The sequence below is a fragment of the Castanea sativa genome, chromosome 11, assembly GCF_040712315.1.
Source record: "Castanea sativa cultivar Marrone di Chiusa Pesio chromosome 11, ASM4071231v1".
Classification (NCBI taxonomy): domain Eukaryota; kingdom Viridiplantae; phylum Streptophyta; class Magnoliopsida; order Fagales; family Fagaceae; genus Castanea; species Castanea sativa.
This window is the reverse complement of record NC_134023.1, coordinates 53,092,198-53,153,145: the sequence shown is the minus strand read 5'-3', so window position 1 is coordinate 53,153,145 and position 60,948 is coordinate 53,092,198. Positions and strand designations below refer to the sequence as shown.

The 60,948-nt window shown below is 33.4% G+C and overlaps 4 protein-coding genes and 1 pseudogene across 6 annotated transcripts; 4 read left to right on the top strand and 1 right to left on the bottom strand.

The window, feature by feature from the left end:
- Nucleotides 1-271: 271 nt before the first annotated feature.
- LOC142615776 (putative casein kinase II subunit beta-4) lies at nt 272-7,829 on the bottom strand. 3 transcript variants are annotated; one of them, XM_075788606.1, is made up of 6 exons: nt 7,178-7,816; nt 4,328-4,546; nt 3,240-3,349; nt 2,996-3,161; nt 1,549-1,687; nt 272-743 (listed from the first exon to the last, which is right to left on the bottom strand). In XM_075788606.1, the coding sequence occupies exons 1-5, from the start codon at nt 7,467-7,469 to the stop codon at nt 1,557-1,559; spliced, it is 918 nt and encodes a 305-aa protein (XP_075644721.1). In that variant the 5' UTR covers nt 7,470-7,816; the 3' UTR covers nt 272-743; nt 1,549-1,556. The 3 variants fall into 3 exon arrangements, with proteins under 3 accessions (XP_075644721.1, XP_075644720.1, XP_075644719.1); XM_075788605.1 differs by lacking the exon at nt 272-743 and having other exon boundaries at nt 1,219-1,687; nt 7,178-7,829; XM_075788604.1 differs by lacking the exon at nt 272-743 and having other exon boundaries at nt 1,277-1,687; nt 2,999-3,161; nt 7,178-7,791.
- Nucleotides 7,830-16,064: 8,235 nt separating this feature from the next.
- LOC142615174 (cytochrome P450 714C2-like) lies at nt 16,065-20,729 on the top strand. Its single transcript, XM_075787874.1, has 5 exons — nt 16,065-17,233; nt 17,776-18,002; nt 18,570-18,811; nt 19,116-19,485; nt 20,096-20,729. Exons 1-5 carry the CDS (start codon nt 16,915-16,917, stop codon nt 20,519-20,521), a joined length of 1,584 nt encoding a protein of 527 aa, XP_075643989.1. The 5' UTR covers nt 16,065-16,914; the 3' UTR covers nt 20,522-20,729.
- A 6,080-nt stretch (nt 20,730-26,809) lies between these two features.
- On the top strand, nt 26,810-30,566 carry LOC142617883 (cytochrome P450 714C2-like). The gene is made up of 5 exons (XM_075790865.1): nt 26,810-27,153; nt 27,809-28,035; nt 28,389-28,630; nt 28,965-29,319; nt 29,917-30,566. Exons 1-5 carry the CDS (start codon nt 26,835-26,837, stop codon nt 30,340-30,342), a joined length of 1,569 nt encoding a protein of 522 aa, XP_075646980.1. The 5' UTR covers nt 26,810-26,834; the 3' UTR covers nt 30,343-30,566.
- Nucleotides 30,567-37,857: 7,291 nt separating this feature from the next.
- LOC142617678 (cytochrome P450 714C2-like) lies at nt 37,858-42,553 on the top strand. The gene is made up of 5 exons (XM_075790630.1): nt 37,858-38,253; nt 38,927-39,153; nt 40,453-40,694; nt 41,030-41,399; nt 41,982-42,553. Exons 1-5 carry the CDS (start codon nt 37,935-37,937, stop codon nt 42,405-42,407), a joined length of 1,584 nt encoding a protein of 527 aa, XP_075646745.1. The 5' UTR covers nt 37,858-37,934; the 3' UTR covers nt 42,408-42,553.
- Nucleotides 42,554-52,912: 10,359 nt separating this feature from the next.
- On the top strand, nt 52,913-60,282 carry LOC142616715 (disease resistance-like protein DSC1; annotated as a pseudogene).
- The last annotated feature ends 666 nt before the right edge of the window (nt 60,283-60,948 follow it).

Sequence of the window (60,948 nt, the reverse complement as noted above, 5' to 3'; positions counted from 1 at the left end):
AAATAGTCAGCAATTTGTCGAGTCTAAATCTTCTGTCCTACTTTTCCTGCTCTACTCTATACTCCACCAATAAAAACTTGCCACGTGTTCACCTAATTAATTAAATACTACCATTATTGACTCATTAATGCTACCGTTATTAATTAATAGTAGTATTTAATTAATTAGGTGAACACGTGGCAAGTTTTTATTGGTGGAGTATAGAGTGGAGCAGGAAAAGTGAGACAGAAAATTTGGACTCGCAATTTGTCAGCTCTAGGAACATTAAAACTTAAGAAAAGAGATTATGTAGCTAAGTTCATAGTTTATCACTTTTGCAAACAAGTTTAAAAATGTGATAGCTCTTGTTCCTGTGCGTGAAAGAAGACAATACATCATTGACAAATTGCAGGTGGGGAAATAGAAAGAGAAACTCAGCATGTTGGCACAATCTAGATAAAACTTCTCCAGCTAAGATGAATTAAAAAGGAAAGACATGGTTTCCTTGCCTAATACCATGTAGAGGAGTGAAGAAGTCTAATAGCCCACCATTTATGAGAATTGAGAAGAGGTGAAGATGCTGGACAACCAAATTGATCCAAAACTCTAAAAAGCCGTAGTATCGAAGGACATGAATGCTAAAAGGCCATTCCAGACTATCATAAGTCTTCTCCATCTTATGCTTTAAGCCCACTCAACAATTCATCATCCATAGTATACATTATTTCGTTGGGCAAGAATGATGTTATCTTGAATATTCCTACCTGAAATAAAAGCAACCTACCACTTAGAGATTAATTTGGGAAACAGAGGTTTCAGCCTATTAGGTAGGAGTTTAGAAATTGCTTTGTAGATCAGATTAAATAGGCTAAGGGGCCTAAACTAGTTAACATAAGAAGCAAGACAAGAGATTGTATACATTGACATTAGATTAGAGAAGTGATACATGTTTGAACATGATTAAAATCTTAATAAATTGTAAAGGGTGCAAAGGCAAGTACACAAATTCATTAAACAATATTTCCTCTCCCCCAATTTGAGGGAATAAAATAATGATTTGAGAAAGGTACTCTAAATACTCTGAAATCCTTTTTCCTCACTTAAAAATATATTCCCACATACCTGATTTTCACTGAAATCAATGGCATCGGACAGCATTACATGATTTACATCTACAGACACCGAAAGCACCAAAAAACAAAAGGAATTTAATTCCTTCCTAGAATCCTCGAGTGCTAGTTTTGATATTAATTAATGCATACTCAACCACGAAATAGTGATAGATAACTCAAGCAAAGGAAACTACAAAACACTTGACATATCCTCAAACCTAGAAAAAGAGAGAAGCTTACAATCGCTCTGTTAAATTCATGAATAAAATAAAAATATACGTTCTGCTATGCTAATAGGCAAATTTTCACTTTAAACATTTTCATTGTGAATCAATTGTTGTACTCTTGCATTTCATCTCGCTTGTTAGAGCCATTCATATAACAACATAGCATGAGATAATATGAGAACCATCACAAATGAACAGTGGGACAATTCAACACAAATAGTAACTTGCACCTCTGATGTCATGGCCTGTGCATCTTGAAGCCAAAAACTCTTGGAACATAGTTTTGAGACGCCTTTTGTGGCTTTAGGTGTCCATACGTCATTAAAAATAAGTGGGGAAACGTGGTTCCAAAATATGCTCCATCAATATCTTCATAAAGTCAAGGAAATTTTGTCAAAAAGATAACTTGCAAAAATTGGAACATCTCATACATTCAACCATAGTTACTCAATACACATCAACAGTCTTCAGCACAATGATAAAAACCAAGTACTTTTTAATGGAATCACAATCACCCATTATCAGTCAACAATTCATATGGAAGCTCCAAGTGCACTACACAAAATGTCCAATACTATATCTCTAACCACCAATCATATATAGCTTAAGATTATTGGCACAAAAACTTAATTAATTTCGATTTTAGTCAATGATTAGTTTTTGCAATTATACTGAGGTGATTCAGATTTCATGTATACAGATCTGGGCTTAGGGATCGCAAATGGTAAGCCTACTCTGAATCAACTTAAGCTAAAACATAAGTAGACTAAGAGCTTCTTCACTAGCCTAAAAAGACATATAGCTTAACTTGGAACTCCAGGTTTTAGGCTAATCAGCAAGGTAAGTAGCAAAGAATCAAATGTCAGTTAGAATGGCTTTAGCACCAGTAGAGCCAGCAGCAGTATGGCAACATCCAGAGCAGCAAATGAGCTGATATGATTGCCCTGTCAGGCTTGGCTTGTTTTGATGCCTGCCTAGGCTCACTCATTTGTTAACACAAGTAAAGCTCAAAGGAATTGTCCAAACTCATTTAATAAAAAAGCCAAGCCACAGATCCCCCAATTCCATCTTTTAAGCTAACAAGCCCCGATAAATTACATCAGAGCCCCTCCTTTCTATGCATGTTCTCCCTGTTGGTCAAGAATTCCAAGGTTGTCTCCTGGACCCCAGAAGATATATGCGCATCAAGTAAATTTAAACTAAAGATTCACTGGTGAATAATTATAAAATGTTACTAATGATCCTTAGGACATAAATATAAAATCTATTTTTAGGCACTAGATCAGCTTAACCACATGTTACATAGCAATAAAATGACAATGATGATAAGAACAAGAAATCACATGATATATGGCTTAATTTGTACTTCTATGTGTAACATACCAACCATTATATTTGAATTCAGGAGGTCACATGTCTAAACCATAAGAATTATTTATTATCTTGAAATATACAATTTCATCCAGATGGAAACACCATAGCTCACTTTGCAGGAAGGTCAAAGTAAAAATTCCTCTTTCACGCTTAAGTTATATAATAACAACATATTAATTGATTGGGATATACCACATTTAGAATAAGAAAAATCTATCAATGAGAATTCAATGTTCAGGCAGATGCAGGCAAAATGCAAACAAAGTTTCAAAACAAGTAAAAACTAGTGCAATAAAAGGATACTGCCTTGGTACTTAGATCGTGGGTAATAGATATCTTCGCATTTGGGGCAGTAGATTTTTACGGTGCTTGAGCGAGGAATGTCTGATTGGCCAACAGGGAGGCAGGGTTGTCCACAGCAGTAAACTCTGGGGCATCTTCCAAAATCATAGTTTTTGTACTTCTCTAACTGTAGGAGATTTAACTATGTTTTACTCAACCAGAAACATATGAAACAACTAAAGTATAAATTGGCTCAGAAATTTACCATTGCGGCCATTCCCTTGCTGGTGAGTATGTACCGAACATGTATCAGACCATACAGCATCTCTGCTGCTGATTCGACCAATTCATTCTGCTCTTCAGTAAATATGTCACCTGCTCAAAACCATACCCATACCATTAAATAAGGCTAAATGACAAGATCCTTCACAAAAACACACACACACACTTAGCAGCAGATATTAGGTCAGAATTTTACCACAACAATAAAAGATATTTTTAAAATTAGTCATAGGTGTCATTTGAATCTGTTGAAATGGATATTAGGTAATAAAATGTAGATGCAGAGGACAACTCATTGATATGCAAGTTTCACTCAGAACCACCCACATTAACGCTTGGATGTACTTTACTAAGTACTTTTTTAAATAAAGACATGGTTTGAGACGGAAGAGATTATGATCTCAGTTTCTTACATGCTGTAGGCAATAGATCTTACCAAATTCTGACTTCCAAAACTCTAAATGACAAAATAGTTGAGATTGATAACTCCTAATCACAATAAAACAAAAATAAAGTTTGTCGATATGCTAAAATCTTTTTATTCATTACATCTAGAATCAGACCAAAATATTATAGTAGTTTGCTAAACACCTTTTAAGCCTAGCAATCATAAATCAGAGAAATCCTTTTTGAATGACAAAACATGCAGAGTTAAAGTTAATCAGATTTGAGGAATTTTTTTTTCAAAACCATGAAACAATGCTTAGTATAATTAATGCAAATTCCAAAGAACACCATGACATATTAATAAAAACAAAAATTATATAAAATTTAGATCATTTACTTCATTCTTGTAGAGGTCACAAGAATAAGATGAATGATCAAGAGTACATATTTGAGATTCTCGTTTATAAGCACCAAGGACAAACCCTTGCTTCCTTACCACCCTCAAAGGGACGATGGGCAACTTATCTATGTTGACAAAAGCTACAAGTATGAGGAGATAAAAACTTATTTGCTTGAAAATGGTTAGGAATTCAAGAATGGAGAATTATCAAATTATTGTTGGCAAAAAGAGATAGTTTCAAAATGCATAAACCTAAATACGATTTAGAACAGGACAGTTCTTACCATGAGAGGAGTCAACATCCAAAATCAGATCAAGTGCATAATCATAATAAGGAACTTGACTGCTCAAGCCGCAAAGATTGAAATCATCTTGAATGTATTCATCATCAACTTCACAGAAAAATTCATTTCCTCGCAAATTGCAAAACCATGAAATCCACGATGTATCATCTCCATCAGAACCGCTAACATCTGATTCTTCACTGTCTGTTTCAGATTCCTCTGAAATTAATGCAAACAAGGTCATCATCAGCAAAAAAGGTGAAAATACCTATTAAAATTTTCAATCAGACAACTAAAATAGGTAAAATACTTTATGTTCCTCAACATGACATAATGTTTTTTTTACTCTCAAAATGCAATTAAAAAGAATCCAACTAACCACCCCACCCCCCCCCCCCCCAAAAAAGGGGGGGGGGGGGGGGAAGGGGGTATAATACATTTGTTAGCTACCAGGGAACATCTAATTATTTTCACTCTTATTACAGGTTAGATCTAAGCAGAAGTACATGGGAAAAAACCCTTAAAAATCCATACCCAAACATGAGAATCAAGGACACTTGAGCTTCATACTATATACTAAAACATCAGGATGATACTATATTACGTGAATTATGATCAAGCGACAATATAAAGCAATTCTATTTGTCAAACAAAGGCCAAAAGGTAGGATAAGGAACCTTTTTTAATTAGGAAGTTATACATGCAGCCAATGTGAATTGAACCCAAGACCTCACCCTCAACCTTGCACTTAGAAGGGGAGGAGGTAGGACGTGGAATATCATCCCACTTGTTTGACAAATAGGATGGAAGACCATCCTCCTTAGTACAAAATGTATCTACAAGGGGCAGTGCTAATGCTAGGTGACTCCCTTTACATTTAGTAGATTACTCATGCATTTGGTCACTGGTGAGTCTTGATTCCACGAACTAACTTTTCACCTTGCTTTTAAATGCCATATAACCCTTTGTTATGATAACTATTCTTAACAATGATACATCCATCTTCCGCTTGATCAGTCCAATCTGGTTCAACACTCCAGCAAGGTGTGGACACTGGCTCGACTTGCACCCCTCGTCGACGTCTACACCCATCTGGCCTCTATCTTCAATAATGGCAATTGAAAGGGAAAGAATTGAAAGATTAGGGCTGATGGGCTCACTGACGTCTACAACCACCTATCCTCTCTATTGTTTGTTTTTATTTTCATTTCAGTGTTTTGAAGACCGTTTTGCTTGCTTATTGAAACAATGAAGAGGAAGAAGAGAAAATGACTATCTGAGCCTTGTTGGAATCTTGCTGTGTTCTAGATTTTTTGAATCTTGATTTTGTTTGGTTGTTAAGAAAAATGTAGAAAGTGTGGGTGAGCAAATTTATGTTTGATCTAATGTCAGGTTATTGAGAAAATTTTAAATTAAGTACAGTTATTGTAAGAGAAAATTTTCTTGTACTTTTGTGTTGACCAGAAAATTTCCGAGAGTATTTATTTGGGGAAAATTGGAATTCAAACTAATGACCAGCCCAATGCCAACTGCCCACATGAAATTCAGGTCCGAACAGTTTTGTCCAACCATCAGATGGAAGCAGGTAAATGAGTTCTCCACCCAAAGGGATCAGGTCGAGTTGCATTTTGGCACCAAACCCAGATCAACCTATGTGCACCCCTCCATAAACAGTTATAATTGCATGAGACTCAATAGTTTCCTACTACACCTCATTACATGCTTTGTTAACAGCCTGAAACTTCCTTCACTTATAAGTTCTAATGTACTATTAGCATGCATCACAGAATCCATATCCAAATTACAACATATTGAAATTGTGATACATCACTAAAAAATATTCATACATAAACTCACAGATTATATATAGAGAGAGATATCATAATGGACTAATTCAATGCTGACACATTTCTTTTTGATAAATAATGTAAGAATATTATTAATAATAGAAAGATTGCCAAACCGAGTACATTGGGGATGTACTATGGGCGCACAATGCTGACACATTTCAAAAAAATAATCTCAAAAACTTAACATATTTACGGGAGCACCAAGAAAATAACAAAGCATGAATGAGAAAATTTACATTATACGGAAAAACAAATAAAATCCTCCACCCAATTCGAGCTCAAGCATGTCACATTATTCTATCACTAAAATTCCACTAGTTATAATCGGGGATAAAAACTGAAACTTTCCTAAATTAAGATCTTATTTACACTAAATTTGCTTCTGAACTAACCATTATTCACACTAACATAATCATAAACACTAAACTTTTTTAAACAAACACCTACTTCAAAGCACATTTTTTATTAACCCAAACCCAATAGAAAGTTTAAAAAGCATGAATGAGAAAGTTTACATTATATGGAAAAACAACTGTAATCCTCAACCCAATTCCTGCTCAGGCGCTTAAGACACATGCTATTACATGCCACCGTATTCTATCACTAAAATTCCACTAACGATAATCTGGGGATAAAAACTAAAACTTCCATAAATTAAGATCTCATTTACACTAAATTTGCTTCTAAACAAACCATAATTCACACTAACATAATCATAAACACTAAACTTTAAACAAATACCTACTTCAAAGTTCAAACCACTTTATAGTTTATTCAGCAAACTCAGATCCTACAATTCACAAATTTTCTTCATCAATCACCTTTAAGTCCTAAAACACAATACCCCACTAGCCCACTACAAGCAATTTACTTCAGAACTCAGACAACCCATAATTAGAAACAAAAACAACAAATTGAAACCACCAAAAACTCAATAAACCCAGATCAAAAAACACACACACACAGAGTTCAAAAATTTTATATAGATAAAAATACATACCATCGGAGCACTTGTTCTTCGAAAGCGAAGCGGAACGAGAATCGCGATGATCGAGCTGCTGATGCTGCTGAGATTTACCGGTGGAAGTGGAAGGCGCAGAGATTCTCTCCTTGTCCTTACTACTACTATTGATTCCGCCGCCGACTCTCGAAGTGGACGGCGACGATTTCTCGAGGTGCTTATCGAGCGCGTCGTTGATGATTCGCTTTCGATCCAACGGTCCTCCTCCTCCGCTCGCTACCATTTCCGATCTCGACGATCCTCCACCTCCACCTACTCGATCTCTGTACATAATTTACAATTTATACAACAACAACAACAACAAAAATTTCCCTCTCCCAAAAAAATCCAAGCTTTTTGAAAAATTGTTGAAGCAGAAGCAGAAACCCTAGATTTTCTTCTTCATGCTCCGAGTTTGTACATTTGGGGGTTGAAAATTGAACCCTCGAATTTGTGGTGGTAGGGTTTTTGGGATCGGACGGCGACGTTTTGGAGAGAGAGAGAGAGAGAGAGAGATAAAGGGTTGAAGAGTATGTACTTACAGATAAAGCTAGGGTTTGGAATTTGTGTGTGAGAGAGAGAGAGAGAGAATTGGGAGAGAGGGACACCGAGATGAGCTCCTTCTTTGTTTTCCCCTGTGACCTCTTTTGTCTCCCTTTGTTTTGTTGTCCTTTACCTTGTGCTGATTTTTTTTTTTCTTTCTTTCTTACAAGTTTTTACTTTTTAACCAACAAAAAAATCTTCATTTATTTAAAAAAATTTACAAAAAAAAAAAATCATTATTTTTTTATATAATAATTTGATAATTGAGGGGGTTGTAAAGTTTTTTATACGATATAAAAATTCTACTCTAAAGTCTAATTTAATCTAAAAGACTGTGAATATCTAATTTGAAATTTGAAAATACTTGAGAAATTAACCAATTGAATTACAATTAACTTAAAAATAATATATATATATATATATATATATATATTAGTTTATAAAGTGATTTTATTAAAAAGAGGGAAGTCAGACCTAAAAAGAACCGAAAATAACAATGGAAGAACTAATCTGTCATTATTTTTACAAAAGACTCACAGAAAAATGGAAGGGATGAAGGATGAGTTGTAATTCCCAAGTTAAAGAAAAAGAAACTCAAACAAGCCATACACAACAAGCAAGTATAATATAATAATGTCTACTTGGGTTGGACCACACAAAGAATACATCATTTATATTTTTGATCCTATGTGATGCAATTTTACTCCACAACATGCCCCACATGAATATAATTCTAGAAAGTCAAATGAATGGGTCTTGAGTTAAGTTCACTTAAAAGCCTAATATTTCCAATTTTTTATTAATTCACAAATATTAGTCTTTTTACCCAAACTTTTCATGCTTTTCGGATCACAATCCTTTTCACTTCATGAAATGGGCTCATGGCTTATATCTTTCTACATCACAAAATGGTTTCATGGCTCATCTTTTTACTTCATATAATGGGCTTATAGTGTGCTTTATTTTTTCATCATGAATTGAGCTCATGACTTCTATTATCTCTATATCATGAATTTGACTTATGGCCTACATTTCTTCACTTCTTGTAATAGACTTAAGATCTACATCTTGCAACTTCTCGAATTGGACTCATGGTGGTTCGCATTATTGCCACCATCAAGCAATAAGCACATGGTCCAAATCTTTCTTACTCATAGGTTGAGCCATTAAGGTACCAATTCTCACAACTCATATAAATTTTCTCACTTTTTAATAATGAGATTCTCTAACAAAATCACATATTTACACAAAATAGTGTGGGTTGAAAATTATCCAATTACGAGTCAATTAAGCTACTTGGGTTACCAAATTACAAAGACAGTCAAGATTCAAGACTACACTTATTTTCTTGAATTCCCAAACTTGTATGGGCACAACATCACATTTGGTCCCAAAAGACAAACCAACTCACTAAAAAAAAAATGCCGAGTGGACATTAGTAAGTCACTAGGGGCTCAAAGAAGAAGAGAAATCTAGCCCATTTCTCCTCTAAAAGACAGCAAAATTATTTGGTCAAGGACCACACAAAGAGAAGAAGATCAATTACACTTTCCACTTAAAAATCTCAGCTCATGGATACACATCCCTTTCGACTACCACACTATTAGTGTTATTATCACCTACTTTTGGAACCAGGAGGATTACAAGCTTCAGGTACTAAGCCAAATGTATTGAAGAAGTCATGGCTAAAACTCAAGAAACTTTTAATGAAGTTGCAATTTCTCAAATGCCTACAACTTTGTCAAGTCTTAAGGCCATGGTTCAAGCGCAGGGTTTTCACGGGAAAGCTTGGGAACCTATGATTTGGAAGGCCAAATTTTGTATTCAAACTACTCCAATAGTCCTCTAAATTTATATTGTAGATGGAGCTTGACATTGATTTGGGCTCTTGAAAAGAGGCCTAGACACCCAATCACTCATTTTGGTCTTTAGTAACAATGGGCCTTCCTCCTCTCCCTTGCAAAATTAGAAATTAATGCTTCATTCGAGACTAAAACACACAGGCCTACCAGTGTCCAAGCCTATTGCCTAAGTTGGAGAGAACCACTCGCACACTAGGTTTTTTTTTTTTGCGCTCAAACTTGGTCCATTGACCTATATAAATGTATCAAAAGGAACACAAGAACTATAAAATACCAAAATAATGCTTGTACATGTTTGAAGTGCTTTCCAGTGTAGTAAAAGCTTAGGTCAAAATATTAGCTTATTTTTCTGTTTATCCATTGTTTTTCAAATCTCTCTCTCTCTCTCTCTCTCTCTCTCTCTCTCTCTCTCTCTCTTTACAAGTTTTTTTTTTTTTCAAATCTCTCTCTCTTTACAAGTTTAATTTTAAATAAAATTAAACATAGATTTTTTTTCCTTAAAACTTTGCAAATTACTTATAACAATTGTGTTTGTGAGTTATTTCTTTACCTTTCGATTGTGGGTCATGAAAAAAGAAGAACAAGAGTAGTACAATTGATTATAAGAGTATTCACATCAGTACTTGTATAATAAAAAAAAAGTACCACATTTTAGCCAATTAAAATCAAAATTCACCCACATCAGTCTATGCAAAATGATGTAACAATACATGATTGTTACAATAACAATATAAATTTACATTGACATTATTAATTCTTTCTTTACATATAACAAGAATAAATAAAGAATGTTGATGATGGTTGTTGTGTGTGAAGAAATATATACAATTAAAAAAAAAAAAAAAAGATATGTGTATAAGCTGATGTAAATGCTCCAAGGATGAGATCATTAGTATGAACTCCCTCCTCATTTACTATCTTTCTTCTCAACAAAAAAAAAAAAAATCCCTTCTCCTTTATCTAATGAGAAATTGGATTGGCTATCACTTTCAACTCCATCATAATTACCATATTTATTATTTACTAATCATAACATACTTGTGAAAATAGTTGTGCCCCTAAAATTTATTGTTATCCAAAACTCACTTAGAAAAAACATTAAAGGTTCATTTGGTTAGATGGGTGGAAAAGTAGAATGATAGAAAATTGGGGTAGGATGGAAAAGTGAGAGGATAGAGAAGATTTTAATTTCTCTCATTTTTGTTTGATTGGGAGTGGAAAAGTGGGAGGATGGAAAAAGTGATTTGTATAAATTTATTCATATACTTGTTAAAAAATGATGGTCAATTAAAACAAAAAAGTGACAAAAAAAATCACCCGATTTATTAAAAAATAAAAATCATATCCCAAAAAAAAATCATGTCCAGTTAAAAAAAGAAAAAAGAAGGCAACGTGCCCAAGAAAACACAAAAAAAAAATAAATAATAAAGAAAGGAACTGGACTAATTTTTCGTCCAATAAGCAGCCTCATTTTCTCCCTTCAGTTTTCTCTCCATTTTAAGGATAAAACTTTTTTTTTTTTTTTGTTGAGAAATAAGGAGAAAACTTTTTAGTTGGCCCGGGAATAAAACATCTAGGCCCCACCATTTTTTTTTTCTCCTCACCCAACCAAACACATTCCAAAAAAAAATTTCTTTCCATTATTTCTCCAAAATTTTCTATTCACCTTATTTCACCTTCAAACAAACACATCCTTAGGTCAAACTTGCTCAAAGCTGATGAAAATCATCGAGTAGCTCAGGTTTGATGTAGAAGTATGGAAAATGTTGTTTTGGGATGATTTTGACCAACTTTGACTGTTGGACAATCTAGGTTGACTAGGGACATTTTGGTCAATTTGACTTAAAATGGTACTTTGATTGCTCCGATACCCGAATGGATTGTGCCACGTCAACCTAGATGTTTCTGCGGCCCCATGGAAGAAAGTTAATATTTTTGAAATTTTCAAGATCCGGCTCGCAAATCGAGAGCGGACAAAATACGGTATCTACAATCATGATAATCAAAACGTATAATATAGGGGAAATTGTACTTTACCCACCTGTGGTTTAGCTTGTTTTAACAATGCCCACCCGTGGTTTAAAAGTTATCACTTAACCCACCTGAAGTGGCTCCGTTAGACCCCCGTTACCCACCTCTACCATTTCCGTTAAAAAAACCCATTTACTATATAAGTCAAAATTATAACCTAAATAAAACCCTAAAAGGAAGAACGAGCTCTCTCCCTCTCTCTACCTTAGAATCCTAAAAATCCCCAAACCCATAATACCTTTCTCTCTTCACTTAGATTGCCAAAGTGAAATATGAACACTTGCAAGCAAGGAGGTGTATTGAAGTTTGGGTTTTCCTCTCCTATAAATTTTCTCACCAACCAAACAAGAGTAAATTCCTAATTTTATCAACCTGTGTTCACCACGCCAAAAAAAAAAAAAAAAGATTGTAGGCAGAGAGAGAATTGCAAGTAAGCAAGTCTCAGGTCTTGGTGTCAAAGCACGCAAATATCAGGGCCATGAAGCAAAGGTGCTTTATACTCGACCAAAAGATCACGTCTCAGAATTTCATGATATCGGCCCTCAAGTCCCAAATTGAATGCCTCGATGCGAAATACTGTTCAAAATCGCAAGATTTGAGGTGAGTCAATTTAATTTTAGCCCAGTCTCCTTCACACTCTCCATCAAAGTCGCCAACACAAGCACCTGCTCCTAAAGCTTCAACGCCGTCGCCTATAGTTAGAAAGACTCCAGTGCCTGCTCCATCTCCGGCAGTGGTGAACTCTCCACCATCTCCTCCTCCAGCTTCTTCTAAGGCTCCAGTGAGTCCTCCATCTTCGATTAGTACTCCACTTGCTAAAGCTCTTGGACCGGCTCAGAGTGCCGCCATTTTGAACAGAGTTGGGTTCACTGCTGGATTTGTGGCTGTAGTAGTATTCGCTGCCGTTTTGGTGTTTCAGAAATTACAAGTGTTCGTTCAATGTTTTTTTGGGTTTAGGTGTTTTATCATGGTATTGACTATACCCATTAATATAATTCATCAAAAAAAAAAACTATTAATATAATTTCTTCTTTATTCTTTTAATTCCGCAATTGGTGTTAAATATTGTGAAATTTTTATTTTTGAAAGTCTAAGGAAACCAACTTTATGGGTTTGAATTGCGATTACAAAAAAATCAATTGGTGCTTGAGTTCAATAAAATATAACACACAAAAGGATCATGTTGCTTTATATATGAGGTTGCTTGCAAGTGTTTAGATGTTACTTTGGCAATCTAAGTGAAGAGAGAAAGGGATTATGAGTTTGGAGATTTTTAGGGATTCTAAGGCAGAGAGAGGGAGAGAGCTCGTTCTTCTTGTTAGGGTTTTATTTGGGTTCTAATTTTGGCTTATATAGTAAAGGGGATTTTCTAACGAAAAGGGTAAATGTGGGTAACGGAGGTCTAACAGAGGCCACCTCAGGTGGGTTAAGTGATAACTTTTAAACCACGGGTGGGTACTGTTAAAACGGGTCAAATCACAGGTAGGTAAAGTGTAATTTCCCCTATAATATAATTACAACTGATATTACTCAAATAGTTGATAGTAATCTCTACCTAAACTTGTATTTTCTTATTCTTAAGTAAATATATCAAAATGGACCAAAAGGACTAAAGTGAACCGAAATGGACTAGAAGGACTGAAGAGGCAAAATTGAACCGATAGACCGAAGTGGACTAAAGTAGATTTGTTTTTTTTACAAAATGGACTAAAGTGGACTAAATGGACCAAAGTTGGTTTTCCCCTTTCTTTTCCTTTTTTGTTTTTGGCTTAAACTTGGTCCTTTAACCTATGTAAGGGTATCAAACTCAAAAGGAACACAAGAAGTCAAGGACTATAAAATACCAAAATCATGCTTATAAATGTTTGAAGTGCTTTCCATGATTGTAAAAATAGTTTTGGCTCAAAATATAAGCTTATTTTCATTGGTTGTATATCAATTATTTTTTAAATCTTTTTTTTTCCCATTCTATACAAGTTTATTTTTAAATAAAATTGTTGGGGATAATATTCTTACCCCTTAAGTGAACTGTCTACTACTGTACAATAGACTTATTTGACATGTCCACCAAGTCAGCCTTCTATTGACATTCACAAAAGCTAGTCGTCCACCTCCATGGAAAACTAGGCAATGCCAAAGCAGCCACTCCAATTCGATAACTTCACCTTATTAGAGTCGTCTAATCCCATAAATGGCCAAGTGCCACATACTGAAGTCCAAGTCACCAGCACCACCTAGAGTAAGTTGTCCAACTCCATGGATGACCAAGGTGCATTACATTTGAAAAAAAAAGGAAACTCTCTCAAACCACCTTGTCCAACAAATGTAAGCTATTCTAGAGAAGTCTCTTCCAAAGGAGACCTATAGGGATGACCCTTTTACTATATGACTAAGAATCTTCTAGTGAGTAGCCTCCTCGTCTAACATTGATAAAAGTGTCCAATAGGTGTCTTAAGCCACTTGACACATATCACTTGTCTGACCCTCCAGACAATAACAACTCCGATGAGAGCATACTCATATGAACCCATTTGACATACACTAGCAATGCTAGTCATCAAACGTAAGATCCTACTCGTCTAACCTCGAGAACAAACACCCTTGGGCATCACACCCAAGGTCTTCCTACCAATCCTCAATCTCCAATTATGGGCATTGATAGGAAATGATTCTACATCAAGGCTAGAAGAGATCGACTTGAACCCCTTGTTTGACGTAACATCACTCATTTAGGGAGACCGTTCATCTATCTAGGAGGACGACTCGTCAAGGGATGTCTCGGTCATCCAAAAGTTTGGAACAACTTTACATCTACGCAAACCAAACCACACATGCACTTTAATATGGAATAAAATGACAAGCCCATCTAGAGGGTTTTCCATCTCATGTTGCTTATTTCCACTATAAGATCGTAATTAACCATCTATATGGCATTATGGTCGTCCACATAGAGGACTCGTCCACATAAATGGTCATTCTACACTTAGACAAATTTAATCATACTTAGATGTCACAAATATAATTTACTCCACAAATCCACTATCTCAGAACCTGGGAGTAACCTCCATATAATTCGCTCCCACTAACTCTACTAAGCAAATACACCTCCCATGAAGATAGTGGCACAAATAAGGAGGCCCACTATATGAAGGCCAAATTGCATTCAATTAAATACATGAGAAAAAAAACCCCCAAAACTACTACCATTTGAGTTTTATTGGATTCATATGAGTCTCTAACTTAAGCATCAGAGAAACTTAGGCCAGTACCCCACTGATGCACTTCGATAGCTTTTTTTCCTTCTTGTAGGTCTTCTAGCATTTCTGGATGGAAAAGTAGCTTACTGATTTTTCATGCATCATAAAAAATAAAAAAAATAAACAATAAAAATAAGTTCATATGATCATTCATACTCTTAACACTTAGATTAATTTTTTGAATTCCTTTGTATCTTCACAAATTAATAACTTTTTTTACCTTTCAATTGCGGGTAATGGAAAAAGAAGAAGAGTAATATAATATGTTTTAAGGATGAGATTACTATTTACTAGTATGAACTCCCTTCTTTTTTATTATCTTCTCTCAAAAAAAAAAAAAAACTCTCTCCTTTATTTAATGAGAAATTGCATTGGCTATCTCTCTTAATTCTATCATAATTACCAATTTTATTATATACTAATTACAACATATAATACTTGTGAAAATAGTTGCGTCGCTAAAACAGTAAAACTTATTGTTTGTTTTTTGTTTTAGCTAAACAGTAAAACTTATTGTTATTCAAAACTCACTTGAAAAAGATAATAAGGGCATCTCCAGCAGTTTCTCCAAATTTTTGTACTGTTTAGAGAATGAACAGTTACTTTTACATTTTAATTACCCACTTTTTCAAATACACTTTCCAATAGATTCTCTATCACATTCTCTATCTCATTTAAATACTATTTCTTCATTCATTCTTTATTCTTTTTTATAATAATTTATTCTTCTTATATTCATTCCCAACAATTATATTTTTCAATAAATAGTGTTATATTCATAACATTTTTCGCAATACTTTCACAACAAAATTTATGTGAAAAGTTGTTACTAGTTCCAATTTGAACTCACCGTTGAAATTATTTTTTTACTTGCCAATATTAACTAATAACAATCTGCTACTTAAAATTTATTATGAAAATATTGTGATAGTATTTTTCAATTAAGATTTTTATTTTTATTTTTTATATTATTTTTCTTTCTTCCCTTTCGTCCTCATCCATGCGCTTCTTCTTTCTTTCTTTTTTTTTTCTTTTTTTTTTCTCTTGGTTTTTTCTCCACCATACACGTATCCCACACCTTTCCTCTATCTACCTTCTTTTTCTTTTTCTAGTTCATTTCGGATCATTTCTTCAGTTCTCTGTCTCTCTTTTTCTCTAGCTATCTCTTTTTTTTTTTTTTTTTTTAATTTCTACTTGATTCTAGAACTCTCTCCCTCTATCTCACACAAACAAATTCTCTCTCATACACGCATAGATCACCGGCAGAGAGTGGAGATCGGCGTTCTACAAGCTTGTTTGTTTGTTTGTTTTTTTTTTTTTTGGTTTGATTAGTTTTATTTTATTGTTTAGATTTCATTAGGCTTATGAGAAAGATTGTTTTTGTTTTTCAAATCTTTTGATTGGGTTTTGTGATTTTGTTTTGATTGTGGTATATTACCGTTGAGATAGAGAGTGAAGAACGAAAGAGAAAAGAAACAAGGGAGAAAGAATATTTTTTTATTCAGCTAGGTATTTTTTTAAGATAAAATAATAGTTTGGAGTTGCTACGGTGCTTCTCTGTATCTAGAGAAGCACTGTAGCAACTTCAAAAAAAATTTGAAAAAGTTTTGTGTTTAGAGAAGCTGTTGGAAGGTGAACAGTAATATTTTTTGGACTAAAAATAAAGATAGAGCATCTGTTGAAGATGCTCTAAGGGACAAAGTACAGACAAAATAGTTGGTGCACTTATCAATCAATCACCATTATCATAACAAAAAACGGGACCATATAGCCTGCAATATCATTATATCAAGGTATAATTTATAGTTTTATACTAATATATTATATGTCTTAATTAGCCCAATTCGGCTGGCCAAATGACTCAAATCAATTAAAAATCCAACGCAATATAAAATTACTACTCTCTCTCTTGGAAGATGCTAAAGGTCAGAAGAAAAATATAAAATGTGGCAGGCTAATATACATCACTTGAATGAAAACAGTACACAGAGAATCTTAAGGGTCCTAGTTTTGATCGAAGTCTAGTGAGAAAAGAAGCAGAAACATGGAAGCAAACCCAGTTCTAATGGCGAAGATCACTGTATCAGTTGTTATAGGAGGGTTTATAGTGTTGTTAATGCGACTCTATAACCTTTTGGTTTTGAAACCAAAACTTCTCAGAGCCAACCTTCAAAGGCAAGGTATAAGGGGACCTTCTCCTTCTTTCTTCTTCGGGAACATCCCTGAAATGAAGAGAATTCAACTCCAAGTTCATGCAACACCAAAAACTACTGCTAGAAAGGAGTATGATCACCCTGATGCTATTGCTCATGACTGGCCTTCCACTCTCTTCCCACATTTGGAGCAGTGGAGAAATGAATATGGTACTTCACTTGCCATTTGCTCTATCTCTCTCTCTCTCTCTCTCTCTCTCTCTAACATTTAGGGTGTTGAAAATGAAAATAAGTAGAAAATAGCAGTAGGCATAAAGGGTATAGCTCAGAAATTAGAAAACTTTTGTTGTCAGAATATTTCAATTGTAATTAGAGTATTAAACGGTTCTTTTTTTTTGTTGCTTTATTATCTTTCTCTAGTGAAAGCATTATTCAGAAAAAAAATTAGTACTTTTCCATTAGGTGAACTTGGACACGGATCGGGAATGGGAATTATAGCAGATTTCATTTGAATGATGAATGCACATTTTTACTTACTTGAAACAAGTTGAAAGAAACAATGGCATGTTTTGTCTTAGCAAATACTTAATTTCCTCTGTTTTGTAATCTTTAGCAATTAGTCCAAGACATGCCTAGAATGTAAACAAAAGGACCTCTTAAAGATCATATGATCAAATATGCATATCAACACTAAATCAGAATCTTAAAATTTTATTTTTCAACCTTGCTCACCTAATCTATATTGGTGGCAGGACCAATATTCTTATATTCATCTGGAAACATACAGCTATTATGCATAACAGATCCAGAGATGGTGAAGGAAATCAGCCTTTGCACTTCTTTGAGCCTTGGAAAACCTTCTTACCTATCCAAAGATCGTGGGCCACTTCTGGGCCAAGGCATTCTGTCGTCAAATGGCGCAATTTGGGCCCATCAAAGGAAGATTATTGCTCCTGAATTGTACATTGATAAGGTTAAGGTAAATCTCAAAGGTTTACATAAATTTCAAAAAGAGTACTTGGACAATAGATCTTAATATTATGCATAAGACTTAATTGGCGAAAATGTTCAACATGACAATTGAAGAAAGACTTTAACAAGGGCATATAATAATGATCTCTATTAGTTACCAAAATTTCCTAAATTTCCTATGAAGACTAGAATAATGCCTAAACAAATTAAAACCCTCACTTATTATATGCAATGTAATCCTTTACAAAGACATAATCTGAAACCATTCTTTTATTACTTTTTCTTTTGTTTTTAACTAACCTGAAACCATTTTTGTCATTTTTTTTGGGATAGTCCAGTTTTGACAATATTGATATGTCATTTTACATGAACAAAACTCAGCAACAATCCCAAAGCACAATATGTCCCGATTGTTTGAGTGAAGATTGCATTATACTGTTGTTACTTCAATGCCTCATCATATTAAGCTTTAGATTAATTAGTCACTATTATACCATTATCTAATAAATCTCTATAGACTAAGGCTTGGTTTTTGTTGTTGTAAACCTTTATACTGATGTGCTTCTTTCTGAAGGGCATGGTAAACCTAATGGTGGACTCAACAACCTCAATGCTAAGAAGTTGGGAGAGTAGAATTGAAAATGAGGGAGGGATTGCAGACATTAAAATCAATGAGGATTTGAGAAGCCTATCGGCGGATATAATATCAAGAGCCTGTTTTGGAAGCAACTATTCCCAAGGGGAAGAAATATTCTTAAAACTCAATACTCTTCAAGGAATCATGTCCAAGGGAAATGTTGGAGTTCCTGGTTATAGGTATGGTAACATTTTGAATCCATTGATCTTAATAACAAAGACTAGAAGACTATAACATTGACAAATTTTGGTTTGTTGTTTGTGAACATCTTTAATTGACTAGTGTTCTTATAGCCTAATGATAATTGTCTTTCTTATAAAAGAGTAGGATTTAGATTCAACACTGGCCTTCTCTGGGTTGAGGATTTATGGGATAAGAGAACTAGGGGTATCTCTATTCTTTTATAAATGAGGGAAAAAAAGAACATTGCTAGGGATGATTATTCCTAAATATTTCAAAATTGATGATATGCATATTTTATAGATTCTTGCCGAGCAAAAACAATAGAGCTATGTGGAATCTTGAAGAAGAGATCAACTCAATGATATTAAAGGTGGTAAAGCAGCGCACTGAAGCATCATATGAGAAGGATCTTTTACAAATGGTTCTTGAGGGTGCCAAAAGTTATAATGACTATTATGGCCCATCAACAGATAGTTCTCGCGACAAGTTCATTGTGGATAATTGCAAAAATATATACTTTGCTGGCCATGAGACCACTGCCATCACAGCCACATGGAGCTTGATGTTACTGGCTGCACATCCTGAATGGCAAGCTCGTGCTCGTGCTGAGGTGCTCGAAATATGTGGGGATAGTCCACCAGATGCCAACATGCTCCGAAACATGAAAACAGTATGTATTTTTCTTTAAAATTTATAATTTTAGTTACTGTATAATAGTACTATTAGTTTTGGCTATTTCTTTATTAGATTTTATCAAATTTTTATCCAAGAAAACACTCCCACTATATATGGATGCATGTTAGTTCAGAATATCCCAGCAAAAAGAGAGAAAAAGAATGCATGTAGCAAGCAATGTTATTTATGGTGCTTGTGTGCCTATAGTATGTATTTGGAAGGATGTTTCTGCACATATGTTGTTGTCCTATGCACTTATATTTTCAAAGTTTCCTTAGAATTGAAGGTGGTGCCTGGAAAAACGTTCAAGAATGAATTTTCATACCCCATTGAGCTATCATCGGAAAAGTGACTTCTAGTGGCTAGTGACACGATTGAATATTCTTCCTCTAATTATGCCTTTTGAGGTTCAAAACAAATTTTTTTTTCCATTTTATTTCACACATAAAGAACATAACACATCAGTTACCAAATATTACAAGGAGAGATTAACATCACTGCTACACAAATTTTGAAATCATGTACTCAACATTGAGATATTAATACACGAGAGTTGACACACCCATACATTGACATAGTTTCACTAACCTTGTATTTGGTGGCAGTTGACAATGGTGATCCAAGAGACATTGCGTCTTTACCCACCTGCGGCTTTTGTGATCAGAGCGGCCCTGGAAGACATTACATTCAAAGACATTATGATCTCAAAAGGTATGAACATTCAGATTCCAGTCCCAATATTACAACAGCAGTGTGATTTGTGGGGATCTGATGCACACAAATTCAATCCCGAAAGATTTGCTCATGGGATTGTTGGGGCTTGCAAGACTCCACAGGCTTATATGCCATTTGGAGTAGGGCCTCATGTCTGTGCTGGCCAGCACTTTGCCATGACAGAACTGAAGGTTATTTTAACTCTTATTCTATCCAAGTTTTGCTTCTCACTATCGCCGGGATACGTACACTCCCCTGCATTTAGGTTGGTTATTGTACCTGAACATGGAGTTACTCTCCTTGTGAGGACAGCTTGACATTTTCTAGCTTTGAAAATAGAAGAAAATAAAAAAAATGAGAGAGGTTGTGGACTATTTGTACCATCTTTATGTATTACAAAAAGAAATTAAGGGCAGGGCACCTTTGGAGAACTTGTAATAGTTCCTTCAGTTTTTACATTGTTTCTTTCTGATTATAAAGATTTGAAGCAATGATGTACATTGCCATTGAAGTAAATGACCCCAGTTCCTCCATTGGATCTAACGTTTTTAATGACCTCTAAAGATTAAAATCAAGGCTGGAGTGCTTCAAACACCAAAAGAATTAGTTTTGATATTTCGATAGATAGTTATAATAAAGGGAGGGGTTTTTAAAACATTGATTCTCCTGGTAAGCGAATGGACTATGTCATTGAGTTATATGACTTTTGATACTCCAAACAAATAGAATTAAAAATTCACTGTCTAAAATTGTTCAACAACCTGATTATACTGGATTTCCACATTGCCATGTAGAAACCGGGTCAAATTCTCCACTTACATTCAGAAAAAAAGAATTCAATCTGTCAATACTAGGTTAAGGTATAACCGTGTTTGAAGACCTGAATGTAGCAGGAATAGGAGTAGTGGTTCGCAATTCTCATGGAGAAATAAAGGCAGTCTTATCCGAGATTGTTCCCATGCCATCTTCAGTGGTAGTTCTTGAAGCTCTCGCAGCAAGAAGAGCAGTCCACTTTGTTCAGGAGCTGGATTTGTACAGTTCGATCTTCAAGGGTGGTTCAGAAATTTCCATCACTGCTATATACGAAAATTCCGTCACTTTGTTCAGCTAGTTCTCTTCAGAACTATTATTTCTCTTATACATTTTAGCAAGGCAACGCGTTGGCTCATTTTTTAGTAAAATGAGTGAGATTTTAACAAACATGGAAGAGAGGTGAATGTATTAAAGAAACTTACAGCAGTTCATATTCAAAATGGCCTAAGATTTTCTATTTCTATTTTAGTTTGAATGGAGTCCATTCCTCCTAATATTTTTAAGGTTTTTGTAGATAACTATTTAGCTATCCAATAATATGCCCACCGTGGTTGCTTCTAAAAAAAAGGTTGAAGGTATAACCTTGTAAACCCGTCTAAGTCTAGAAATTCGATCCATTTATTGGATTTAATTCAACTAGTATCATTTAAAAAAAAAAACTAATATCAATTTTTTTTTATATGAAACAAGAAGCATAGCATCCATAATTGACTACTATTTTGAGTATATATTTTCCTCAAAATCCAGCACCAGAAGTACCCCAAAATAAATATTAAGAAACAACAACTCAGCAAGTCCCACTAATATATCATCAATATGTTCCTTATTATAATGCCTTATATCAAGATACCAAATTTTTTGAAGAAGTCATGGCTAAAATTAGGGGTGCCCATTTGGGTTAGCGTGTCAGGTTTATGTCAACTAAATGCCTCAACCTGAACTCTACTCATTTAATAATTGTGTCATGATTCTTTAATCCTAATTCGACTTGTTAATAAAGTGGGTTGACACTTGACATGATCCGACCCACTTGATATGCTTAATAAACGAGTTGTGTTGGGTTGATAGAAATGTGACACAGCCCATTTCAACTCACTTAATATTACATATAACATCCATATAGATATAAGCTCTTTACATATCGAAAGCAATGCATACACTTCAAGTCTTCAACCCACATTCAAAATAACATAGTTCAACAAAAATATAACATCCATCTAGAAAACAAGTTATTTACACTTCAAAAGAAGGAGTCTTTTGGCTAAATATTGTAAAAAATGAAGTTTTTTGTTGTTATAGTCACTGTTCAAAGTTATTTGGCAAAATGAGGAAAGAGAATGAATTTCGGCAACAGCGTTGCCGAAATTGCATAAAAAAGTATGAGAGAGAAATAAATTTGCAGGTGATGGCAGGATTTGAATTTCGGTAATCCCATTACCGAAATTCCTGCTGCCCAAACCATTACCCGAGTGAGTGCCCAAATAAAAACAATTGTGGCAATGCCATTGACGAAAATGGAAAAAAAAAAAAAAAAAAAACCAATTGAGGTGCCATTGCCGAAAATGAGAGAAAAGAAAGAAAGAAAAAAAAAAAAAAAAAACCAATTGAAGTGCCATTGCCGAAAATGGGAGAAAAGTAAAAAAAAAAAAAAAAGTCAATTGTGGCAATGGCATTGCCGAAAATGGGGGAAAATATTTAAAAAAAAAATCAATTGTGGCAATGGCATTGCCGAAAATGGGGAAAAAAGTATAAAAAAAAAAAAAAACTATTGTGGCAATGGCATTGCCGAAAATGAGTGAGAAAAAAAAATTGTGGCAACCAAGTGGCCGAAAATGGAGGGAAAAAAATGCTTCGTCCACAATATTTTTCACAACAAATTACAAGTGGTTAGTTATTATTGGTTTAAATTTAAACTTAATACTAAGATAACTTTTGTGCCCCAATAATAACAATCAGTAACAACCTGCCAGTTAGGATTTGTTGTAAAAATATTGTGAAAATATTGTAGACGTATCATTTCTCAAAAAAATCGTGGTGCCGAAATAGAAGGAAAAAAAAAGTGGCAAATTGTTTTTTTTTTCCCCTCTATTTCGGCAATGCAATTGCCACAAAACAATTTGCCACTTTTTTTTTTTTTTTTTTTCTATTTTGACACTATGATTTTTTTTAGAAATGATACATCCACAACATTTTTACAACAAATCCTAACTGGCAGGTTGTTACTAATTGTTATTATTGGGGCACAAAAGTTATCTTAGTATTAAGTTTAAACCAATAACAACTAACCACTTGTAATTTGTTGTGAAAAATGTTGTGGACGAAGCATTTTTTTTTCCCTCCATTTTCGGCGACTTGGTTGCCACAATTTTTTTTTCTCACCCATTTTCGGCAATGCCATTGCCACAATAGATTTTTTTTTTTTTTAATACTTTTTTTCCCCCATTTTCGGCAATGCCATTGCCACAATTGATTTTTTTTTTTAAATATTTTCCCCCATTTTCGGCAATGCCATTGCCACAATTGACTCTTTTTTTTTTTTTTTTTTGACTTTTCTCCCATTTTCGGCAATGGCACTTCAATTGGTTTTTTCTTTTTTTCTTTTTTTCTTTTCTCTCATTTTCGGCAATGGCACCTCAATTGGTTTTTTTTTTTTTTCCCATTTTCGTCAATGGCATTGCCACAATTGTTTTTATTTGGGCACTCACTCGGGTAATGGTTTGGGCAGCAGGAATTTCGGTAATGGGATTACCGAAATTCAAATCCTGCCATCACCTGCAAATTTATTTATCTCTCATACTTTTTTTTATGCAATTTCGGCAACGCTGTTGCCGAAATTTATTCTCTTTCCTCATTTTGCCAAATAACTTTGAACAGTGACTATAACAACAAAAAACTTCATTTTTTACAATATTTAGCCAAAAGACTCTCAAAAGAAGTGCATACATTTAAACTCAAATTCAATATAACATAGTTCAACAAAAATATAACATCCACGGAATCAAATGCTAAGTATTAATATTGAAAGAGATGGTGCAAATAGTAGGCTAATCATGACTAGGGTTTATAAAGTTTTAATTTACAATTATATCACCTGTAAGTTTTGTAATTACTCATTTTTTTTTAAGTTTAAAATATAGATTGGATATAAAAGGTATTTAAAAATTTAAAATAAAATGAATATTTATTTGTTATACGAGTTAGATGGGTTGTGTTAAATGGGTCATTTTTGGGTTGACACAAATAAATTAGCATATCAAACGTGTCTATTACAAATCATGTGGGTTAACCTGCTTACAACATGTTTCTTATCGTGTTGCTTTTGAGTCGACTCGTTTATGATCCAAATCCATTAAGGCCTAACCCTAACCCGCAAAAACTGTGTCGTATTCGTGAGTTGGGTTAAATATTGACACCCAAGCTAAAACTCACGAAATTTTTAATGAAGCTGCAATTTCTCACATGCCTACAATTTTGTCAAGTCTTAAGGCCATGGTTCAAGCCTAGAGTTTTCATGGGAAAGCTTGGGAACCTGTGATTTGGAAGGCCAAAACTTGTATTCAAACAACTCCAATAGTACTTAAAATTGCAAATGGAGCTTGACATTGATTTGGGCTCTTGAAAATAGGCCTAGACACTTAATCACTCATTTTGGTCTTTAGTAACAATGGGCCTTCCTCCTCTCCCCTGTAAAAAGTAAAATTAGAATTTAATGCTTCATTCGAGACTAAAACACATGGGCCTATGAGTGTCAAAGCCCATTGCCTAAGTTGGAGAAAACCACTCCCGCACTTGGTTTTTCATTTTTTTTTTTTTTTTTTCAAACTTGGTCCTTTGACCTATATAAAGGTATCAAAAGTAGCACAAGAACTATAATAAAAATACCAAAATCATGCTTATACATGTTTGAAGTGCTTTCTGAGGTAGTAAAAACAGTTTTAGCTCAAAATATTAGCTTATTTGTTTGTTTATCCCCTTTTTTTTCCATCTCTCTCTCTCTCCCTCTCTCTAAAAATAATTTCATCTAATCATTCATACTCTTTGTAACACTGAGATTAATTTTTTGATTTCCTTCATATCTTTGCAAATTAATAACAATCGTGTTTGATTTCTTTCTTTACCTTTTAATTGTGGGTCATGGAAAAAGAAGAAGAAGAGTAGTGCAATTGATTATAAGGATGTGATCACTGGTATGAACTTCCTTCTCCTTTACTATCTTCCTTCTAAAAAAATAAAACGTTCTCTTTTATCTAATGAGAAATTGTATTGGCTATCTCTTTGAACGCCATCATATTTACCATTTTTGTTATGCACTAATCACAATAAATAATACTTGTGAAAATAGTTGTGTTCCTAAACTTATTGTTATCCAAAACTCACTTGGAAAAAAAAGGGATAAGAGCACTAGCATCAAGTGTGCTAAATGCTAATTGTTTAGCATTTAACACACTAAACATAAAAAAACCTCCCATATCAAATATTCTAAATCACTAAGTATCTGTTTGGATTCGGCGTTTGTTGCGTTTTGCGTTTGCGTTTTATTTTTTTTTCTTTTCTGCTGTAGCATGCGTCAGGGGGACAAATTTCACTGTTCATGAATAATAGCCGTATATATTTGACTTTTCAGCCCCTTTTTACCATACCCCTGGGTCCCGTACACTGTTTAAGGGAGTCATAAACTTCACTTTTCAGCAACTTTTTTATTAAAAATGAGTCCCACAGTACTATTAACACATTTAAAAATTATTTTGCAATAATATTTTTAATTTTCAGCAATAAGTTCTATCCAAATAAATCTAAACGTTGTTTTCAAAAAGAAAAAAAAAATCTAAATGTTAAAAAATTTAGTATTGATAAATAGTACAATTCTAATAATAGAAACAAAATTGTAAAACTTTTGAATGGTTTTAAATTTTACTTCTCTCCCTCTCTCTCTCCCTGTTTGCTTCTCTCTTAGACTCTCTTCCTCTTTCATTCTCACTCTCTACCTCTCCTCTCTTCCTCTCTCTAGAGTATGCCGACGATCTCGCCACCTTGCCCACTGTCGATCTCGTTAGATCTCTCTCTCTCTCTCTCTCACGGTGGTTTGTGGTGGTTTTTTTTGGGTTGTTGTGTGGATTTTTTTTTGTGGGTTGATTTTGATGGGTTGCAATGAGTTGTCGGTGGTGGTCTAATCTTTGTGGTTTTGGTGGTCTAGTGGAATGAGTTTTGGTTGGATTTGGATGTGGGTTAAGGTGATTCGGTGGGCTCCGATTGGTTTTGGGTGTGTTGTGGTGGCTGGCTTGGCTTACTACTACTTGAGGGAAGGGTGGTGATTTTTTATTTTATTTTTATAAAAAAAGTTAGGAATTTTTAAATAAGTTATTTAAATAAGTGATATGCTAAAATAAGAGATGTAATGCAAAGTTTATCATAAAATAAAATGTTAAAATAAATAAACTACGCTCTTGTTAAGTGAAAATAGATTTTTTTTTTTTTTTGTGCAAAGATGCTCTAACGAGTAAAAGACAAAATAGTTTGTGCACTTATTAATCAATCAACATTATCGTAACAAAAAAGGGACCATATAGCCTGCAATGTCTCAAGGTAATACGTCTCAGTTAGTCCAATTACACTTGTCAAATCAATATAAATCCAACACAATATAGGTTTTTTGGAAAATGCTAAAGATCAAAAAACCAAAAAAAAAAAAAAAGACAAAAAAATGTGGCCAGAAAAACAGGCTATTGACTATTAATACCTGAAAGAAAACACCAAGAATCCAAAGGGTCCTAGTTTTGATCGAAGTCTAGGGAGAAAAGAAGCAGAAGAAGCAGAAACATGGAAGAAAACCCAATTCTAATGGCGAAGATCACTGTATCAGTTGTTATAGGAGGGTTTATAGTGTTGTTAATGCAACTCTATATCCTTTTGGTTTTGAAACCAAAACTTCTCAGAGCAAAACTTCGAAGGCAAGGTATAAGGGGACCTTCTCCTTCTTTCTTCTTTGGGAACATCCCTGAAATGAAGAGAATTCAACTCCAAGTTCATTCAACACCAAAAACTACTGCTACAAATGAGTATGATCACCCTGATGCTGTTGCTCATGACTGGCCTTCCACTCTCTTCCCACATTTAGAGCAGTGGAGAAATAAATATGGTACTTCACTTGTCATTTCCTTTCTTCTTCTTCTTTTCTCTCTCTAACTACCAAAGCAGGTTGAAATATAGTTTAGGGAGTTGAAAATGAAAATAAGTAGACAATAGCAGTAGTCATAGAGGGTGTAGCTCAGATTTTAGACAACTTTTGATGTCATAATATTCCAATTGTAATTAGAGTTATAAACTTTTGTAGTCCATACTTATGACAATGACCTTGTATTTGTATTAGATGGTTCTTTTTGTTTTTGCTTCTTTATTATATTTCTCTAATAAAATCAGAGTTCAGAAAATTAATTAATAATAAAAGTTGGTACTTTTTCTGTTTCAAATGTTTTTTTGTTCCACTTTTCCAATAGGTGAACTTGGACAAGGATTGGGATTTGGGAATGGGAATTATAGTAGATTTCATTTGACTGATGAATGCACATTTTTACTTGTAACAAGTTGAAGAAACAATGGCATGTTTTGTCATAGCAAATACTTTTCTCTGTTTTGTAATCTTTAGCAATTATTCCAAGGCATGCCTAGAATATTAACAATGGAGCTCTTGAAGATCAAATGATCAAAATATGCATATCAACACTAAATCAAAATCAAAATCTTAAATTTATCTTTTCAACCTTGCTCACCTAGCTAGTATGCATTGGTGGCAGGACAAATATTCTTATATTCATCAGGAAACATACAGCTATTATGCATAACAAATCCAGAGGTGGTGAAGGAAATCAGCCTTTGCACTTCTTTGAGCCTTGGAAAACCTTCTTATCTGTCCAAAGATCGTGGGCCACTTCTGGGCCAAGGCATTCTGTCGTCAAATGGCGCAATTTGGGCCCATCAAAGGAAGATTATTGCTCCTGAATTGTACATTGATAAGGTTAAGGTAAATCTCACTTATTATAGGCAATGTAATCCTCTACAAAGACATAATCTGAAACCGTTCTTTTATTGCTTTTTATTTTTAACTGACTAACCTGAAACCAGTTTTGTCATTTTTTTTGATAGTCCAGTTTTGACAATATTGATATGCCATTTTACATGAACAAAACTCAGAAACAATCCCAAAGCACAATATTGCGTTATACTGTTGTTACTTCAATGCCTCATCATATTAAGCTTTAGATTAATTAGTCACTACTATACCATTATTTAATAAATCTCTATAGACTAAGGCTATGTTGTTGTTGTTGTAAACTTTTATACTGCTACAAATAATATATGCATTTCTTTCTGAAGGGCATGGTAAACCTAATGGTGGACTCAACAATCTCAATGCTAAGAAGTTGGGAGAGTAGAATTGAAAATGAGGGAGGGATTGCAGACATTAAAATCAGTGAGGATTTGAGAAGCCTTTCGGCGGATATAATATCAAAAGCCTGTTTCGGAAGCAACTATTCCCATGGAGAAGAAATATTCTTAAAACTTAAAACTCTTCAAGGAATCATGTCCAAGGGAAATGTTGGAGTTCCTGGTTTTAGGTATGGTAACATTTTGAGTCCATTGATCTTAATAACGAAGACTAGAAAGCTATAACATTGACAAATTTTGGTTTGTTGTTTGTGAACATCTTTAATTGACTAGTGTTCTTATAGCCTAATGATACTTCCCTTTCTTATAAAAGAGTAGGATTTAGATTTAACATTGGCCTAAGGATTTAGATTCAACGCTGGCCTTCTATGGGTTGAGGATTTATGAGATAAGAGAACTAGGGGTATCTCTATTCTTTTATAAATGGGGGTGGAGGGAAAGTGAACATTGCTACGGATGATTATTCCTAAATTTTTCAAAATTGATGTTATGTATAATTTATAGATTCTTGCCGAGCAAAAACAATAGAGCTATGTGGAAACTAGAAGAAGAGATCAACTCAATGATATTAAAGGTGGTAAAACAGCGCACTGAAGCATCATATGAGAAGGATCTTTTACAAATGATTCTTGAGGGTGCCAAAAGTAATAATGACTATTATGGCCCATGTGACAAGTTCATTGTGGATAATTGCAAAAACATATACTTTGCTGGCCATGAGACCACTGCCATCACAGCCTCATGGAGCTTGATGTTACTGGCTGCACATCCTGAATGGCAAGCTCGTGCTCGTGCTGAGGTGCTCAAAATAGTTGGGGATAGTCTACCGGATGCCAACATGCTCCGAAATATGAAAACGGTATGTATTTTTGTTTAAAATTTATAATTTTAGTTACTATATGATAGTACTATTAGTTTTAGCTATTTCTATATTTGATTTTATCAAATTATCTTCCATGAAAACACTCCCACTACATATGGATGCATGTTAATTAGAATATCCCAGCAAACAAGAGAGCAAAAGAATGCATGTAGGAGTGTATTATATGGTGCTTCTGTGCATATAGTATATATTTGGAAGAATGCTTCTGCTCATATATTGGTGTCATATGCAGTTATAAATGTAAGATTGCCATAGAAGTGAAGGTGGTGCCTGGAAAAATGTTCAAGAATAAATTTTCATATCTCATTGAGGTATCACCGGAGAAGTGACTTCTACTGGCTAGTAACATGATTGAATCTTCTTCCCATAAATATGCCTTTGAGGTTCAATTTTTTTTCCATTTAATTTCACACATAAAGAACTTGATGCATCAGTTACCAAATATTACAAGGAGAGATTGACACCAATGCCTCACAAATTCTGAAACCGTGTACTCAACATTGAGAAATTAATACATGAGAGTTGACACGCCCATTCATTGACTAGGTTCACTAACCTTGTATTTGATGGCAGTTGACAATGGTGATCCAAGAGACATTACGTCTTTACCCACCTGCGGCTTTTGTGAACAGAGAGGCCCTGGAAGACATAACATTCAAAGACATGATGATCCCAAAAGGCATAAACATTCAAATTCCAATCCCAATATTACAACAACACTATGATTTGTGGGGAATTGATGCACACAAATTCAATCCGGAAAGATTTGCTCATGGAATTGTTGGGGCTTGCAAGACTCCTCAGGGTTATATGCCATTTGGAGTAGGGGCTCGTGTCTGTGCTGGCCAACACTTTGCCATGACAGAACTGAAGGTGATTTTATCTATCATTCTATCCAAGTTTTTCTTCTCATTGTCGCCGACATACCAACACTCCCCTGCATTTAGGTTGGTTATTGCACCTGAACATGGAGTTACTCTCCGTGTGAGGACTGCTTGACATTTCCTAGCTTTGATAAAGGCTTTGGTGGATAAAAGAAAATAAAAATACGAGAGAGGTTGTGGACTATTTTTACCATCTTTATGTACTAGAAAAAGAAAGCAAGGGCACCTGCGATGCACACATCACATGCATCATTACTATTTGGAGAACTTGTAATTAGTTCCTTCGGATTTTACATTGTTTCTTACTGATTATAAATATTTGAAGCAATGATGAAGAGCAGTGGGGATGCTAGAATTTGCAGAAATAGGAGTCATGGTCTAATCCTGTAATGCTAAGCAATTGCTAACTTACATATGAAGATGAAAATTCAAAATCTTGAATCTTATGAACTGTTCAACAACCAAGATATGCTGGATTTAAAAGAATAGAAATTTTGATTCATAGGCACCCCACACTCCTGCCCCACCCACGTCCTCCAAAAAAAAAAGAAAAATAATTGAAAGCCAAAGATGAACATTGCCATTGAAGAAAATGACTCTAGTTTCTTCATTGGACTTAGGTACTCCTAGAGTATAGTAAAATGGTGTTTCTTCTTCTCATATTTGTGATGAACCCACTATAAATTTAATGATTGAATCTTACCATGAATGTGAGAGAAGTGAGCACTTTTCATCGTATTCCAAGAGTATCTAAGAATTACTTCATTTAAAATGACTCCTAAAGATTAAAATCAAAGCTGGAGTACTTCAAACACCAAAAGAACTAATTTTGAAAATTCGATAATTATAGTTTTAAACCTTGATTCTCCTAAACAGAGAATGGATTAAGTCATTGAGTTACATGACTTTTGATACTGCAAACAAATAGAATTTAATAGTCAATCTAAAATTGTTCAACAACATGATTATACTGGATTTCCACATTGCTATATAGATACCGGGCGAAATCCTCCACTTACATTCAGAAAAAAGAATTCAATTGGACAACACTAGGTTAAGGTTAACCGTATAAGCCTGTCTAAGTCTAGAAATTCGGTCTATTTATAATTCTAGTCAATACTAGAACAACGCTCAAACAAAATTTGTTGCCAAAATTAACAAATTTATAGAAAAGGGTTAGTCTCCATTTGGCTGTTGAGAAAAACTAAGGAAAAAATAAAATAAAATTTTGAACAACTTCATAGGCTACTTTATAATTTTTTTAATTATAAATTTTGAAAAAAAGGGGAACTTAAATAGCTCAAAACAATTGCATGGACATTGGACACTAACAAAGTAAAGGGTCTTGGTTCCCCAGTCCACTCTCACATGTTAAAAGATACTCTAAAACATTGCTAGGTGATTTTTTTTTTTTTTTTTAAAAAGAAAAAAAAAGAAAGAAGAATGGTTTTTTGTAAATTGTGATCCTTGAAGTTTATAGGGAAGATTTTGAGTTAATGATGTAGGACGGAATCAACAATTTAATTATTGTAATTTATTAATTTTGGTATTTAATTTGTAATTTTCGTTATTTTAGGTTTAGGGTTATTATTTCCTTGTTTTTAGGTGCTTTTAATGATTTTTAAGTCAAATTTGGTTCTTATTATAGTTAGGTATCAATTAGGAGTTATTTTAGAATATATTTTCTTGTCTGTCAAGTTTTACGAAGCTTTTAAATATGCCCCTAAGTTTGTTCATGTTTTTTAAACAATTATTCAATCAATAAAATTCAGATTTTTGTCTTTCTGTTCTTTGATAGATTCCAGACCCTTTCTCCTTGTGGATTCAAGGATCCTTGTGGATTTAAAGAAACCTCGTGGATTTGAGGTTATTTTTCAAAAGTAAACGTGTTTTGTTTCTTGTTTTCTAAAAGTAGATGTGTTCTACTTCTTGATACTTCCATATCCTGCATCAGTTGGAATCAGAGCCTTGACATACCCTGGTCTAATGGCTAACTAGCGAGACGGCGACCACCACAACAACGACGATGGCAACGACGTCGATAACACATTCCTCACTAGGGCTGAGTTCCTTGATTTTCGTGATGAAATTTAACAATTTCATGAAAAGAGTCAGCAAATTATATGCAAAATCAAGCAAATGATTACTACTCTTCTTGCTAGAACATCTTCTCACAACAATAATAATCAATATATTCAATGACGCCCTCCTAACTACAATAAAATTCCATTCTTTGACGGTGATATGTGTAAGTTGGATTTTATTGACTAGCTTCTTGATTTGGAAGTGTATTTTAATTTTTGGAAGATTTGTAATGAAGAAAAAGTGTGGCTTGCATCTAATAAATTGGATGATGAAACAGAGGAATGGTGGAAAGACATTCAAATCGATAGAAAGCGATGAGGTAAGCATCCAATCCACTCTTGGCAAAGAATGAAAAGGGAATTAATTGATTTACGGTTTTCTAATGACTGTTATGATATACTAGATTATACAAGTGTTGATTATAAATCTGTATATTCATATGAAAAGCAATATATTCAAAATATGAAAGGTCAACCACAAAACTAAAATTATCATAACCAAGTCCATGTGTTATGTAAAGAAAAGTGTTTGAGGGTTGAGAAGAAACAACCTATTTCTAAAGAAAATTTTGAAGTGGTTAAAAAAGATCAAGACTTGCAACAAGTTATTGAATTGAAAATTAAAGATACCACTTGTCAAAAGTTTTAATGAGAATATTGTGGAAGATCCAATTGAGGTTAAATATGATGATGAGTCCATCGTTCACAACCCCTAGGTTCCGGTTGATTTGTTGAAGATGACCACACAATATGTTGATTTTCTTGGAGTAGAAAATTTTAATTTTATTTTTAACCATTTGTTGATTGATGTTGCAAATAAATTGAAGGTAGATGAGAAGAAATTTTATGCTATACTTTATAAAGAATTCAAGTTTCAAAACTGGATCAAGTTATTAAAGTTTTCAAAGTATCTGTTTATTTGGAGCGGAAGATTTCAAATTTTGACCATCAACTCGAGGACAAATTTGTTTTAAGTGGAGGGGTTTGATATAGGACACGGTTTAATATTTAATTTTTGTAATTATTTAATTTTAGTATTTTTATGTAATTTATGTTATTTTAGGTTTAGGTAGTTTATTTCCTTCTTTTTAGGTGCTTTTAATGTTTTTTAGTCAAATTAGCCGCCTTAGGGTTTCTAGTTGCCTTAGGTTTTGTTTAAACTATTCAAATGCATTGTATCCTCCAAAGGCAAGTCGGTTATCAAACTATTATCAATAAACATAGAATTTTTGTCAAATTATTTCTCTGGTGGATTGCAGTTTTCTTCTTCTTGTAGATTCAGGGAAACCTCTCATAGATTCGATGTTTACTACCAAAAGCTAATAATTTAGTTTCTGTTCCATTAAGAGAGCATAATGTGTGCTTTCTTCAAGTTTTCACGACGTCAGTTAAAGAATGAAAAACCGTGGATGTTTGAGAGAAACTAACTAGAAATATATATATATATATATATATATATATATATATATATATATATATATATATATATAGGTAAAGTTTAGAGAAAGTTAAATTAGAATTTGAAATTAGAATCCTATTTTATACCATGTGTCTAAATTTATATGGGGACCACACCATAATTATTTACTTAAGTTTGTATCATGTGTCCACTTAAGTTTTTTAATCTTTGTGTCAAGTGAGTTAATGAATGTAAAATACTAAGAATCTAATATTAATGTAATATAAAATTTTAAAAAAAACCCCTATCACATATACTTAATAAAAATGACCATATAATAAAGATCACCACACTTTTTTTTTTGGTAGAAAAGAATATGAAATAAAAACTAAGAACAAACATCAGAGTTAGGCTGAAGCCTTTCAAAGAAAACTCCAGCAGAGTCATACAACAAAGGCAAAAACAAAGGGGGTATTCAAAAACAACAAAATATTTCCCATCTTTTCAACTTTCTAATCTAACTAAACATTACTACTCACTTCCCTTTTCTTATCTTAAGCGCAATTGGCGCTTCCACCTTGAAATTTTTACAGCTTTCTACCTTTAATTTTCTGAGCTAAGGTTGCAATGGTTGAGAAGAATACATGAACAAAAATAATCTAAACATCATCAACACAATGCGAGGTGGCATGTGTTGGAGGTCCATCAAAGGTGTTGAGGTTTCATCAGAGAGAGGTTAATCAATGTAAATTCATATTTTTCAATCCATATAAATTATTAGTTCAATCCATATTTTTTCTACTCTCTCTCTCTCTCTCTCTCTCTCTCTTATTTTTTCCCCTTTTGATGGATTTATAATTCTTTCTTGCATGCATCTTTACTTTAATTTAATGAATTTTTTATTTGAATTCTTCTCCAACACAACATGGTAATTACTGTGTGTGTGTGTGTTTCTTTTTTATTTTCTTAAATTCAATCTTGCAACCGTATTTTAAGTTGATGAATTTTTGTGTTGAACTAGACTTTAAGTTGATCTAATTTGGTTGTGTTTTTAAGTTGTTATATATATTTTTTCTTTGATTGTTAGATGTAATTCTATCTAATTATAAATATAATATATAATGATATAATATTATTCTATTATATAGCATAACTTGGATAATTTGATATTTAGAACTATACCTTTTATTTTGAATGTATTTGTTTCTCATAATATTTTATTCTATAAACTAGTTGTAGACCTATGCAATGCGTGAGGATATATAGTTATTTTGAGATGTCGTGTAATGTATAGTTTATTCTCAAACTTTTGTTGTAGATAATTTGTTTTTCATAGAAATTAAATAATTTCTAAAAGTAATTTTCATCTCTCTATTTTTACAAATATATGATTTTAACATTTTTGGAGTTTTTGATTGATTGATGTGTGTGTGTGTGTTTATTTAAGTGGTCCATATTCTTCTAAGTATTGTTATTGCAAATTATATTTTCCTAGTTCTTTTGGTATAACTAAAATTTTTTAGTTTCAAATTTATTATTCAAATTCTCATTCTTTTAAGAAGATTATCATAATAATCAAAACTTATAATATAATTACAATTGATATTACTCAAATAATTGATAGTACTCAACCCAAACTTGTCATTTCCCATTCTTAAGTAAGTATATCAAAATGGACCAAAAGGACCAAAGTGAACTGAAATGGACCAAATGGACTAACTAGGCAAAATTGAACCGATAGACCGAAGTGGACTGAATTGGACCAAAGTAGATTTTTTTTTGTTGTTGACAAAACGGACTAAAGTAGACTAAGTGGACTGAATGGACCAAAGTTGGTTTTTCCCTTTCTTTTCCTTTTCTGTGTTTGGCTCAAACTTGGTCCTTTAACCTATGTAAAGGTATCAAACTCAAAAGGAACACAAGAAGTCAAGGACTATAAAATACCAAAATTATGCTTATAAATGATTGAAGTGCTTTCCATGGTTGTAAAAATAGTTTTAGCTCACAATATAGGCTTATTTTCATTGGTTGTTTATCAATTAATTTTTAAATCTCTTTTTTTCCGTTCTATACAAGTTTTTTTTTTTAAAATAAAAATGATGAGAATAATATTCTCACCCCTTAAGCGAATTGCCTACTATTGTACAATAGACTTATTTGACACATTCACCAAGTCAGCCTTTCATTGACATTGACAAAAGCTAGTCATCCACCTCCAGAGAAGACTAGGCAATGACAAAGTAGTCACTCCAAATTGACAACATCACCTCATGAGAGTCGTCCAACCCCATAAATGGCCAGGTGCTACATACGAAAGTCCAAGTTACCAAATGCCATAGTCGTCCACCTCCATGGATGACCAAGGTGCATTACATTTGAAAAAAAAAAGGAAACTCTCTCAAACCACCTTGTCCAACAAATGCAAGCTATTCTAGAGGAGAGTCTCTTCCAAATGAGGCTCTTCCAAAGGAGACCTATAGGGACGACCCCTTTACTTAATGACTAAGACTCTTCTAGTAAGTAGCCTCCTTGTCTAACACTAATAAAAGTGTCCAATAGGTGCCCTAGGCCACTTGACACATATCACTTGTTCGACCCTCTGGACAACAACAACTCTAATGAAAGTATACTCGTAAGATCCCACTCATCTAACCTTCAAGACAATTTCCCTTGGGCATCGCACCCAAGGTCTTCCTGCCAACCTTCAATCTCCAATTATGGGCATTGCTAGGAAATGATTCTACATCAAGGCTAGAAGAGACCGACTTGAACCCCTTGTTTGATGTAACATCACTCATTCAGGGAGACCGTTTGTTTAAGGAGAGCATCTAGGAGGATGACTCGTCCGAGGATGTTTTGGTCATCCAAATGTCAGGAACAACTTTACATCTATGCAAACCAAACCACACATTAACTTTAATATGGATAAATGACAAGCCCGTCTAGAGGGTTATCCATCTCATGTTGCTTATTTCCACTATAAGATTGTAATTAACCATTTATATGGCGTTATGGTCATCCACATAGAGGACTTGACCACATAGATGGTCATTCTACACTTTGATAGATTTAATCATACGTAGATGTCACAAAAATACTTTACTCCACAAATCCACTATCTCAGAACATGGGAGTAACCTCCATATAATTTGCTCCCACTAACTCCACTAAGCCAATACACCTCCCATGAAGATAGTGGCACAAATAAGGAGACCCACTATATAAATGTTAGACCGCATTCAATTAAAGGTACATGAGAAAAAAACCCCTAAAATACTACCATTTGAGTTTTATTGGATTCATATGGGTCTCTAACTTAAGCATCAAAGAAACTAAGGCCAGCACCCCACTGATGCCCTTCGGTAGCTTTTTTTTTCCTTCTTGTAGGTCTTCCAACACCTTTGGTTGGACAAGTGGCTCACTGATTTTCATGTATCATAAAAAATAAACAATAAAAATAAGTTCATAAGATCATTTATACTCTTTAACACTTGGATTAAATTTTTGAATTCCTTCGTATCTTTACAAATTAATAACTTTCTTTACCTTTCATTTGTGGGTCATGGAAAAAGAGGAAGAGTAATATAATATGTTATAAGGATGAGATCACTAGTATGAACTCCCTTCTCTTTTGCTATCTTCTTTAAAAAAAAAAAAGAATAAATAAATAAATCACTTCTCCTTTATTTAATGAGAAATTGCGTTGGCTATCCCTTTAAACTCTGTCATCATAATTACTAATTTTATTATGCATTGATCACAACATATAACACTTGCCAAAATAGTTGAGTTGCTAAAACTTATTATTATTGTTATGATTTTTGTTTTTTTGAAATACTAAAATTTATTGTTATCCAAAACTCACTTGAAAAAGACACTAAGGGACAAAGTACAGACAAAATAGTTGGTGCACTTATCAATCAATCACCATTATCATGATAAAAAACGGGACCTATAACCTGCAATATCAAGGTCGTATAATTTATAGTTTTATACTAATATATTATATGTCTCAGTTAGCCCAATTTGACGGGTCAAATCAATTAAAAATCCAACACAACATAAAATTATTATTCTCTCTTGGAAAATGCTAAAGGTCTAAAGAAAAATAAAAAATGTCTCCAGCTAATATACATCACGTGAAAGAAAACAGTACACAGAGAATCTAAAGGGTCCTAGTTTTGATCGAAGTCTAGTGAGAAAAGAAGCAGAAGAAGCACAAACATGGAAGCAAACCCAGTTCTAATGGCGAAGATCACTGTATCAGTGGTTATAGGAGGGTTTATAGTGTTGTTAATGCAACTCTATAACCTTTTGGTTTTGAAACCAAAACTTCTCAGAGCAAAACTTCAAAGGCAAGGTATAAGGGGACCTTCTCCTTCTTTCTTCTTTGGGAACATCCCTGAAATGAAGAGAATTCAACTCCAAGTTCATTCAACACCAAAAACTACTGCTACAAATGAGTATGATCATCCTGATGCTATTGCTCATGACTGGCCTTCCACTCTTTTCCCACATTTGGAGCAGTGGAGAAATGAATATGGTACTTCACTTGTCATTTCCTTTCTTCTTCTTCTTCTTCTTCTCTCTCTCTCTCTCTCTCTCACTACCAGAGTAGGATGAAATATAGTTTAGGGAGTTGAAAATTAAAATATGTAGACAATAGCAGTAGTCATATATAGTGGGTGCAGCTCAGATTTTAAACAACTTTTGAAGTCAGAATATTCCAATTGTAATTAGAGTTATAAACTTTTGTAGTCCATATTTATGACAATGACCTTGTATTTGTATTAAATGGTTTTATTTTTATTTTTTGCATCTTTATTATATTTCTCTAACAAAAGCATTGTTCAGAAATAAATTAATAATAAAGTTGGTACTTTTCTGTTTCAAAAAAAAAAAGTTGTCACTTTTTTAATAGGTGAACTTGGACATGGATTGGGATTTGGGAATGGGAATTATAGTAGATTTCATTTAAATGATGATTGCACATTTTTACTTATACAAGTTGAAGAAACAATGGCATGTTTTGTCATAGCATAGCAAATAGTTTCCTCTATTTTGTAATCTTTAGCAATTAGTCCAAGACATGCCTAGAATATTAACAATGGACCTCTTGAAGATCATATGATAAAATATGCATATCAGCACTAAATCTAAATCTTCAATCTATCTTTTTCAACCTTGCTCACCTAGCTAGTATGCATTGGTGGCAGGACCAATATTCTTGTATTCATCTGGAAACATACAGCTATTATGTATAACAGATCCAGAGATGGTGAAGAAAATCAGCCTTTGCACTTCTTTGAACCTTGGAAAACCTTCTTATCTATCCAAAGATCGTGGGCCACTTCTGGGTCAAGGCATTCTGTCGTCAAATGGAGAAATTTGGGCCCATCAAAGGAAGATTATTGCTCCTGAATTGTACATTGATAAGGTTAAGGTAAATCTCACTTATAAAGTCATAATATGTTATTCTCAAAAAAGAAAAAAGAAAAAAAAAGTCATAATATGCAATGTAATCATCTAGAAAGACATAATCTGAAACCATTCTTTTATTACCTTTTTTTTAACTAACTAACCTGAAACAAGTTTTGTCATTTTTATTTTTATTTTTATTTTTTTGGAATAGTCCAGTTTTGACAATATTAATATGTCATTTTGGGCAATGCTTAGCAACAATCCCAAAGCACAATATTGTTTCAGTTTCCCAATTGTTTGAGTGATTAGTGAAGATTGCGTTTTACTGTTGTTACTTCATTGTCCCATCATATTAAGCTTTAAAAATTTAAATTTAATTAATCACTACTTAGATTTTAAAAGTTTAGAATAATTGCCATATTGTGAGCACAAACTTATCTAAATATTGATAATTAAGTTCATAAGTATGATTAGATAATACTTAAGTTGCTGTAAGTCAGGATACAAGAATAAGGAAACTGTAAATTCAAGAATTCCAAAAATGACAAGCTCGACCGATCAAATTCTGTCTCTACATAATTTAATTTCGGTCCAATAGCCCATTAAACCCAGTAAGTGATTAAAGTTTCAGATCTAATTCACATAGAATTTAATGGTAACTTTAAAGCATGTTTTGAAGAGACTTTGAAGTTTCTCTTTTGATATAAAAGATGTTCTGTGTCTACTCCTTTCAAAATCACTATTGGAAATTGATTTACATACTTTTAGAATCGGTAAATCTAAAGTTGCTGAATACTGGTAATCAAAGATGCTAGATCTAAACCTTCAAGGGTCTTGGAGATCTAAAGCGTGAATTGGAGCTTCATGTTGAAACAGATCCATGTCAAAGAAGTCCGAGAGTTTTAGAGTTAGATTTGATAATCATAGTTAAGTTTACTACGGATTTATATTCTTGACTGTAAACTTCTATTTGATATAGTGGATTGTTCTCTTGGGATTGTTTTCCCCAGTTTTTTTTTTAATTTTTTATTTATATATATTTTAAAACTGGATTGTTTTATTAGTTTACTAGGGTCATTAAATCTTGTGTTAATTATTTAGATTTTCCGCTGCATGATATGTTTAATATATGTTTAACCTAAATTTACATAAGTGACCTAAGTAACAACTTGATGATTGAATTAGGTTAAACACAATGTTTTAGAGGTCCAAAAACTAACAATTACTATACCATTATTTAATAAAGATCTGTAGACTAAGGCTTGGTTGTTGTTGTAAACTTTTATATTACTACAAATAATATATGCATTTCCTTCTGAAGGGCATGGTAAATCTAATGGTGGACTCAACAGCCTCAATGCTAAGAAGTTGGGAAAGTAGAATTGAAAATGAGGGAGGGATTGTAGACATTGAAATTGTTGAGGATTTCAGAAGCCTATCCGCGGATATAATATCAAGAGCCTGTTTTGGAAGCAACTATTCCCAAGGGGAAGAAATATTCTTAAAACTCAAAGCTCTTCAAGGAATCATGTCCAAGGGAAATATAGGAGTTCCTGGTTTTAGGTATGGTAACATTTTGAATCCATTGATCTCAATAACAAAGACTAGAAAACTATGACATTGACAAATTTTGGTTTGTTGTTAGTGAACATCTTTAATTGACTAGTGTTCTTATAGCCTAATGATACTTCCCTTTAAAAGAGTAGGATTTAGATTTAACATAGGCCTTAGGATTTAGATTCAACCCTGGCCTTTTATGGGCTGTGAGGATTTATGAGATAAGAGAACTAGGGGTATTTCTATTCTTTTATAAATAATGGGGGAAAAAAAGAGAGAGAACATCACTAGGGATGAATGTTCCTAAATATTTCAAACTTGATGTTATTTATAATTTATAGATTCTTGCCGAGAAAAAACAATAGAGCTATGTGGAAACTTGAAGAAGAGATCAACTCAATGATATTAAAGGTGGTAAAACAGCGCACTGAAGCATCATATGAGAAGGATCTTTTACAAATGATTCTTGAGGGCGCCAAAAGTAATAATGGCTATTATGGCCCATCAACAGATAGTTCTCGAGACAAGTTCATTGTGGATAATTGCAAAAGCATGTACTTTGCTGGCTATGAGACTACTGCCATCACAGCCTCATGGAGTTTGATGTTGCTGGCTACACATCCTGAATGGCAAGCTCGTGCTCGTGCTGAGGTGCTTGAAATAGGTGGGAATAGTCTACTAGATGCCAATATGCTCCGAAACATGAAAACGGTATGTATATTTCTTTAAAATTTATAATTCTAGTTATTGTATAATAGTACTATTAGTTTTAGCTATTTTTGTACTTGATTTTATCAAATTATCTTCCAAGAAAACACTCCCACTACATATGGATGCATGTTAATTCAGAATATCCCAACAAACAAGAGAGAAAAAGAAGGCATGTAGGAGTGTTATATATGGTGCTTCTGTGCATATATATAGTATATATTTGGAAGAATGCTTTTGCACATATATTGGTATCATATGCATTTATAAATGCAAGATTTCCTTGGAATTGAAGGTGGTGCCTGAAAAAACGTTCAGGAATGAATTTTCATACCCCATTGAGGGATCGTCGGAAAAGTGACTTCTAATTCCTATAATTATGCCTTTCAAGTTGAAAACAATTTTTTTTTTCATTTAATTTCACACATAAAGAATTTAACACATTAGTTACCAAATATTACAAGGAGAGATTAACATCAATGCTTCACAAATTCTAAAACTATGTACTCAACATTGAGAAATTAATACATGAGTTGACACACCCATATATTGACATAGGTTCACTAACCTTGTATTTGATGGCAGTTGACAATGGTTATCCAAGAGACATTGCGTCTTTACCCACCTGTGGCTTTTGTGGTTAGAGAGGCCCTGGAAGACATAACATTCCAAGACATTATGATCTCAAAAGGTATAAACATGCAGATTCCAATCCCAATATTGCAACAGCACTATGATTTGTGGGGACCTGATGCACACAAATTCAACCCAGAAAGATTTGCTCATGGAATTGTTGGGGCTTGCAAGATTCCACAGGCTTATATGCCATTTGGAGTTGGGTCTCGTGTCTGTGCTGGCCAACACTTTGCCATGACAGAACTGAAGGTGATTTTATCTCTCATTCTATCCAAGTTTTGCTTCTCACTATCGCCAGCATACCAACACTCCCCTGCATTAAGGTTGGTTATTGTACCTGAACATGGAGTTACTCTCCGTGTAAGGACTGCTTGACATTTCCTAGCTTTGAGAAAGGCTTTGGTGGTAATAAGAAGATAAAAAGATGAGAGAGATGTAGACTATTTGTATTATTTTTGTGTAAGGGCACATTTGATGCACACGTCTCATGTCATTACTATGTAGTATGTAGGAATTGGAGAATTGTTATAGTTCCTTTGGTTACATTGTTTTTTACTGATCGTAAATATTTGAAGCAATTATGAATAGTAATTGGGATGCTTGAATCTTAGAAATAGGAGTCATGGTCTAATCTTGTAATACTAAGCAATTTCTAGCAACTCTCTCTTCTAAAGCCACCCTCTCTACCGGGACAAAAGTTTTGTATGCACTTGGCACATGAGATACCTTCTCCTTTACCAGGTTTTGAGCAGATGATGACGTGTGTCCACAATGCAAGATAGAGCTAGAGACCCTAGAGTATCTCATTTTCAAATGCCCATTTGCCTTTATTGGACCAGCTCTCATGATAGAGGATAGGCATGATGAAAATATGTACGAAATTCCCAAATATGTGAGATGCAAAAATGGAGAAAAATATATGTCAAAGAAAAATAATCACATACAAGACAATATTTACGTAGTTTGACAATTTGCTTACATCTACAGAGTTGCAAGGATTTCACTATTCTTAGGGAAAAGATAAAGTGTGGCAGTACAATTTTATCTCTCTAAAAAAAAACATCAAACCCTAATCTCCAAAAACAACAATTTTTATATCCTGCGCACAAGATTCACAATAGGTTACAAAAAATAGGCCAACATTTTTTCCCAAAGCCTCTGCTTCATGGACTAAATTTCAGAATCTTCCACTAAAAACTATAATAATATTATTTTAGACCGGGTCATAATCTGAATCAAACACAACTAGGCTTCATAAAGCCCAACAAGACAAACAGGGATGGAGCACACGCTATTTCGTTGGTGGCAAAAGAAGCATCCATGTTACTTTAAAAGCTAGATTTTTGCTGGACTCTTCTTGTTTTGTATGGGTTTTAAGTTTTGTCCCTTGGCAAGATAATTTTTTTGGCCCAGAATGTGACTTCTTGGGTTGCGTTGTGTCCCACTCCCATCTTTGCTATATCCGAATGAGTCTTTTGCCCAAGTAGAAATGGTTTGGGCCCCTAAGCATTTTGGGATTTGAATGGTTCAATAGTTGGCATTATGCAATTGCCATTTTAGTGAGAAAAGTAAAGGTTTAAGGTAAAAAAAAAAAGTAAAAATTTAAAAATTTAAAATTTAATAAAGTTTTTGATTCAAAGTGAACTTTCAAGTTTTAAGCTTAAAACTTGAAAGTGGTATTACATAACTATTGACTATTGCACTGAATGACATTTTGTAATCTCGTTTTTACTAAGAGTAAAAATGAAAAAAAAAAAAAAAAAAAAAATATATATATATATATATATATATATATATATATATATAGAGAGAGAGAGAGAGAGAGAGAGAGAGAGAGAGAGAGGGAGAGACCCTTTTTTGGTTTTTGAATTTTGGTTAAAAAATAGTTTTGTAGTTACGAAGTGGTGTTGCTACCCACATATCAATAATTTGCTACACTATTTCTCATAGTCTTATAAATTAACTGGTAATTTTTTTATAGTATTTTTAACTTGTTAGAATTCAAAATTGATCTCATTGTAATTATTGATTTATTATTATTAAAAAAATAGAATTTATTTAGTTGAGAATATAAAAAAGTGAAAGGATAAAAATGTTGAGAAGATACATAAAACAAAAAGTGAGAGAATAAATTTTTTTTTTAGTTTTTCATGATACGTATTTGGTACATAATATGTAAAATAATAATAATAATTTTTTTTGTTTGGTTACAAAGGAAAAAAAAGTTGATTTAAAAAAAAAAAAAAAAACCCTGGCAGCCATAGTATATGACTAAACGTCACGTCGTTTTACGTACTCTAAAACCAAAACCCAGAAGACCAGAGCAGAAGCTCTTTCAGGAAAAAAAAAAAAAAAAGAGCAGCAGGCAGGGCCCCTCCAAAGCACCAAAACAAATTCGCCTGGATACCCAACGTCTACAACAAACAGTCGATTTCTCTTTCTCTGGAAAATATTTTACTAAGGAAAACTAATTCATATTTATGACAGGAAGTTGGCGGAAAGTTTAGGCCGTATTCCGAGATTACGGGCGTGTGTGTCTACGTTGTAAAGAGCAGATCGAATGGAAGCGCCGTTACGGAAAGTACGACTGTACGAGTCCCCTGCCAAATTAATCTCGATCGTGGTTTGTGTTTCTTTCACAGAAAAAAATAGTAACATGTTTACAAGTTGTCGAATTTGTGTTGGAATATACAAACTAAATAACCCATTTGTAGCCCTGATTTGTTGAATCAATGTACTTTTTTTTAATATATGTTTTGCTTAATTACAAATTGCACTCTCTGATTTTGCCCAAGATTCAAGTGTCTTTTAACTTTTGAGTTTTGATTTATTCATTTCAGTTCTAACTTCTAGTAAAAGATTACGGGTGCGTTTGTAAAAAAACTATTAGGAGTTGTGGTTGCGAAACAGAGTTTTGGGTTTTAAAAACACTTTTTTAAGCTCCCAAAACACCTAACCAAATGAACACATTGAATAAAAGTAATGGTAATAAGACTGAAATAAATAAATTGTAAGTTATTGGACTGAATTGAATTTTGGGCAAAGTTTTTTTATTTTATTTTTTTGCTACTGGGTTTTGGTTAATCTAGAATTTAGGCATTGTGTTGATGTGGATGTAAGTTGTGCTAAGGAGCAGAGTGTATGCGCAAAATGCCGTTGCTGTGTGGGTCGTATAGTGGGAAGGTTTTGTTTGATAAATTTATTGCTTTGATATGTATTTATATATTCATTATTTATTTTGCGGGTGTATGAAATTTTGTTTATATGGTGTTTATTATTGTAGAGATTCTTCAGAAGTAGAGGCCAAGCAAAAATTGCTTGGTTATTTTATTTTATTTTTTCCCTCTCCACTATGTCAAATAAATTGTATGAATAGTGCAGATAGGGCTTGGTTTTGCGTGTTAAAAGTTAATGGATTTGGTGATTTTGTTGTAGGCCATTAAAAATGTTTGAGAAAAGAGACTGGAGCACTCTGCTACGTGCAGTAAGCTCTCTAAAGCAATGTTTTTCAGCTATTTGATATTTTTTTATAAGGCTCTGGCTCAAATGCACTTTTGATCCGTTCAGTTCTTTCATTCTTTCATACTTGTATAGTGTATATAGGTAATGAAATAAACTTCATCTCAAAGTAAATAGTTAAAAATCAACATTCTTTAAGATATGGAACTACTTTTTGTTATTCATGAAATCCTTTTATCATCAATGTTATACTGAGAAATAGGTAATCATGTTGTAGCTTCTAAATTTTGATCATACATAGTGACATATTCCAAGAGACTGTAATTGCTGCGATACTGAGCTTAAATAGGACAATGTCTCTTTCGTTATAAAATTTGTAGATTATAATTGGCAGTTGTGTTAATTATGTGTTGGTCTTTCTTGGACCCCTTCCATAAAAAGAAGTGTTAGGAAAATTAACTTTAGAACTTTCAAACCCTTTTTGTTAACTGACTCTTAGTTGAGCTAATTTAATGTAGGCATTCAGAAAATACTTATATCATGCAATATGTAGAGAGTAGGAAAATAATCAGCTTTCTAGACTACTGGGGAATTGGAGCCTCCATTGATCAGATTAGTTCATTTTATACTATTAGTGAGACTAAGATGACTGTACTCCTTTCTTGTCTGTTTTATTGGACAAGAGATAAGATACAAGTTGTAATTTGCAATCCCTTTGCCTGGTAGGCTAAATTTGCTTACAGGTTCAAGATGACACATGACACATCATCTGTTTACTTTGAATGTTATTTTGCATTATAAATTCCATAATGATATGGTTTTTGCATTTATATAATATGTATCATCTCTCTTTGCATTTTATTATGTGTTTACATGTATCTCTGATTGTGTCACCTTTCCCAGTTTTTGTTTTATTTACGTATACTTCTAGCTCTTACGAAGTTGAGCTTGTTTTTATGTGCATAGTTTTGGATTATTATCCCGTGCCGTGGTACTTTACTTATTGCAAGGTTCAACTATGCCAATGAGTTCTATCTCAATTCATATTTTCTTTTTACATAAGAATGGGTAGATGATGTGGTTGTGGGTTCAAAACCTACTTGTTACTTCCATTGAGCTATAGCCAATAACTCAATTGGCACTTCCTCTTCAGATAATAATGGAATGAAGGGTAAGGTCGTGGGTTTAAAACTCACCAGGTGCATGTGAAACTCACCAATCACCAAAATAAAAAATAAATAAAGTACTCTACTGGCTATTTTTGTGATTTATGAAAAGAAAAAGGGAAAAAAAGAAAAAGAGAAACTATGCTAATAAGAGTGCTCTATACTTGTTCCCTTTACTCTCATGCTTTTGTACCACGTGTGTTTTCTTTTTGTTTAATCCTCCCTCCCCCCCCCCCTCAATTCCACCATATGAACAAAGATAAATCTAAAAGTTTAGAGAAATTGCAGCCATTGAAGAAAACGAGGCTGGGGAGTTAATTACCAATGTCTCACTCGAGGATCATGCTGAGCTAAGTACAAATGATATTGGTGATGAGGGAGATAAGAATCTAGGTTTGAATTAAGGCGTGTGAACTCCCAATTCCTAACAACGACATGTACTAATGTATGTGGTTCGTTACTATCAAAACTCATAGAGAAATGAAATATTTTGTTACATTCATGATATGGACACATATTTAAAGCTTAAAAAATACGAAAATTTTGAAAAATTTCAAGAGTATAAAAGGGAAGTTAAAAATCAATTAGGAAAGAATATTGAGATACTAACGTAAGGTCATGTAAGATAGTATGTCTTAGAAGAGTTTAAATTCTATCTGAATGTGGCATAAACCCCTTGAATTACGCCACCAATAATATAACGCCATATCAGCCTTTAACTAAAAAATTAAATACATCTTTCTACACACAATCCTATTTCAGAAATCAAAACAAATCAAAATCTCAAACCTCTTCTTTCTATTGTTCAAGTCTTCAAGAACAAAGAAGAAGTACACCTAGCACCCACCACCCATGCCGCAATATGCCACCACAAGCCGCAAAATTTCCTGCCATTGCCATCGCCCTTTCTACTATCCCACTCTCCACAACAACAACAACAACATATGCTGTATATGGATTAATTGGGGTTTGAGGGTATGGGTTTTCTTTGGGTTTGAAGGATTTTCAGTGGCAATGGGTTGGTGACTTGGTGGTTCATTGTGTGTGCAAAGATGGAGATAAGGATGGTGACTTTAGAGTTTGATGATATCCAAAACTTATGGTTTATTTAACATGTTTTGTAAGATTTTTCAGTTGGGTCACTTTTGAATTGCTTTATTTTAGAGGAAATTTAGGTGGGTTTATTGTATTTTTGTTGTATTTTGGGGGTTTCATGAAATGAGTTTTGTAAATTTCATTATTTGTATATAAAATTGGTGTTCAAACTTCAAAGTTCCTTATTTTTATTTTTATTTTTGTTGGAGTTATTGAGGTTTCATTCCAACTTTTGAGATTGTTGTGGGCTGGAAATCGATTGGGTACTATTTACAAATTTAATTTAATATTGGTTCAGATTTGTTGTAGAGAAAGGGAGAGAAGATTGGGCGGTGGTGCTGGATAGGTGTTTCTTGTAAGGAAGAGATGAGATTTTATTTTGACTTGAATGATAGAAATTAGAAAGAAGGAGATGGGATTTTATTTCTGTGAAATGGCGTTTGTTTGTAGCATTGCTTCCTTGTATGAGCAACGTAATTTTTAATTGCTAATACAAGGAAGCAATCTAAAATGGAACATACAAGAAGGAGGTTACACAAGGTTGTATTAGATATGGATCCAGAAGTTTTTCACACAGAAATCACCATTCACTCCACCCTTAATAGTATCAAGATTCTCATTCAAAGGGCTGTCCGTAATTGCATTCTTCTTCTTGGAAGTTTAGATGCATTCCATGAACATACAACAAGGCAAGGTTCGTATGAACACCCTACTCAACCACTAAAAAAAACTGTACTGTTTTGTCTTAATCTGAGTAGTGATCATGCTTGTCTCTGCTTAAAGTCTCTCCCTTGTTTGGTCTTGTCACATTTGAATCTTGTTCATTAGATTGGTTGGTGAGTTGTAGCAAAGGTTGTAATGTCTTGACATGAATCTTTAGACTCTCTGTGTTTTTCATACAAATACCTGAATTACCAAAAAATGAAAAAAGAATGAGCCACATATTGCCGAGTGGGAAAATAAAAAATAATGTCTTCTATGTTACTTATCCATAGAATTTGGGTTTCCAAGGAAAAGAGATGAAAGGGAAAATTTCCAGAATTTTCAAACTCTGTCATTAACATATAACTCTATTGCATTTTCTTTACCCACAATAGACATGATGTTATAATTTACAGAGAGATCATTGCACATGCTAAAAATGCTAGTACAGCTTTTCAATGAGTTTGTAAAGTGCTTTGACACAAAGTAAGATTATATGGCCTATCACTGAATTTTGGATCCTAACCAACAGCTCCAATTAATCAATAAACCTGAGGCCAATCGTGGCCAACTGTCTTGAGCCCATGCTAAAAAATTCTTGCACTATTGACTGATATTAAAAATTTCCTGCACTAACCAACAAATCTTTTGACTGATATTAAAATTCCTGCACTATGGGTGTAGCATATATACGTGTTAAGGTTGTCAAAATCGGGATTTTACGTAGGGTCGTGGGAGGTAGGTGGGATCGTAGATCGTAGATCGTAGGATCAGATCATGGATCGTAAGATCTTACATTATTTGAGAAAAAAAAAAATTAGTATGTTAAATAATTACATAAATTATACATTTGTTGATATAATTACCATTCATCACTACATCAATTTGTAAGTATCATTTAAACATGCCAAAAATCTCAAAATGTGACACTCTATTGAGATATTTTTTATTTGGGTCCAACTAACACTCTTTCTTTATTAGAGTGGAAAAAATTGGTCTATTAGGATTTTATTTTTCATTTAAGTCCAACTAAGCCTTCTGTCAAGTTAAAGAATATTACAAGAAACTAAGGTCGTTTGGGATCGTTAGAATCATACGACCCTACCGATTTTGAACGATTACAAAGATTCTTGAAAGATCTGAATCGTTTTGGGCAGGTAGGATCGTAAAATCGTAGGCTTATAGGATCCAAAGATTTTGACAACCATGATACGTGTGAATGAGTTCATTGTTTCAAAGAACACTGATTTAGGCCAATGTTCAATCTTTCTTTGTCCTAAAAGTAAGATTTTACCATCCATAGTTTGTCTTTTATTCCATACTAACATATGCTTCATAGAACTCAAAATTCATTAGATCAATAGCATTATACACCCAACAAATAAAAAGATTGGAAGAACTCAAATAAACCAGTACAACTTTATGAAAATCTATCTACTTCTCTCATCACAAGATAGAGTAGATACATAAATCTAAATGACAAGGTTTAAAGGCAAATTTTCAGAATTACATGAAAAGTTAGTATCTCGAAATCCATTTTGGAAAAAAAAAAATCAAGAGAAATAATCCTGGAGATCGTGAAATGTAGGATCTGACAATGATTCCAGTGGCTTGGGTGGCGGAGTGAATGATTGGACAATGCTACTAAAACAATTAAAAATTTCAGCAGAATTTGCTTTGAGTAAACGATTGACAAATCTCGAAATCTATTTTGGGAAAAAGAAGAAATCAAGAAAAACTAAAACTTAAGCGAACTTGCTGAAACAATGAGATTTTACATTTTAGATTTTTTATTATAGGAAAGGATGAGATTTGGGTTTAAGTTTGTTTTAAATTAAATTTCAACAAATTTATATATTACTAAAACCTGAAGCGTAGTGTTTAATGTTATTGTGCTCACATTGAGCCATATCAGTATCTACGTTATTATCCTTTTTCTTTCAATTTTCTTATAATTATTTTTTAACATTTACTTTTTTTAATAATTACACTTTCTCCAATCTTTCTCATGTCTTTACCTTTTCCTCTTCCCACTACCTTCAACCTTAATATCACTTTTCATCTTTTTTTATTTTGTCTCTTCAACTTTCCCTCCTTTACCTTTTCATCTCTTCACTACTATCAACCTTAATGTCACTACTCATCTTTCCATTAATTTTTCTTTATTTTGTCTCTTCATATTCATATCATCTTCTATAAATTTGTTACTCTCTTTCATTTTTTGCATAGTTTCCATCACAGAAAGGTTCTTTCTCCCTCTCTCTCTCTCTCTCTCTCTCTCACACACACACACACACACAAAATAATTTTTGTAGTTTTTTTTTTTTTTTTTTTTTTTTTTTTCACTTCATCTCTGCTTAAGTTGATAAAATTTTGTGTTTGTTATAACTCTACGTTGGGTTTAGGGGTGGCAAAATTTGACACGACCCGCGAACCCGACACGACACGACACGAAATTAGCAGGTTATGGGTTGAGACTTAACGGGTTCGTGCCATATTCGGGTTGACACGGCTAACCCGTTTAATAAATGGGTTGGGTTAGTGTTGAACATATAGAACTCGTTTGACCCGTCTGACCCGTTTAATTAAATGATATTTTACCAATATACCCTTCAAACTCTAGGTATATGAACTTATTAGTTGTTGTGATTTATATTCTTTGACATATTGTGATTGATTATTTGTGATATTGGGATATGCTTTAATTTTGAATGATTATTTGTGATGCAGTTACTCGTTAGTTTTGAATTTTATATTAAAAATATTTATTTGTTTGTTTTTTCATTAATTTTTATTTTTTATTTTGATAAAATCTGATAAACAGGTCGACACGACTGACCCGTTTAATAAATGGGTCGTGTTAGGGTTGAGGAATCTTGACCCGTTTAATAAACATGTCGAGTTAGTGTTGACCTATGTAGTCGAATACTTATGACTTGACACGACACGAACCCGACACGCGAACACGAATTGTCACCCCTAGTTGGGTTGGTACAATTTAGTTTTGTGTTTTAAGTTTTTTTTTTGTTCTCTTTAATTGTTAAATATTATATATACTACTGCGTTATAAAAAAAATTTAAAAAGATAATATATATTATTCTATTACATAACGTGATTTGGGTAATTTGGTATTTATTGTTATATATATATATATATTTTACTTTTTTAATCTTTTCATCTTATTTTATTCAATATTTTAACTCAGTCACACCCTTCATATAATTAAATTTATTTATTTATTTTTTTAATTAAACATATAATATTTTATTTAAATTTAAATAAATTAAATTATACTCACTTTTTTTAACATTTACACTTTCTCCAACTCTCTTTCCGTTCACATTTTCATCTCCCCACTACCCTCTCTCTTAATATCATTCTTCATCTTTCCCTTTATTTTCTTTCTTCTTATTGTTATCCTTTTAGTATAAATTTGACATTTTCTTTTCCATTATATGTATAGTTTTTCTTCACAAAAAATTCTATTTCTCTCTTTCTCTCTCAATTTTTGGTGATATATATATATATATATATATATATATATATATATATATATGTTTTGTATCTCTGCTTTAGGTTAAGAAATTTTTGTGTTTTTTAGAACTCTACCTTAGGTTGATGTGATTCAATTGTGTTTTAAGTTGTTTGGTTTTTTGTTTGTTTGTTTGTTTGTTTGTTTTTTTTCCACTTTGATTGTTAAATTTTATCATATTGTATTGTAAAGAATTAGAGATAGTATATAAGAATGTAATATTATATTATTACATAATATGAATTAAATAATTTGATATTTATTTACAGATAATTAATTTGGTGTTTATTATATCCTTTATTTTTACTTTTTTTTTTCTTCTCATATTTGTTTATTCAACATTATTATTATTATTTTTGTTGAATTAATATATTAGATTGTATATTTTTAAAAAATAAATATATTAATTTGAAAGAATATGAAAAACCATCTATTAACCAATAATAACTAAAACAATAATAGCTACCCTCTAAAACCCATAAACTTTAAAATCAAATTGCAAGTAAAAAAAGCACATCTTATACCAATTAAAATGAAAATCACAACCTTAATCGAAACTCTAATATCGTTATTGGGCTTCCGCCATCTTTGCCATCACAAGCGTGACCGCCATCTTTTTCCATCACTAGCGTGACCGCCATCTTTTGCCATCACCAGTGTGAAGGCAGAAAAAAGAAAGAAGAATAAAAAGCAACCAGAGTGAAGAAGAAAGAAAGATAGGGGAAAAAAAAAGAAAAAAAGAAAGAAGAAGAAGAAGCAGCTGAGCAAAAGAGCCCAGCGTGAAGAAGAAAAGAAAGAAAGAAAGGATAAAAGAGGAAAGAGAAAGAAATAAGGAAAAGAAGAAAGAAAGAAAGAAAGAAGAGACGTATCAGCCAGGAGAGAGAAAAAGTGAAGAAGAAAAAGATAAAAAGAGTTAGAATCTTAATTATAGGAAGCTTACTAGTGGTGTACAATGGCTTTGACTAGTATCCCATCGTCTTTTTGATCTCTCCCGTTGGTATACATGACATTGTCTGTCTTAGAATCTCAACTCTAACTCGCTTAGTACTAAGTATGTACCAATGGCTTCCTGCTCCACCACTGAAACCGTCCAATTATCCTTTTCTTCTCGTTGTTCTAAACCCCAACCGGAAAACGACGTTTTCCTCAATTTTAGAGGTGAAGACACCCGTAATAATTTTACGGACCATCTAGATCGTGCTTTGGTAGGTAAAAGGATTAAGACCTTTAAGGATGATACAAAACTTGAGCCAGGAAATCCCATTTCGCAGAAACTCTTGGAAGCAATCGAGAAATCAAGAATAGCAGTCGTCATTTTGTCTGAAAATTATGCATCTTCCACATGGTGCCTGAACGAACTTGTAAAGATCATCGAATGCAAGGAGAGAGGGTTGATAGTGTTGCCCGTTTTCTACCATGTGGAACCTAAGATTGTGCGGCATCAGAAGAAGACCTTTGCTGTGGCCTTTGCTGAACATGAAAACCGTTTCCAGAAGCAACAGGTGGAGATATGGAGAAAAGCTTTAAGAGACGTGGCCGAGCTCTCTGGAAAGACATTAACTAATGGGTATCACATTTTGATCTTCTTATATAGAGCATTTTTTCTGCTTGTTCTTACTGCAATACTTAATTACTTTAAATGTAGTTGTTAAAAGGTTGACGTTTTCATAATCATAACAGCATAAAAGGATTACAGTACTGTGATATGGTGTGTGAGTTCTGAGTAAAGAAAAGCGTGTGGGTTTTTATTTTTATTATTTTTGGGCCATGAGAGTTGAGACACATAATGAGAAAAATTAAGGTTTTGGGTGCTACAACTATGAAGAATTGTATCTAGAGTGACTCAAGATCTCAGTTGAGTAAACTTGAAAATGATTTTTAACTTGTTTTTATAGGAGTGAATTTATTTGGAGTATACCCATGGTTTTCCCCTTAATAGAGAAGAGTATTTTAGGTAAATGTTTGTGTAATTGTGAATGATTGATCTATTTTCTTATTTTGACTTGGTAATGTTGATTACAATATCTTTTTGGCTAGGTAATGTTGGTTATAAATAATACTACACATCAAACACTCCGAAAGTATACATTCAAAATAAATAAGTGTATCCTCAGATGCAAGAGATCCAATATAAAGTTGAGATCCTCTCTAAGATATGTAGCTCTAGAAGCAAAATTTAGGTCTAACATACCCAGGGCCTACAAACCCCAATAAAAGTAACTAATGCCTCAATTTTGTTTCCCTTTGGCTAGGTGCATGAAGTATTTTGGTACCAGATAATAACGAAGTATCGTTTTTGAGAATATTGCTGTATATATATATATATGTGTGTGCGCGCGTTTATATTTATTTATTTATTTTATATATTTATAAACACATACTTTAAAATTCACATATTTTATAAGCTCAAATAGCCTAAGTACATTAACCCATATATTACCATGTACAACATGTTTTATAATATTTTAAATTTTTTTAACATCTTTTAATTGTATTTTACTGCAATTGTGGAAATATCAATACTAGCTTAAACATCTGAAAAATCATTGTTTCAGGCCAGTACATCCCTATATTTGATGTGGTATATTTTTAAGGAGTACCAGTACTAGTTTAACTTAGGTATAGAGTAATTCATTGTAACTTAACTTGATTAATTCCTTCTCTTTCATAAAAAAAAATCACTTTTATTTGCTCTATAAGTTCTTAGAGAGAAAGAGAACAAAAGTTAACAGCTATCTCTTTTTCAAAAAGCCAAATTAGAATTTCAATTAAATTTAAGTAGTTTTCTAAAAAATAAAAAATGAAAATCCATATTCGACAGTATAGTCCCTATTGCTTCAAGTTTACCTCAAAAGGCATGTTTTCTGTTTTAGAAACTAATAGCCCTAGGATTTTACCAAGCAAATCAAGCTTAACTATCTAGTTTAGTTCAATTTTAGAGCTCTCTTTCTGAGATGAAAATTCAGAACATCAACGTTTGCATCCCTAATTGGTTTGTGTTGACACAAAGATTTTTGGTATGTCTTTCTTATAGGCCTGAGGGAAAGTTTATCCAAGAAATTGTTGACTGGATATTTACTATATTGAAAGATAAACGTTCAATTGTTTATGAAGATGGTTTTGTTGGAATAGACTCTCGTTTTGAGGAAATGAATTTATTTCTAGATATGAATTCGAATGATGTCCGCTTTATTGGGATATGTGGGAAGAGTGGAATGGGCAAGACAACTCTTGCAAAATTTGTTTTTGACAAGATTTGTAATCAATTTGAAGCTTGCAGCTTTCTCGAAAATGTCAAAGAGGTTTCTAAAGCATGCGGCTTAGAGACTTTACAAGAGCAACTCCTTTGTGATATAAGTAAAGGAGCATTAAGGGTAAGGGAAGTGAGTAGCCGAATCCAAGTGATCAGGAATATACTACGTGATAAAAAGGTGCTTATTGTTGTTGATGATGCGAGTGAAAAAAGACATTTAGAAGCATTAGCAGGGAAGTGTTGGTTTGGTCCAAGAAGTAGAATCATAGTAACTACTGAAAATAAATGTTTGTTGAAATGCTATGAAATTCGGACTGTATATAAGGCTGATGGACTAAATGATGACGAAGCTCAACAACTTTTTAGTCACAAAGCTCATTGTGAAATAGATTTTTTGGATTTGGGCAACGATTTTGTCACTTATGCTCAGGGCAGTCCTTTGGTTCTTAAAGTTTTGGGTTCCCATTTGTGTAAAAGAACAAAAGAGGAATGGGAAACTGCTTGGAATCAACTAAAAGAAATTCTCAATGAAGATATTCCGGAGAAACTTCGAATAACATATAATGGATTGAATGAGTTGGAGAAAAATTTATTTTTGCATATTGCGTGTTTCTTCAAAGGAGAGGACCAGAATCGAGTAGCTGCTATACTAGAATCAGTTTGCTACTCGGACGATAATATAAGGAAGCTCATTGACAAATCTCTAATTACCATTGTAGGGGGGAAATTGTGCATGCATCATTTAATACAACAAATGGGTTGGAAAATTGTGTGTGGGGAATCACCGAATCTTGGAAAACGCAGGTGGTTGTGGGATTGTACTGATGTCCTTTATGTATTAAAGAACAATATTGTAAGTGTATTATTATATAGACATAAATTTTGAGAAGTATATATTTCTACCATTCATTCAAGTTTTTGCTGTATCTTGCCTTACACTAATTTTGTTATTCTTGGTTACTAGGGAACAGATCGAATTGAAGGCATGGTGCTAAATTTGCCTCCAAATGATGAAGAAGAAGAATTGAATGCTGAACCATTCTCAAATATGAATAAACTAAAATTGCTCAAAATTTGTAAGCTGCAACTTCCCTGTCTCAGTAATCTTTCCAATGAGTTACTTTTGTTGGAATGGCATGATTATCCTTTGGAATCATTGCCTAATAGTTTTCAGCCTCCTGAACTTGTTGAGCTCATTATGCATCACAGCAGTATTAAGCAACTTCCAAGTGAATTTAGTGTATGATTTTCACTTATGCAGTTATTATTATTATTATTATTATTATTATTATTATTATTATTATTATGTACTGATTGCTTAATTTTCTACATTTACTTATTGTTTTATGTCAGAACTTACACAAGCTAAAGCTCATCGACCTTAGTGACTCTCAAAACTTATGCCGGACTCCTGACTTCAATGGATTGCCAAATATTGAAAGGTTAATTTTTCAAGGTTGTACAGGATTGCATGCGTTGCACCCATCTGTTGGAAGTCTTGAACGACTTGTTCTATTAAATCTAAAAGACTGTAAGTGTCTTGAGAACCTTCCGCATGAGATCAACTTGAAATCTCTTGAAATTTTAATTCTATCTGGCTGTTCAAAACTCAAGAAGTTTCCAAAGATTGGGAGAAACATGACAAGCATGTTGGAGCTTTATTTAGACAGGACTGCCATAGAAGAAATACCATCATCAATCAAGCATCTAACCAGCTTGACTTTATTGAATCTTCAAGACTGTGAAAACCTTTCAAGTTTTCCAAGTGTTATTTGTAGTATGATCTCTCTTGAAATTCTCATTCTATCAGGATGTAAGGGTCAACCACCAAAAGCAAGGTATTTGAGTGGGCTCATTCCTGCTTTATCCTCAATCAGTACCGCCCTCACTCTTCCCTACACCTATCTCATTGATCAACAATCTCAACCAGAGCCCATCAACCTGTTGTTGCCTGAGTCGTTCTCAGGATTAAGCTCTTTAGTATCTCTAGATCTCAGTGATTGTAATCTGTTGGACGGAGTTCTCCCTGATGATCTTAGCTACCTATCCTCACTAACATCTCTGAATTTGAGGAAAAATAATTTTACACACTTACCTGATAGCATTTCTCAGCTTTTAAATCTCAAACTTCTTTTCTTGGATCATTGTAGCAAGCTTCAATCATTGCCATATCTTCCATTAAGTACACAATTTGTTTCAGCACAAGGATGTACTTCGCTTGAAAATTATTCAAATCAAGTTGTCGTATGGACTTCGGATGCAGCAAGATTTACTTTTATTAATTGCCATGGCTTGGCTGATGATGAAGAAGGCAAAATTGCTGATGTTCCTTTGCTAAATACACCCGTCCAAGCATTGTGGCAAAGATACATGGAGGTCTCTCTCTCTCTCTCTCTCATGTGCGTGCACGCATTGAACATCTTTTTTACTTGTCTTTTAATATTTACCAGGACCAAATCCATCAACTTAAAGGCTTTTTCCTGGTTGGACCTCAAACTGAAATTTCAGAGTGGTTCAATAATAAGGAGTGCGGGTCATCTGTGCAAATCCCATTACCTCCTAATCTATTCAATAACAGAAGTTGGAAAGGGATCGCTCTATGTGTCATTTTTGTAGTCCCTCCAAGTTTGAAAGATGTTTCTCCTGGTCGGGATTCAAAATACTTTCATGAATTTATTTGTCATTTTGACATGAATGGCGTTTCTTTAAATTGTCCCCCGGTCCTTAAGATTCCTAAAGAAACATTTGTTGGTTCATTTGGACTTTGGCTATACATATCACATGCGAGGATTACAGAACATTCTGACAAAGGGAGTTACTTCGGCTCTGTGATTAGAGCCACAAGTGGGGATATTAAGATTAAAATGTGTGGTGCACGTGTTCTATATGAGCAAGACATGATAGAGTTTGTACAAAAATCAAGGCAAGAAAATTTCAGGAGCTGTAATGACCTTGGTCAAGTTCATGAAATATTCATAGAAGATCATATGAGCAGTTCCCAAAACTCTGATCCCAAGCTAAAACAAAAGCTCAATTCACTGCTTTCAACATTGTATCAGGTCTCTGCTTATATCTGAGGAAACTCCATTTTACCTGAAAACTTATGGGTTTAGGCCCAATTATGTTTTGTTAATTCCTCAATTTATCTACTTTTTCTCTGTTTGAGACTTTCATTTACAGGTGTTTATCCAACAACATGTCAACTCAGTAGTTGTGAAAAAAGTTGTTAAATTTTTTTTCCCAAACTTGTTATTTTTGTAAATGTTTTTCTCTCACCATTCTATTGAACATTTACGCGCCATACATTTGTGTATTTTACAGGTAGATTGGGCACAAAACCATTTGTATGATTACATCTTTCATCAGATTGCAAGTCCACCATGCTGGCTCGCTTGTAAAAAACTTGGGCCCTCCATAGAAATGCCGTTGCCTCCAGATGTACATGATCCAAAATGTTTGGGGTTCACTATATATGCTTTGTATGGTATTCAAATGCAATCAGCTGGTTTCAGTTACATGCTGGATTTAACAATTTTTCTTCTCTCTAGTGATAAAGTTTCTTTGGCACCTTACACGGTCTTTCCCCTCTCTAGAGATGTTTCTGATGAGTCACCACAAGATTCACAACGACTTGTGGTATTTTACATACCACGCCGGGTTTTTCAGTTGAATCAGTGTAGTCACATTGAGGCTTCATTTAAAAGCGGTGACACAGCTGTGCAATTTGAATCGTGTGGAATCCGTCTTGTATATGAGCAAGATGTCGAAAAGTTTGTGCAAGCACTTGTTGAGTACATGTTAGGGAGTCCAGATTCCAATCACCAATGTTTTTCCGAACGTCTTTCGCATCAACTTGTAATGTTGCAAGACTGCAACCATGAAAAAGATTATTGTTGCCCTTTCTTACCAGAAAGGTTAAAATTAACTGGACAAGTATTTTGTTACCGCACTTAAATGCAATAGATATGAAATTTGTTTTTTGCTACTTGCAGGAGGCCTAAGCCCAAGCGAGTGCTTCTACGAAATAATGAAACTATGCAAGAGGAGTCTACTTCAAATCAAGCAATTGCTGCAGGCACTTTGAAAAATTCAAGTCCAGGCTCTATTAATTTAGGCTTATCATTTGGAAATGGGCAATGTGGAAGTAGGATGTCAGGCAGCCTTGAATGTTGGATTAAACCATATTTGCAGGTCTCTCTCTTTCTCGTATGTATTTATATCTACGTCTATATAATATTAAAAATCTTTTGCGAGCATTTTGGGACCACCTCAAAGAATTTCTCTTTGTAATAACCTTACACCTAGGGGTCAAACACTCACAGAGATTTAAATACCTTTGTTTCAATATAATAATAAAAAAAAAATTTAAAAGTTGAAGAATAACATTTATTGTTGTTACACTTATGTTAAGCCACATTAGCGGTCATATCATCATTTTCTTTCCATCATTTAAAAAAAAAAATATAAAGATTAATTTATGCAATAATGTATTATGCCTTTATACATTCTGAAAACTAATTATAATTTACCAATAATGATAGGACCATCATTTTTTACTACCACGAGTTTGCACATTCTTAAAACCCAAATGTAACTTATAATAGAAAATACATGTAATAGAATTGTGCCATATCATCTACTTATTTTCAACCTCTTCTTTCTCTTTTAAAACTTTTCTTCTTCCTATTCTAAAAAAAAAAAAAACTCTTCTTCTTCTCCTTATTAGTCCATACCTACTGTTAAACTTCATCCAATCCTTCCATTCCTTCTTTGCCTCTTTATCACCCCCACTTCGCTATACTTTACTGTTATATTTCTCTGATCATTTCCTCCTCCTAATATTTTGCTCTTCTTTTTTCTTATCTTATTTTGTATAAATTTTGTATCATTTCTCCCATTCATTCCATATTTTTCTCACAAAAAAGTGAGCACTCTCTCTCTCTCTCTCTCTATTTTTTTAAACTGTCTTTTTGTGGATTTTTGTTCTTTCTTATAACTCTAATTTAGGTTGTTGGTTTTTTATTTTATTTTTGAAGATTTGATAACGTCTCTATGGTTTTAGCAACATGTTCAATGCAATGAAAGTGATCTTTGTGTTTGGAGTACTCAACCTCTCAAGGATGTTCAATTAGAGAGGGTTAAAAGACTAGGATTCATTCTCTCAAGGTTTTTCTTGGTGTTTTAGCGGTCATCTTCCTTCTCATGAAATTAGGGTTGAAATAGGAGGAACACGAGGGAATGGTAAGACTTCGTATAAATTGTCAACTATATCCCTCTTTTGTTCAATTTAAAGAAACAAATATAAATTGACATTATAAAAGAAACATTGATACTTTCAATTTTTTTTAATAAAAGGGGAACCCTCTCCTTTTCTTCTAAATTTCCCAAATTTGGGGATTTAGAAATGAGGGGTATGGCTAGGTATCTTTCCCTTCCAAATCCTCTCAAATCCATTCTCTCTTTAAAAATTAAAAAAAAAAAAAATTAAACAAGGTTTTATTTTTATTCTTGATTTTTGTTTTGAGAAATCTAAAATCAATCAAGGTTAATTAAATACCTCCATCCTCTTCACTCGAGTCCAATCTCCTTACCCCTTAGACATACCCAATGTAAATGCTTTTGACCAAGTATGACTAAACATAGTACAAGGAATATTGTTTTAGTAGTAGTAGATACAAAGTTGAAGGGTTGTAAGACTTGATGATCAA

What these genes read in the sequence shown, in the direction of transcription:
- LOC142615776 (XM_075788605.1), bottom strand. Translation starts at nt 7,469, where the DNA reads ATGTACAGAGATCGAGTAGGTGGAGGTGGAGGATCGTCGAGATCGGAA. An exon ending in GAAGAACAAGTGCTCCGATG is followed by an intron (nt 4,547 to 7,177) that starts GTATGTATTTTT and finishes CATTAATTTCAG; the next exon opens with AGGAATCTGAAACAGACAGT. An exon ending in GCAAGGGAATGGCCGCAATG is followed by an intron (nt 3,162 to 3,239) that starts GTAAATTTCTGA and finishes AATCTCCTACAG; the next exon opens with TTAGAGAAGTACAAAAACTA.
- LOC142617678 (XM_075790630.1), top strand. Translation starts at nt 37,935, where the DNA reads ATGGAAGCAAACCCAGTTCTAATGGCGAAGATCACTGTATCAGTGGTT. An exon ending in ATAGGAGTTCCTGGTTTTAG is followed by an intron (nt 40,695 to 41,029) that starts GTATGGTAACAT and finishes TATAATTTATAG; the next exon opens with ATTCTTGCCGAGAAAAAACA. An exon ending in TGCTCCGAAACATGAAAACG is followed by an intron (nt 41,400 to 41,981) that starts GTATGTATATTT and finishes ATTTGATGGCAG; the next exon opens with TTGACAATGGTTATCCAAGA.
- LOC142615174 (XM_075787874.1), top strand. Translation starts at nt 16,915, where the DNA reads ATGGAAGCAAACCCAGTTCTAATGGCGAAGATCACTGTATCAGTTGTT. An exon ending in GCAGTGGAGAAATGAATATG is followed by an intron (nt 17,234 to 17,775) that starts GTACTTCACTTG and finishes TATTGGTGGCAG; the next exon opens with GACCAATATTCTTATATTCA. An exon ending in TGCTCCGAAACATGAAAACA is followed by an intron (nt 19,486 to 20,095) that starts GTATGTATTTTT and finishes ATTTGGTGGCAG; the next exon opens with TTGACAATGGTGATCCAAGA.
- LOC142617883 (XM_075790865.1), top strand. Translation starts at nt 26,835, where the DNA reads ATGGAAGAAAACCCAATTCTAATGGCGAAGATCACTGTATCAGTTGTT. An exon ending in TGTACATTGATAAGGTTAAG is followed by an intron (nt 28,036 to 28,388) that starts GTAAATCTCACT and finishes TTCTTTCTGAAG; the next exon opens with GGCATGGTAAACCTAATGGT. An exon ending in TGCTCCGAAATATGAAAACG is followed by an intron (nt 29,320 to 29,916) that starts GTATGTATTTTT and finishes ATTTGATGGCAG; the next exon opens with TTGACAATGGTGATCCAAGA.